A 50,603-nucleotide genomic window follows, 5' to 3' on the forward strand; every position below is an offset into this window, starting at 1 on the left:
TGGCACCGGAACGACCGCACCCAGACGGATCAGATTGTCCAAGGTCTGCTGCACTGCCACAGCTTTGACCGGAGACTTGCAGAGAGAGAGTACAAACCCGTCTCTTAAGGGTCGGCAGAACTCTAGCTTGTAGCCGTCTCTGATGACTTCCAGCACCCAAGCGTCTGAAGTTACCCTGGTCCACTCGCCCAGAAACTAGGACAGGCGTCCTCCAATCTGCACTGGGCCATGGACCAGGACCCCGTCATTGGGTACGAGACCCTGGGGGAGGACCGGAGGGTGCACCTCCGGGACGGCGGTCTCTGCGAAAGGAATGCTGCTTGGGGGAGAAGTACCTCTTGAAGGAAGAGGGGGCAGAGGAGCCCGACTTGCCCGGGCGGTACCGACGGGCTTCCTGAAACCGTCCTCTGGAGTTACCGGGGCGAGCACTGGCCCGAGCCCTGACCTCTGGTAACCTCTTGCCCTTAGACGTGCCGAGATCGGTCACAATTTTGTCCAGCTCGACCCCAAAGAGCAGCTGGTCTTTAAAAGGCAACTTAGCCAGGCGAGACTTAGAGGCGTGGTCAGCAGACCAATGCTTCAGCCAAAGCCACCGCCGCGCAGAGACTGTCTGAGCCATACCTTTAGCTGAGGCTCTCAAGACATCATACAGTAAGTCTGCCAAATAAGCCAAGCCCGATTCCAGGGCCGGCCAATCAGCCCTCAAGGAAGGATCCGAGGGGGAAGCCCGCTGCACAATCGTCAGGCACGCCCTGGCCACATAGGAGCCGCAAACTGAGGCCTGCAAACTTAAGGCAGCCGCCTCGAAGGACGACCTTAAGGCCGCCTCCAATCTTCTGTCTTGGGCGTCCTTTAGGGCAGTGCCACCTTCCACTGGCAACGCCGTTTTCTTAGTCACCGCAGTGATTAAAGAATCCACGGTGGGCCAAAGAAAGGCCTCCCGTTCACTTTCAGGCAAAGGATAGAGGCGGGACATAGCCCTAGCCACTTTGAGGCTCGCTTCTGGGACATCCCATTGAGCTGAAATTAAGGTGTGCATGGCATCATGCACGTGGAAGGTTCTAGGCGGGCGCTTCGTCCTCAGCATGATGGCGGAGCCCACAGGGTCTGAGGGAGAGACGTCCTCTGGAGAGGAAATCTTCAAAATGCTCATGGTCTGCACCAACAGGTTGGGCAAATCCTCTGAGCGAAAGATCCGCGCTGCAGAGGGGTCATCCGCTCCATCCGAGCGGGAATCCGTCTCCTCCAAGGAATCCCCAAAGGACCGTTGGGAGAACTCAGATACGCTGCCCTCATCTACATCAGAGGAGACAGAGTCCTCTAAGGCCTGGGAATCCACCCGAGGGCGTTTACTTCCGGGGGCCTCAACCCCTTTATCGGACAAGGGAGCAGGGGCAGCGTTTTGCATAAGGAAGGCCTGATGCAGCAGCAAAATAAACTCGGGGGAGAAACCCCCCAGACTGTGCACTTCAGCAGCCTGGGCCACAGCCCTAGACGCACCCTCCACCGGCACTCGCAAGAGCGGGGGAGAAACATGCTGCGCATCCAAGATGGCGTCCGGCGCGACAGTCCACGGAGCCGCGCGGGAAGAACGGCGCTTAACTTTAGCCGCTTTTTTGCCGTCGTCCAAATCAAGGGCGGCTATGGCATTAACGTCTCCCAGCTCAAGGGCGGCCCAAGAAGAAGCCGTCCGAGCAGAGTGGCCGGCCAAGATGGCGGAGGCGAGCAGCGGGGGATGGGCGTTTATGGCGGGAAAAACCGCCACACCGGAGGAAGAACCGGGACACTGACCGGCCTCCAAACTGACACCCAACAAGGGCGAATCAGACTTTAAGACCCCCGCATCCCCGCTAGAAGCGCACACGCGGTCCGGGGAGCGATTCTTCGCGCCCTCGCCCTCCGACGCCATAGGCCACGTGGAGATCGATCGGGGAACCCCCTACCCGCTATAAAAAGGTAAAAATTACCTGCTTCTCGCTCCGAGCTGTAACGAACTGGTGTCCCAGTGAGTAGCTGCAATAAACGTTTAAATAAACGCCCATAAGGACGTCCAAATTTTTTTTTTTTTTAACGGAGACAGCGGGAGGGGGGAGAAAAGGAGGGACCTGGCACCACCAGGTTTGCACTTGCTCAAGAAGAGCCCTCAACCCCAGGTACTCAACAAACCTAAAAATTAGGCTTGGAGACCTAGCCAGAGCTGCTGCTGTGTGTGACCACCACCTGCTGAGATAGAGAACATACTGAGGAGTTTCCGGCAGCACATGACCACATATAGGGAGGCAAAAGGATTGCTCTCTATCTCCACCTGCTGGTAGATGGACACAACCCACCAGTCTATGGATTGATCAGCATGATGATATGGAAAGTTCACTTGCTGTCTCCAAGCGAGGACTTCGTGGCACCGTATTGTGTTCAATTTTGGAGGCCGTATCTTGTGAAGGATGTTAAAAAAATGGAAGCGGTGCAAAGAAAAGCTACGAGAATGGTATGGGATTTGCGTTGCAGGACATATGAGGAGAGACTTGTTGGCCTGAACATGTATACCCTGGAGGAAAGGAAAAACAGGGGTGATATGATACAGACGTTCAAATATTTGAAAGGTATTAATCCGCAAGCGAACCTTTTCTGTAGATGGGAAGGCGGTAGAACGAGAGGGCATGAAATGAGATTGAAGGGGGGCAGACTCAGGAAAGATGTCAGGAAGTATTTTTTCACGGAGAGAGTGGTGAATGCTTGGAATGCCCTCCCACGGGAGGTGGTGGAGAGGAAAACGGTAACATAGTAACATAGTAGATGACGGCAGAAAAAGACCTGCATGGTCCATCTAGTCTGCCCAAGATAAACTCATATCTTGAATTTGTACCTGTCTTTTTCAGGGCACAGACCGTATAAGTCTGCCCATATTTCCCACCTCCCAACCACCAGTCCCATCTCCCATCACCGGCTCTGGTACAGACCGTATAAGTCTGCCCTCCCCTATCCTAGCCTCTCAACCACCAACCCCTCTTCCCCCCCACCTGCTCCGTGGGATAAACATAAAGGAACATAAAGGAATCCTGCTTAGAAGGAAGGGATCCCCAGAAGCTTAGTCGGTGGTGGGAGGCGGGGCAGGTGGTTGGGGGCCGGGGATAGTGCTGGGCAGACTTCTACAGTCTGTGCCCTGAAAAAGACAGGTACAAATCAAGGTAAGGTATACACAAAAAAAGTAGCACATATGAGTTTATCTTGTTGGGCAGACTGGCTGGACCGTGCAGGTCTTTTTCTGCCGTCATCTACTATGTTTACTATGATTAGGAGCCACTGCACTATGCAGTGGAGACCCACTCTGTCAGCTTTGGGCTTCTACATTACTTATGGCCCAGGTGCAGCTCTTTTGGGGAGTGAGTGGGGGCTTTTGCAATCCTTTGCAAATAGTGGCTCTCAGACAATCTGTCCACCAGCACCACATACAACACTAAAGCCAATGACACTTGTGCACAACACAAACTAGACAGAAAGAAATTCAGCTTTCCTTACGGTCTTTGAATCTCTGCAGACTCCAAAAAGCCTCGGAAACAGATACAGGAAGAGAAACAAACCAGAGCGAGGCTTGGAACACACTGAGAAGGGCTACTGGACCATCAGAGCGAGGCTTGGAACACATTGAGAAGGGCTATTGGACCATCAGAGTGAGTCTTGCAACAGTGAGAAAAGCTATTGGACCATCAGAGTGAGGCTTGGAACACAGTGAGAAAGGATATTGGACCATCAGAGAGAGGCTTGGAGCACAGTGAGAAACGCTATTGGACCATCAGAGTGAACTGAAGTCTACTGGCTCATGAAAACGAGGCTTGGAATGCACCGAGACAAGGAGGTTGGCTAAAACAGGAGACGAAGTGAGTGAGCCGCCTGTCTAGTCCATTTTCAGAGTCTGCTTGCTGAAGCCAGTGACATCACTTGGTCTCTCCTGTTTTATCTGACCTCTTTGCACTGAGAAAAAGTTACTGGTGCATGAAAATGAGGCTTGAAACTCACTAAGAGACTTGGAGCACCAGAATGAGGCTTGCAAATTGCAATACTTTGACATTTGCTTATTTCCGATCTGAGGAAGAAGGGCAACCTTCGAAAGCTAATCAAGAAATGTATTAAGTTATGTCCAATAAAAAAGGTATCATCTTATTTTCTTCTCCATGTTTTATTTTGTTTGATTTCTATAGATTCTACATGGAATGTTGCTATTCCATTAGCAACATTCAATGTAGAAGTCGGCCCTTGCAGATCACCAATGTGGCCGCGCAGGCCTCTGCTTCTGTGAGTCTGACAGGACGTCAGACTCACAGAAACAGAAGCCTGCGCATCCTTCTACATGGAATGTTGCTAGTGGAATAGCAACATTCCATGTAGAATCTCCAATAGTAGCAACAGAATCTCAATAGTAGCAACATTTCATGTAGAATCTCCAATAGTAGCAACATTCCATGTAGAATCTCAAATAGTAGCAACAGAACCTCAAATAGTAGCAACATTCCATGTAGAATCTCCAATGGTATCTATTTTACTGTCATAGTAATGCTTGAATGTTTTCACTTATATACACTGTCAGCTAGCACATATGCTTATTTCCGATCTGAGGAAGAAGGGCAACCTTCGAAAGCTAATCAAGAAATGTATTAAGTTACAGTGGTGGAAATAAGTATTTGATTTAGAGATGATCTGCAAAGAGGAGTGGACCAAAATTCCTCCTGACATGTGTGCAAACCTCATCATCAACTACAGAAGACGTCTGACCGCTGTGCTTGCCAACAAGGGTTTTGCCACCAAGTATTAGGTCTTGTTTGCCAGAGGGATTAAATACTTATTTCCCTCTGCAGAATGCAAATAAATTCATATACTTTCCACAATGTGATTTTCCGGATTTAATTTGTGATGTGCTATCTCTCACTGTTACCAATAACCTACCCTTCAATTATGGGCTGCTCATGTCTTTGTCAGTGGGCAAACTTACAAAATCAGCAAGGGATCAAATACTTATTTCCACCACTGTATGTCCAATAAAAAAAGGTATCATCTTATTTTCTTTTCCATGTTTTATTTTGTTTGATTTCTATTGATAATACTTTGACAGAAAGAGAGGCTGCTGGAGCAAGGAGGTTTAATAAGCCTCCTTGTGCTGGGGTAAAGCAAGGCGCAGTGCCCCGTAGGGTGCACGGAGCCAAAAATAACATGGCGCCGTGCCCCGACGGGCATACGCTCCGGGCCAGCCGGGAGCGAGCAAGGTGGAGGAAGGGGCATGACCCCGATGCTCACGGCTCCCCGCTGGCCATAGGAGGGGCTACCTCAAAAGGGGTTAAAAGCCCCGGAAGAGGACAGGGACGGCCTCTTCGGTGGCCAGGGCAGCGGACGGAACGGAACGTAGCGATCCACTACCGGGACGGCGACCACGTGCGTCCCCACCGCCGATTACAGTCCCGAGCCTTAGGAGGTCAGTATCGCGCGGCAATAAAAGTACGGCGACGGGATGGGGTGAGGGGCGCGAGCGAGGCGGTGTTGCATGCGTCTGGCTGCGCCGAATGCCGCATTGTATGTCCCCCTAGGCGAGATATTCGTTGGAGCCCCCCCGCGGCTCTCCGGAGCCAAGAGTAGGGGGTTTCCGCGCAAGACTTACTTTAAAGTTCCGTGAGTATCCGTTCCTATGCTGGCCACATGTTATGCTTCCTCGTGCTGGCAGGCGCGCTCAGGGGGAGGCGGCCCTCCGATAAAGAATATAAGTTTATGCGTTTGCTCCCTTCCTTTCCTTCCCCTATTCTCTCATTTTGCGCGTGGCTTTGTGCTTAAGTTCCCTGCATGTGTGGCTCGCGTGTATTTCGTCTGCTCGAGCCCACGCGGCCTGCATTCAAAATAAATAAATAAATATCACCTTTGTATATATATACAGTCTTAGCTTCAGGAGCTCCTAGCATGGCAATGGCCGAGGTAGTAATATCGCGAATGGCCAGCAAAGGGCAGCATGGTACCTCAAACAGACATGCAATATTTCCTAGCCAGGAGCCGGTAAAAGCGGAGACCAGGTAAATAGTGCTGCAATTATATTGTGCTGCTCACAGCAAAGGAGGACCCATGCATTACTAATAGAGTGCAGATGAGTAGCCTGGATGTGAATGCAGCGGGCTGTGATACAGGGGATGTGGGTTCATTTCCCACTACTGCTGCCAAAAAAAAAAAAAAAACACAGGTCCAGCAGGAATAAAGTAATACATAAATAAATAGAGACAGGTTTTCGTCCTGATCAGTACAGCGCAGCCCCGCCGGACTAGCGCTAACTGGTGAACATATACGGCACAGGTAAAGTAACAATTACCATAAAGGACGAGATTCCAAAAAAAAAAAAAAAAAACTGTCATGTATGACGTGATCCTAACGGTTATCTTTTAAGTCCCTTAGATCCTCGTCTATCGACAGTGCACCATCCCCACCATCGCGCAGTATGGAGACGACAGCGGAGGCAGAAGTCGCTACCGACTGCCCCACCTTGGAGAGGGGAGAGGAAGGGGAACCCAGCACACCGCAAGAGCAGGAAGGAGAGACAGCTGCATACGAGAACGACCCAAGCGAAACGGCAGGGAAGAAGGCAAGCAGGCACAAGAGCTGAAGGGCAGCCCGCCCCCACAGAAGCGGCCTCAACTTCACGGAAGAAAAAAAGCAAGAAGATGACTGCAACGGGCCCCCAGCATCAATCGAGTGGTACGGCCGGCAGTCCGGAAACCTTCCATTCCCAGCAGAGCCCTTGGCCCCACCCGACGACTGCTTCGGGATGGACTCCACCATACGCAGCAATACAGGGCGCAACACCACAGATCACGGACAGCGCGGGGACAGTGGCAGGTCACGGCCAGCAACCAGGCACGCCAGCGTGGCCTTATGGCATGGGCTGGGGATACCCGCAGCATCCTCCCTACTTCGGGGCCTGGCAGGGATTTGGCCCCCCCCCCATGCCATACATGGCAATCGCCAATAGATGCAAGTCATGCGGCACCTGCCCCGAGCACCCCAAGACCCAGTTGCGGGTGCTCCACACCAAATCCCCCCAGGCTGGAACCTAATCACACGGACAGAGCACCGCCGATGGAACCCGCAGGTATGTCCAGCGGAGTGCAGGGACATGAGAAAGTAAATGCTAATGCGAATGTGGGGGAGGGAATGGGTAGGACCGAGGAGTGCAGCGCTGAGAGCACGGGAGATAAGGGCACACACACTGAGCGAGAAGGAAACAGTGGGGGCCAAAAGACAACAATCAAAGAGACAGGGCCCATACCAGGCAAGAAGAAAACAAAAAAACAGAAAAAGAAAGGAAAGAAAAAATGCAGGCACAGCAGCTCAGACAGTGAGAGCAGCTCAGATTCCTCGTCCTCATCCTCCTCCTCCTCTTCGGAGGAGGACGATGAAACACGGAGCGCCGAAGGGGCGGCAGCAGTCAATAAGGACGACCGCCCCACTCCACTAGTCGCTCTGCCTCACATATGGAGATTAGTACCTAAGTCCACCAGGAAAAAGATAAAGAATAGGAAATACTTTGACATATTTCAAGTACTTGAGGGAAAGAAACGCCACAAGAAAAGAAAGAAGGACGCTAAGGATAACACACACACACAGGACAAAGGCACACAGAAATCTATAGTTAACTGGCTGTGGGCCTTCCTCAGGGTAATAGATGTGGCGGGACACGCCGATCCCACCCAGTACAGCCCAATGCTAGCATACGCTCACAACATAGTGCAGGCATACAAAGATTATGAGGGACACAGATGGTTAAAATATGACAAAGACTACAGGGATAGGATGGACGATTGCCCCACCCTGGGGTAGGGGTGGATGAACGTAGATCTGTGGTTACACAGCATGGCCAACAGGGGGCCAGTATCCAGCGCGCAGGGCAGACCCTTTCGGGCAGGGGGACCAAGCAGTGCGGGGAGAGCCTTGGGGAATCAAGACGGGGCCTGTTGGCGATTCAACCGGGCAGCATGCACCATGCCTAACTGCAGATACAAGCACGTCTGCACAGCGTGCGGCGCCCCTCACCCCGCCATCAAATGCAGCAAAAAAACCACCAGATAGAGCAGCTACACAACCATAACTTAGTACACAGGGCCATGGCATCCTCCCCGGTCAACCTACCCGCTATGCGGCCATGGTTGGCCCGGTACACAAAAAGGATGCGGGTTTAATTGAAGACGGCTTTGCTCACGGTTTTAGAATTCCCTATCAGGGCGCACCATCATTCCTGTCATGGTATGTGGAAAACTAACTCATCTGGAGAAATTGCCCCGAGTGGGGTCCTTTTTACTAAGGTGTGCTAACAGATTTAGCATATACTGAATACTGATACCCATTATATTCCTGTGGGGGGCGGGGGTCTTAGCAGTTAGTGCGCACTACACTATTGAGCTATATGCTCAATCTGATTGACCTTCCTACCAGAAACATGTCTGAATCTTCACGAAATTATCTCAACCTGCATTACCCCAATTGCAAAGGAATCAAGTACAAGACCTATTATGGATCCAACTTCTCCTTCCTAGGCAGCAAACTCTGGAATGCCCTCCCCAGATCTATCCGATCAATATATGACTACCTACCCTTCCGGAAAGCACTAAAAACCCATTTATTCAAGTAAGCCTATCCAAATGACCCAGACTAATCTTATGAACCCATCTACCTAACACATACCCATATGATAACAACATTGTTCCAGACTATATCTTCCACCTTACTCCCCTCTCCATTGCCTATCTCTACCTACTCATCTTTTCTATTTCTGGTACCTACTCATCTCTTCTATTATTCTGGTATTCCTATTACTATGTAAGCCGCATTGAGCCTGCTTTGAGTGGGAAATAAATAAATAATGAAAGGAACTCGTTTGCAATTAACTTAAGGGGGACCATAATTAGATGGTATTCCAGCAGATCGCTATTGGAGCACTTTCTCAATGGTTGATCAAACTGTTATTGAGAAGCTCTGTCTAAGGGCCCTGTTTATTAAGGTGTACTAGCGTTTTTAGTGCAAGCTAATGCTAGAGACGCCAGTATATTCCTAAATTAGCACATGGTAAAAACAGCGTGCCTACAGCGCGGCTTAGTATCCAGGGCCCTAAGTTTGCTAAAGGGGCTTGTAGACTCCGACCCATGTCCAACCTACGTATTTAAAGATATGCCCTCATATTCTTTGATTTAATCTGACTAATTTAGGCCTCCTTTTATCAAGCCACACAGCAATTCCGACAGCGTCCATTCAAATTGAATGGTCTTTGTCGGCATTACCGCGGCTTGAGAAAAAGGAGCCATGGAGGGGCATAATCGAACGAAAACGTCTATCTCCATGGGCGTTTATCTCCGAGAACGGGTCCGTGAAGGGGCGGACCGAACCGTATTTTCGCAAAAAAATAGACGTCCATGTTTTATTCGACAATGTGTGAGCTGGGCGTTTTTGTTTTTCAGCGATAATGGAAAATGAAAGCGCCCAGCTGAAAAACGAAAAAATCCAAGGCATTTGTTCGTGGGAGGGGCCAGGATTCGTAGTGCACTGCTCCCCCTCACATGCCAGGACACCAACCGGGCACCCTAGGGGGCACTTTTACAAAAACAAAAAAAAAGGTAAACGAGCTCCCAGGTGCATAGCACCCTTCCCTTGTGTGTTGAGCCCCCCAAATCCCCCTCAAAACCCACTGCCCACAAGTCTACACCATTGCTATAGCCCTAAGGGGTGAAGGGGGGCACCTACATGTGGGTACAGTGGGTTTGGGGGGTTGGACGACTAAGCATTAAGCAGCACAATTGTAACAGGTAGGGGGGATGGGCCTGGGTCCACCTGCCTGAAGTCCACTGCACCCCCTAACAACTGCTCCAGGGACCTGCATACTGCTGTCAGGGAGCTGGGTATGACATTTGAGGGTGAAAATAAAAAGTTGTGAAATATCATTTTTTGTGGTGGGAGGGGGTTAGTGACCACTGGGGGAGTCAGGGGAGGTCATCCCCGATTCCTTCCGGTGGTCATCTGGTCATTTAGGGCACTTTTTGGGGCCTTATTCGTGAAAAAACAGGGTCCAGGAAAAGTGCCCTAAATTCTAGCTACAAACGCATACTTTTGTTCCATTATCGGTGAAATGCGCCCATCTCTGTTCAGCCGATAACCACGCCCCAGTTCCGCCTTTGCCACACCTCTGACACACCCCCATCAACTTTGTCCGCATCCGCAACGGAGTGCAGTTGAAAATGTCCAAAATCGGCTTTCGCTTATACCGATTTATTCATTTTTGGGAGATAAACGTCTATCTCCCAATTTGGGTCGCAATATAGGCGTTTTTCTCTTTCGATTATAAGCAGGTTAGTGAATCAACTTTAAAAGGAAGGAAACATGCCTGTTGAATTAGTTTATATTCTGTTAACCCCTTTATCGAACTGACCAAAATTAGATTTTAAACAATGCTTAAAATATAGACTTCACAGGATAACTTCTATTCAGTCTTCGGTACATCCGATGAGGATTCTTGTATAAACAACAGAATCTTGTTAGGATTTTCAGATTTATATATTTTCTTTTGGAAGGTTACTTTCAGTGAGGCCAGGTAGAAAAGGCCTTATATTGCTCCAAGATCTCAGTGCTAGCAGTTGTTTTCTTTTCAGTGCTGTCTCTTTTGCGAAGTCAGGAAGAATAGTCATCTTGGATTCATTCCATATGATTTCTGGCATAGTTTTAAGCTTAGTGAAAATGCCCACTACTTGTTGATGACATGGCACCTTGAGAACAAAAGGGCGAGGACCTCTAATGGCAAGAGGCCTATGGGCAGGCACTCTATTGACACGTTCCACCTCAAATGGATACTTAACATTCAGCTTATGGAGTTTCGGAATTAGGTCCCAAATAAAAGCTAGAGGATAGACGCCTGCGGTGTCGTCGGGAATTCTTGATCCATAGTTTCTTCCAATTCAAATTAAAGCTCTTTTATAGTCTTGTGGTCGGTTTTGAAAGTGGTTGGTTTTGGAGTGGAGGAGTGGCCTAGTGGTTAGGGTGGTGGACTTTGGTTCTGGGGAACTGAGGACCTGAGTTCAATTCCCACTTCAGGCACAGGCAGCTCCTTGTGACTCTGGGCAAGTCACTTAACCCTCCATTGCCCCATGTAAGCCGTATTGAGCCTGCCATGAGTGGGAAAGTGCGGGGTACAAATGTAAAAAAAAAAAAAAAAAAAGTAGAATAAACCATGTCCAATAAATGGGTTGAGGAAGAAGTCTTCAGCTTACAACAAACATTACTATCCTGAAATCACATAATCAGCTCTAGTGCAAAAATCTTAATTACCCATAAGGTGGGAGGAGAAGCCTCAAAGAGCTCTGGGCAGAATCACCCTCTGAGTTGAGAACCTCTTCGTCATCAGCAGAAAAACCTCACCGCCTCTTTATCTTTTCTGTAACTACAATACTTTAAAACAAACTGTGTTGTACTCTATGATAAAACAGTGGGTTTTTAAGCCTGTAAAACTATTATTTCTTGAAGTGTATTTTTCTAGTTTGGCCAGCAGGTAGTGCATGTTTATGTGTAAAGCATGACTGTTCCCTCTTTAGTTACCACAGGTAAGAGGCAACCTGCAGTGATGTGGTCAGCTATTTTTAAAACTTGTTGTTCTGGGCTCTGATTGGTCCAGGAGCTCAAATTCATCTAGGAAATACTGGATTTTTCTCCAGTCTCAGATTGGGAGGGAAGAACGAAAGATCTCTTCACTGAGACCCTGTGGACAGTTATTTTTGATAACCTGTGAGCAGCTATATGCCCTGATCTCCCCAGGTACTATTTAGATAGTAAACAAATGTTTAGATAGTGTTATAATTGATCCATATTTCAGTTACCTGTTATTGTTTTGCTGATTGCTCCATTGATCTAATTTTTCTTGTCTATTGTTCATATTGTCTATTACTCATGTTTGATTTATACTTACTGTACACCGGCTTGAGTGAATTCCTTCAAAAAGGCAGTAAATAAATCCTAATAATAAATAAATAAATAGATAGATAGATAGATATTGTTAGTTTATTGCCTCTGCTTGGCTCAACTAAGAAGCCTGGTGGTTTGTCTGTTGGGTCTGTGAATGCTTTCTAGGAACCGTGGGACCACTGGAAGTGTGGCTTCAGCAACCTAGAAATCACTAGGGAACACCGTGAGACTCACCTAGAGGCGGTTGGGACCCAGTCGGTGGGAGGAGGGTGCTAGTGTAGAGCACAAGCGGCAGGTGCAGGCAGACCTGAGCTGTGCTGGGAACAGACCCTCTAAGTGGCCGTAGGGTTAGCCCCAGGTGGGTGGCTAGGTGTTTCATGACACACTCAAACAGAATACAATACTTTCAAGCAACTGAATTGCACTTATTGTTACATTTTCATAAGTTAAGACATTTTCTTTTCTAAATTTCGTGATTGAAGTCTACCTATGGAGGTTGGAGGATTTTTTTTAGCCGATGAGGTAATCAGCCTTTCTAGTCTTGGAACCTTAACAAACATGGGGTTCTGAGGCTTTCTCCTCCTTCCTTTTTAGGCTGTTTAATTTTCTTTGTACTGCTCATATTTTTTATTTTGTTGTGTTTCTGTGGAGTTATATATTTGTTGGTATTCAATTGTATACTCCATTGCTCTTGTTTACATATTAAAGATGTGTCTTACCTTCCTCAACTCTCTCTTGTGAGCTGTCGGGCCCTTAAAAAGGGATTTTATTAGTTTGCCATAATTTGCAAAGTAATAGTGACTGGGGTCACTCGAAAAGGGCTGTCTCAGTCTCTCCTGGTTCTTTGTCTCCTCCTGAGAATAAAGACTGGCCTTACTTGCCTCTACCCACTGATGGCTTTCACTTCCCTGGCTCAACCATGGTCCCTTTGCCTTCACCCTCAGGGCTCTCCCCCCCCCCCCCCCCCAAAAAAAATGTGCTCTCCCAGGTTGGGTGCCATTTTTGTAACCCTGGTCCCACTCAAACCAATTCAGGATGCTGGCTAAGCTCTTCTGGGTAGGCACGCTGACTGAGGTTCACAAAAATACAAGTCAGGTTGGAATAGGGTGCAAGCTGGACCTGGGTTAATCTAGGTAGACCCGAGGATTATTCTGTCCCCTGACAAGCCAGCAAACATAGAATGAGAGTCTAGACAGTCTAAGAGTAGTTTTCAAAACTATTTGCTTTTTACTGGAACAAAATTAATAACTATTTACATCTCTTCACCCAAGTCACACAATTGCTCAAAGGAATGATGGTCTCACAGAACAAACAGTACTCCTCAGTCTTAGGCTAGGTGGTCAGGATGTCAGTTAAATTATCTTACGCAGAGACCCTGTTATCTTTCCCATCCAGAGTTCTCTCTCTCTCTCTAAAGCTACCCCTCTGGTGGGCAGCCGGCCTTAGGTACTCCAGCGAGGCTTCATTTCCTCTCACTTCAGCTCCTCCGGGAGGTCAGTTCTTCATCTCTTAGTCCCCACAGAGCCACACTCCCACAGCCTAGGCTTCCTACCCCCACCCCCGGGTCTGCTACCTTGTGACACTATATCAATCCCTCTTGCTCTGCGGCAGAGGATTCTCTCCTTCACAAAAATAACCCTTAGCTTGGCCAGGGACCCCAATTTGATCCTTTGGGTCCTGGTGGGTTAATGGTTAACCAAGAACCCTGATCCTTCGTGTTTACTCCCTTTTATTTTCCCTCTCCTCGCCCTCTTGGGCAAGACATTCAACCCTCCATTGCCTCAGATACAAGCTTAGATTGTCCCAGGGACAGGGAAATACCCAGTATACCTGAATGTAATTCACCTTGTGCTACTACTGAAAAATCTAAATAAATAAATAAATAAAACCTTCCCCTGGCTCCTCCTATCCATCAGACCAAATTTCACCACATTTCCAGTGGGGGTTACATATGGATGAGGGAGAGATCAAGCTTGAGGCTGTGCCGGGAAGAGAGTGGGGGATACAAGTTGGGGAAAGGTAGGAGAAAGAATGAGAGGTGGGGGATTTGCCTGGGGGGGGGGGGGGGGGTAGTGCAGGTGAAAAGACTTTGGGGTCAGACAGAATTAGGCGTCATTTCCAGTGGGGGTTACATATGGATGAGGGAGAGATCAAGCTTGAGGCTGTGCCGGGAAGAGAGTGGGGGATACAAGTTGGGGAAAGGTAGGAGAAAGAATGAGAGGTGGGGGATTTGCCTGGGGGGGGGGGGGGGTAGTGCAGGTGAAAAGACTTTGGGGTCAGACAGAATTAGGCGTCTTCCAAAGAGTTAGAAGGAGAAAGAACTGCAGCTGGAGTGAGAGCTGGAACTGGGGAAGCTGCAGCCAGAGGATGGGGAATTTCAGGCCTTAGAATGAGGAAATTCTGTGCAAAAGCAGTACAAATAATCAATGTAGAATTTTTAACTATTATGCACTGAATTTAAAATATTCTGTGCAGACATCCCCCCAGGAGTAAGATATGCACAAACACACATTCAGAGGTAGATGCAGGGACATCTGAAGCCTTTGCAAACACACACACGTTTCTGTTACATTGCTAGGATTTTGGGATACTGCAACCATTGGATTCCAGGAAGTTCACTATCCATTCCTTCAGCAGCATCTCCATTATTTTTCCTACCACCAGACTTCTTCAATCTCATGATACATTGTTTTGGGTTAATATAGACCAGGTATTATTGTTATTAAGCAGTTCTGTACCCTGCACAATATCTGTCTTGAGCTAAAACATCCGGCCAGAGGTGGCAGCAGCTGCTTGTGTCAGGGAAAAGAGACAATTGGTGCTTTCTCTCTCTCTGCTCTCTCATACTAACGTGCCAGGAAAAGACTCTATGACGTAATACAGCATGAGACGGAGAGGACAAGATCCCGCCCCTCTGACACTGATTGGCCACCTTTCCAGCTCGGGATTGGTCAGACTGTTCCCGGGGGGAAGGGGGTGGAGAGGACGAATTTTAGCTTCCTCTGCCACTGATTGGTCAGAAGATTCCTAGCGTGCTGTAGAGAGGAGGGGTTTTAGCTCCATCTGGGCAGCGCTGATTGGTGAGAAACCTTCTGGGGGTGGAGTGAAAAGGATTTAATTTTACATTTTTTCCAATGCTCCTTGTTTTTATCTTTCTTTTTCTCCATTAGTCTCTGCCTATGATCAGAACTCAGGAGACCCTGATTCCCTCGCAGGTGGTCTGGAGAAGGGCAGGAGGAGGATGGCTCTTGGGGTTTGTGCTGAGCAGGTAGGAGACTGGCAGGAGGTGGGCAGCAGGGGATGCAGTGCCAGGCAATGCCACACATACACAAGAAGAAATGAGCCTGGCACTGCTCAATCCATTCCCTTCTGTAGCCCCTCAGACTCTTCTTCCTCATTCTCCTCCCCTCACACAGCAGCTGCTGCTCTTCTTCCTGATTCTCCTCCCCTCACTGGCAGGAGGTGGGCAGCAGGGGATGCAGTGCCAGGCAATGCCACACACACACACACAGAAGAAATGAGCCTGGCACTGCTCAATCCATTCCCTGCTGTAGCCCCTCAGACTCTTCTTTCTGATTCTTATTATTTTTATTTGTACCCCGCGCTTTCCCACTCATAGCAGGCTCAATGCGGCTTACATGGGGCAATGGAGGGTTAAGTGACTTGCCCAGAGTCACAAGGAGCTGCCTGTGCCTGCAGTGGGAATCGAACCCAGTTCCCCAGGACCAAAGTCCACCACCCTAACCACTAGGCCACTCCTCCACTCACACAGCAGCTGCTGCTCTTCTTCCTCATTCTCCTCCCCTTACTGGCAGGAGGTGGGCAGGAGGTGATGCAGTGCCAGGCAATGCCACACACACACAAGAAGAAATGAGCCTGGCACTGCTCAATCCATTCCCTGCTGTAGCCCCTCAGGCTCTTCTTCCTCATTCTCCCCTCACTGGCAGGAGGTGGGCATCAGGGGATGCAGTGCCAGGCAATGCCACACACACACAAGAAGAAATGAGCCTGGCACTGCTCAATCCATTCCCTGCTGTAGCCCCTCAGGCTCTTCTTCCTCATTCTCCTCCCCTCACACAGCAGCTGCTGCTCTTCTTCCTCATTCTCCTCTCACTGGCAGGAGGTGGGCAGCAGGGGATGCAGTGCCAGGCAATGCCACACACACACAAGAAGAAATGAGCCTGGCACTGCTCAATCCATTCCCTGCTGTAGCCCCTCAGACTCTTCTTCCTCATTCTCCTCCCCTCACACTGGCAGGAGGTGGGCAGCAGGGGATGCAGTGCCAGGCAATGCCACACACACACACAAGAAATGAGCCTGGCACTGCTCAATCCATTCCCTGCTGTAGCCCCTCAGACTCTTCTTTCTGATTCTCCTCCCCTCACACAGCAGCTGCTGCTCTTCTTCCTCATTCTCCTCCCCTTACTGGCAGGAGGTGGGCAGGAGGTGATGCAGTGCCAGGCAATGCCACACACACACAAGAAGAAATGAGCCTGGCACTGCTCAATCCATTCCCTGCTGTAGCCCCTCAGGCTCTTCTTCCTCATTCTCCTCCCCTCACTGGCAGGAGGTGGGCAGCAGGGGATGCAGTGCCAGGCAATGCCACACACACAGAAAGCTCTTCTTCCTCATTCTCCTCCCCTCACTGGCAGGAGGTGGGCAGCAGGGGATGCAGTGCCAGGCAATGCCACACACACACAAGAAGAAATGAGCCTGGCACTGCTCAATCCATTCCCTGCTGTAGCCCCTCAGGCTCTTCTTCCTCATTCTCCTCCCCTCACACTGCAACTGCTCCTTTAGGACTCTCTAACTTTCTGGGATCTCTTTACATTCTCCTCCCTCCTCTTGCTTTGTAAATGTTGTTTGCTTGTGGAACAGGTAGAGGGAGGTGATTCACTTGTTTCCTGTCACTGTTGACTCCCCCAGAACTGAAAAACTGAGTACTTCTCAAATCCTCCCCCCACGCTTTACTATGTATTTATTTATCTTTTAGACGTACCTAAAAGATCCTTCATAATGACCAGACATCAAATGCTTAGCAGGAATGGAGTGGAGGAGTGGCCTAGTGGTTAGGATGGTGAACTGAGGAACTGAGTTCGATTCCTGGCACAGGCAGCTCCTTGTGACTCTGGGCAAGTCACTTAACCCTCCATTGCCTACCACATTGAGCCTGCCATGAGTGGGAAAGCGTGGGGTACAAATGTAACAAAAAAAAAATGTCTTCACAGCTACCCTTGATCTTTTTTTTTTTAATTTATAAAGGTCTTTATAAATGCTTTATAAGATGCTGCAGGGAGAACAAGTGGAAGAGTTTGTATCGAAATATACTTTGCTGCAAACTAGAGAGTTATAGAGAAAAGTACCTTCAGCACTGTTTATTTTCTGAACCTTTATTTTTCACATTGTTTTCAGAGTTAATATTTTGGACTTTTATGCATTGTTTAACAACTCAGGTTCCAGTATAAATCATGTACTGTATGTGCGATACACCAGCTTCTCAAAAAGCCACTTCCTGACAGCACCAGATTCTGTGGATGGAAGTAGAGAACTGTATTACAATGGTCACGGCAGTTGTTTGATAAGTGTTTGGTCCTGTTGAATGATGTGAGACCGTGAACCAGTGAGTTTCCTGTATATTTGATTAAATTTGATGTATTGAGAAGAAGGGTGATTATTTGCCTTGTACCTTGGTCCATAAAATCATCCATGGTGACGCCCCAGCCTACATGTCAGACCTAATAGAACTACCACCCAGAAATGCAAAAAAAATCCTCCCGCACATTCCTCAATCTTCATCCTCCCAAATGTAAAGGCTTGAAACACAACTCAATGCATGCATCAACCTTTTCCTATACAAGCACACAGCTCTGGAACACACTGCCACGTAACCTGAAAACGGTCTACGAAATGACCAATTTCCGCAAACTCCTGAAAACTTATCTCTTCGACAAAATATATCATAAAGAACAACACACGTAACTCTACATTCTTTAAGATATCCAGGAACGTTCTCTAATGTCTTTTGCTTTCACACTATCATGTACCTAATGTCTATGACTTTAACACTATCATGTATCTCACCATCATGCACCCAAAACGTCTGCTAACACAAATGTATACTCTTTTCTATCTCCAGTACTATGTATTTCACCATCGTACACCTAATACTTGCTGTAAAACCAAATGTATATTCTTTTCTATTTCCAGTTTCCACGATGAATTGTAAGCCACATTGAGCCTGCAAAAAGGTGGGATAATGTGGGATACAAATGCAATAAATAAATAAATAAAAATTTAGCATTGACAAAATAAGACATCCATTTACAAACTAACAGGAATAAATCAAAACTTAACACAGATCAGGCTTCAACCTTTCAGCCGCAACGTAGAAAACAAGACCAATAGTCAATACTACTACTGCTACTACTACTATTTAGCATTTCTATAGCGCTACAAGGCGTACGCAGCGCTGCACAAACATAGAAGAAAGACAGTCCCTGCTCAAAGAGCTTACAATCTAATAGACAAAAAATAAATAAAGTAAGCAAATCAAATCGGGAAGGAAGAGAGGAGGGTAGGTGGAGGCGAGTGGTTACAAGTGGTTACGAGTCAAAAGCAATGTTAAAGAGGTGGGCTTTCAGTCTAGATTTAAAGGTGGCCAAGGATGGGGCAAGACGTAGGGGCTCAGGAAGTTTATTCCAGGCGTAGGGTGCAGCGAGACAGAAGGCGTGAAGTCTGGAGTTGGCAGTAGTGGAGAAGGGAACAGATAAGAAGGATTTATCCATGGAGCGGAGTGCACGGGAAGGGGTGTAGGGAAGGACGAGTGTGGAGAGATACTGGGGAGCAGCAGAGTGAGTACATTTATAGGTTAGTAGAAGAAGTTTGAACAGGATGCGAAAACGGATAGGGAGCCAGTGAAGGGTCTTGAGGAGAGGGGTAGTATGAGTAAAGCGACCCTGGCGGAAGATGAGACGGGCAGCAGAGTTTTGAACCGACTGGAGAGGGGAGAGGTGACTAAGTGGGAGGCCAGCAAAAAGCAGATTGCAGTAGTCTAAACGAGAGGTGACAAGGGTGTGAATGAGGGTTTTGGTAGAGTGCTCGGAAAGAAAGGGGCGGATTTTACGGATGTTGTAAAGAAAGAAACGACAGGTCTTGGCGATCTGCTGGATATGAGCAGAGAAGGAGAGAGAAGAGTCAAAGATGACCCCAAGGTTTCGAGCTGAGGAGACAGGGAGAATGAGAGAGCCATCAACAGAAATAGAAAACGGGGGGAGCGGGGAGGTGGGTTTGGGGGGGGGAAATGAAAAGCTCGGTTTTGGTCATATTTAATTTCAGGTGGCGTTGAGACATCCAGACAGCAATGTCAGACACGCACGCTGAAACTTTGGTTTGGATGCAAGGTGAGATATCAGGGGTAGAAAGGTAGATTTGGGAGTCATCGGTAGATTTGGGAGTCATCAATGCTGCAACAAATACCTAATGAGCCTTAAATTTTTTGAACCTATAACGTTTTTGAAAAGTATGTGATCCCTGCCTTCTGCCTCCCTCCCATCGAACCCTCCATTCCACCCTTCCCTTCTGGACCCCCTCCCAAAATTACCCTTGATCTTTAATGCCTGAATTGAACTGTATATCTGCTTCTTATAACTTATCCAACACTTTCTGTACTTAAATGGAATAACACTCTGTATTTCTCATTCCGGAATGGCGATCGCCATCACGGCATAATGTAAGCCACATTGAGCCTGTGAAAATGTGGGATACAAATGCTGCAAATAAATAAATAAAATTTATTTGTTGCATTTGTATCCCACATTTTCCCACCTATTTGCAGGCTCAGTGTGGCTTACATTATGCCGTGATGGCGATCGCCATTCCGGAATGAGAAATACAGAGAAGTATTGCATGAGTGACAGAGTAAATTAAGTAGTCAAGGAGAGAGAGTTAAGTTTTGTCCAGTTCTGGTATGAGTTTCATTGTGTTGCAAGGTTGGGTGCTTTAGGTTGGATCATTGTGGTATGCCTTTTTGAACAGGTTGGTTTTTAGTGCTTTCCGGAAGTTTATTAGATCGTGCATTGTTTTCATGACGTTTGGTAGTGCGTTCCATAGTTGCGTGCTTATGTAGGAGAAACTGGATGCATATGTTGATTTATATTTTCCATATCATCATGCTGATCAATCCATAGACTGGTGGGTTGTGTCCATCTACCAGCAGGTGGAGATAGAGAGCAATCCTTTTGCCTCCCTATATGTGGTCATGTGCTGCCGGAAACTCCTCAGTATGTTCTCTATCTCAGCAGGTGGTGGTCACACACAGCAGCAGCTCTGGCTAGGCCTCCAAGCCTAATTTTTAGGTTTTGTTGAGTACCTGGGGTTGAGGGCTCTTCCTGAGCAAGTGCAAACCTGGTGGTGCCAGGTCCCTCCTTTTCTCCCCCCTCCCGCTGGCTCCGTTAAAAAAAAAAAAAATTTTGGACGTCCTTAAGGGCGTTTATTTCAACGTTTATTTCAACGTTTATTGCAGCTACTCACTGGGACACCAGTTCGTTACAGCTCGGAGCGAGAAGCAGGTAATTTTTACCTTTTTGTAGCGGGCAGGGGGTTCCCCGATCGGTCTCCACGTGGCCTATGGCGTCGGAGGGCGAGGGCGCGAGGATTCGCTCCCCGGACCGCGTGGGTGCGTCTAGCGGGGATGCGGGGATTTCAAAACCTGAATCGCCTTTGTTAAGCATCAGTTTGGAGGCCGGTCAGTGTCCCGGTTCTTCCTCCGGTGCGGCGGTTTTTCCCGCCATAAAAGCCCATCCCCCGCTGCTCGCCCCCACCATTTTGGCCGGCCACTCTGCTCGGACGGCTTCTTCTTGGGCCGCCCTCGAGGTGGGAGACGTTAATGCTACGGTCGCCCTTGATTCGGGCGACGGCAAAAAAGCGGCCAAAGTTAAGCGCCGTTCTTCCCACGCGGCTCCTTCTCGGAGTTTCATGCCAGACGCCATTTTGGATGCGCAGCATGTTCATCCCCCGCTCTTGCGAGCGCCGGTTGAGGGTGGGTCTAGGGCCGTGGCCCAGGCTGCAGAAGTGCACAGTCTGGGGGGTTTCTCCCCTGAGTTCATTTTGCTGCTGCATCAGGCTTTCCTAATGCAAAATGCTGCCCCTGCTCCCTTGTCCGATAAAGGGGTTGAGGCCTCCGGAAGCAAACACCCTCGGGTGGATTTCCAGGCCCTAGAGGACTCTGTCTCCTCTGATGTAGATGAGGGCAGCGTATCTGAGTTCGCCCAACGGTCCTTTGGGGATTCCTTGGAGGAAACGGATTCCCGCTCGGATGGAGCGGATGACCCCTCTGCAGCGCGGATCGTTCGCTCAGAGGATTTGCCCAACCTGTTAGTGCAGGCCATGAGCATTTTGAAGATTTCCTCTCCAGAGGACGTCTCTCCCTCAGCCTCTGTTGGCTCCGCCATTATGCTGGGGATGAAGCGCTCGCCTAGAACCTTCCACGTGCATGAGGCCATGCGCATCTTGATTTCAGCTCAATGGGATGTACCAGAAGCGAGCCTCAAAGTGGCTAGGGCTATGTCCCGCCTCTATCCTCTGCCTGAAGGTGAACGGGAGGCCTTTCTTTGGCCTACCGTGGATTCTTTAATCACTGCGGTGACTAAGAAAACGGCGTTGCCGGTGGAAGGTGGCACGGCCCTAAAGGACGCCCAAGACAGAAGATTGGAGGCGGCCTTAAGGTCGTCCTTCGAGGCGGCTGCTTTAAGTTTGCAGGCCTCAGTTTGCGGCTCCTATGTGGCCAGGGCATGCCTGACGATTGTGCAGCGGGCTTCCCCCTCGGATCCTTCCTTGAGGGCTGATTGGCTGGCCCTGGAATCGGGCTTGGCTTATTTGGCAGACTTGCTGTATGATGTCTTGAGAGCCTCAGCTAAAGGTATGGCTCAGACAGTCTCTACTTGGCGGTGGCTTTGGCTGAAGCATTGGTCTGCGGACCACTCCTCTAAGTCTCGCCTGGCTAAGTTGCCTTTTAAAGGCAAGCTGTTGGGGTCGAGCTGGACAAAATTGTGACCGATCTCGGCACGTCTAAGGGCAAGAGGTTACCAGAGGTCAGGGCTCGGGCCAGTGCTCGCCCCGGTAACTCCAAAGGACGGTTTCAGGAAGCCCGTCGGTATCGCCCGGGCAAGTCGGGCTCCTCTGCCCCCTCTTCCTTCAAGAGGAACTTCTCCCCCAAGCAGCATTCCTTTCGCAGAGACCGCCGTCCCGGAGGTGCTTCCTCCGGTCCTCCCCCAGGGTCTCGTACCCAATGACGGGGCCCTGGTCCATGGCCCAGTGCAGATTGGAGGATGCCTGTCCTCGTTTCTGGGCGAGTGGACCAGGGTAACTTCAGACGCTTGGGTGCTAGAAGTCATCAGAGACGGCTACAAGCTAGAGTTCTGCCGACCCTTAAGAGACGGGTTTGTACACTCTCCCTGCAAGTCTCCGGTCAAAGCTGTGGCAGTGCAGCAGACTTTGGACAATCTGATCCGCCTGGGTGCGGTCGTTCCGGTGCCAGAAGATCAGCTTGGCAAGGGACGTTACTCCATTTACTTTGTGGTACCAAAGAAAGGAGGTTCTGTACGGCCTATCCTCGACCTCAAAGGGGTCAATCGGGCCTTGAAAGTTCGGCACTTCCGAATGGAGACTCTCCGCTCTGTTATAGCGGCAGTGAAGGCAGGGGAGTTCCTGGCATCCTTGGACATCAAGGAAGCTTACCTGCATATTCCCATCTGGCCTCCTCATCAACGCTTTCTGCGTTTTGCAGTCCTGGGCTGACACTTCCAGTTCAGAGCCCTCCCGTTCGGGTTGGCTACTGCTCTGCGGACCTTCTCCAAAGTAATGGTGGTCATCGCGGCCTTCCTACGAAAGGAAGGAGTACAAGTCCATCCTTATCTGGACGACTGGTTGATCCGAGCCCCCTCTTATGCAGAGTGCGGCAGAGCTGTAGACCGGGTGATTGCTCTTCTGAGCTCCCTGGGGTGGATCATCAACTGGGAGAAAAGCCAGCTGCGCCCGACTCAGTCCCTGGAATATCTGGGAGTTCGTTTCGACACCCAAGTGGGCAGAGTGTTCCTGCCGGACAATCGAATTGTCAAGCTTCAGGCTCAGGGTGGACCAGTTCCTAGTAGCCTCTCCTCTTCGGGCTTGGGACTATGTGCAGCTGTTGGGCTCTATGACAGCCACGATGGAAGTAGTGCCCTGGGCCAGGGCTCATATGAGACCACTACAACTCTCTCTGCTGCAGCGCTGGACTCCAGTGTCGGAGGATTACACTGTGCGCCTTCCCTTGGATCTAGCGGTGCGCAAGGCGCTGAGCTGGTGGCTGAGGACAGACAAGTTGTCTGCAGGGATGCCTCTTTTGACCCCGGAGTGGGTTGTAGTCACGACGGATGCCTCTTTGACGGGCTGGGGAGCCCATTGCTTGGGAAGGACAGCGCAGGGGCTCTGGTCTCCTGCAGAGGCAAAGTGGTCTATCAACCTCCTGGAGCTCAGAGCCATTCGGTTGGCACTTTTGGAGTTTCTCCCGGTACTGGCGTTGAAGCCAGTACGGGTTCTGTCGGACAATGCCACGGCTGTGGCCTATGTCAATCGCCAGGGAGGTACCAAGAGTGCCCCTTTAGCCAAGGAGGCCATGAATCTATGCCAGTGGGCGGAAGCGAACCTGGAACAGCTGTCGGCGGCCCACATTGCTGGAGTCATGAATGTCAAGGCGGACTTTCTCAGTCACCATACCTTGGATCCCGGAGAGTGGCAGCTATCGGCTCAGGCGTTCTTGGACATCACGAAGCGCTGGGGCCAGCCGAGCCTAGACCTGATGGCGTCATCGGCCAATTGCCAAGTGTCGTGCTTTTTCAGCAGAGGACGGGACCCTCGATCTCTGGGAGTAGATGCTCTTCTCCAACAGTGGCCAACACAGGAGCTTCTCTATGTGTTCCCGCCCTGGCCCATGTTGGGCAGGGTACTAGACCGGGTGGCAAAGCATCCGGGCCGGGTAATCCTGGTGGGTCCGGACTGGCCCAGACGTCCCTGGTATGCGGACTTGATCAGGCTCTCAGTGGACGGACCTCTGCGACTGCCAGCGGAGCAGGGCCTGTGGCATCAGGGTCCCATGGTGATGGAGGATCCCTCCCCCTTTGGTCTTACGGCCTGGCTATTGAGCGGCAGTGTGTGAGGAAGAAAGGCTTCTCAGACAAGGTCATCGCCACTATGCTGAGAGCGAAGAAGCGCTCTACTTCTACTGCTTACGCCAGGGTTTGGCGTAACTTTGCATCGTGGTGTGAGGCATGCTCCCTTTCTCCCTTCACTGCTCCAATTTCTTCAGTGTTGGCGTTCCTGCAAGAAGGTCTGGAGAAAGGCCGGTCGCTCAGTTCCCTTAAAGTCCAGGTAGCGGCTCTGGCTTGCTTCAGGGGCCGCCTGAAGGGTGCTGGCTTTGCAGCCAGATGTGGTGCGCTTTCTCAAGGGAGTTAATCACCTGCGCCCTCCTCTGCACTCAGTGGTACCTGCTTGGAATCTCAATCTAGTGCTAAGAGCCTTGCAGAAGCCGCCTTTTGAACCCTTGTCGAGGGCATCTCTGAAAGACCTGACGTTGAAAGCAGTCTTTTTGGTGGCTATCACTTCAGCCAGAAGAGTTTCCGAGCTCCAGGCGCTATCATGTCGAGAGCCCTTTCTGCAGTTCACTGAGGCAGGAGTGTCTATTCGCACAGTGCCTTCCTTCCTGCCCAAGATTGTTTCTCGCTTCCATGTGAATCAGCAGCTCTGTCTCCCATCCTTTCGTAGGGAGGACTACCCAGAGGAGTACTCTGCTCTCAAATATCTAGATGTGAGACGAGTCATCATCAGATACTTGGAAGTGACCAATGATTTCCGGAAGTCGGATCATCTGTTTGTCCTGTTTGCAGGTCCCCGTAAGGGTCTGCAGGCTGCTAAGCCTACAGTGGCAAGATGGGTTAAGGAAGCCATTGCAGCGGCTTATGTGGCCGCGGGGAAGGTGCCGCCTATCCGGCTGAAGGCTCACTCCACTAGAGCTCAGGCGGCCTCGATGGCGGAGGCCGGGTCCGTCTCCTTGGAAGAGATTTGCAAGGCGGCAATTTGGGCATCGGCTCATACCTTCTCCAGGCATTACCACTTGACTGTGGCTGCTTGGGCGGAGGCCCGGTTTGGAGCTTCAGTGTTGCGGTCAGGGATTTCTTTGTCCCGCCCTGGGTGAGTACTGCTTCGGTACATCCCACCAGTCTATGGATTGATCAGCATGATGATATGGAAGGTAAAATTATGTATCATACCTGATAATTTTCTTTCCATTAATCATAGCTGATCAATCCATAGCCCCTCCCAGATATCTGTACTGTTTATATTCTGGTTGCATTTCAGGTTCAAGTTTAGTCTTCAGTTCCTGTTCAGGAGGTCTTCGTGTCAAGTTTTTTTCGATTGAATTCTTCTGAAGTTGGGACGATTTTGTGTTACAGTGAGCTGCTGCATTCCTCTCCCCTCCGTTTTACGGGGCTGGATTGAGACCTAAATTCTGCCAGTGCTCCCTCCCGCTTCGGCGGTGTTAGGGTCAGCCAGCTCCTCCCGCGGTTGCGGTTGCAGGATAAGCCAGATCCCCCCGCATCGGCGGGTGTGGTGTCCCTCCCCCGCTCCGCGGGGATGAGCTGGACGGATTCCCCTCCCCAATTGTGTGGGGATGAGCTGGGTTAATTCCCCTCCCCCATTTCGGCGGTGGTGAGCTGGGCAGAGTGTCCCTTTGTGGGTATAATTCTCTAAGTGCTGAGTCCTGCGGATGGAGCTTTGATATCGACATACTGAGGAGTTTCCGGCTGCACATGACCACATATAGGGAGGCAAAAGGATTGCTCTCTATCTCCACCTGCTGGTAGATGGACACAACCCACCAGTCTATGGATTGATCAGCTTTGATTAATGGAAAGAAAATTATCAGGTATGATACATAATTTTACCTTAGTCCTTTGCAGCTGGGGTAGTGAAGATTTAGGTATTGAATTGATGTGCACTTCTCTGACCACTGACAGGTCATTTATGACCTATGAACTGCATGGCTAAAAAGACTCATAATGCCCCAGAACTTCATTTTCGGAGAGCTGTAAGAGTCAGTGCCACTAGTCCTACCGTTCGCAAGGACACAAGAATGAATATACAGTTTGAGAAAGAAGAGTGTTGAGGGTTCACTTGTCTAAGATTGAGCAGGGACTGTCTCTCTTTGTTAAATTGTACAGTGCTGCGTAACCCTAGTAGCAGTAGTGGTTAGATAGTACTGTGATAAGACCTGTGTGCTGGGGAAATTCCTGTAACAGAATGGCGTCTATAATTCTCTGTAAAAGAAACCTTGGACTTATTATTAGATGCTGAGTTTCATAAACATTGTTCAGTGTTCTATAAACATTCAGATAGTGTGTTCCCTAATTTAGCTGAATTTGCAAGTTGGGAGGGGGATTGATGCTCAGTCCACTATATATAAGGCACTGCTGTGACTGTATCTAGTCAGAGGGCTGAGATGACCAACAGAGAGTAAGTCTTTGCAGCTGTGGTTTCGCTCCCTCTCAGTATTATTGCCTTATTGTCTAATTGCTTTGCCTAATTACTTTGTAGATTTCTCTGCTATATGTTACTTGCCTTATTGCTTAGTCATTGCCTCCAGTAACATATAGCAGAGAAATCTACAAAGTAATTAGGCAAAGCAATTAGACAATAAGGCAATAATACTGAGAGGGAGCGAAACCACAGCTGCAAAGACTTACTCTCTGTTGGTCATCTCAGCCCTCTGACTAGATACAGTCACAGCAGTGCCTTATATATAGTGGACTGAGCATCAATCCCCCTCCCAACTTGCAAATTCAGCTAAATTAGGGAACACACTATCTGAATGTTTATAGAACACTGAACAATGTTTATGAAACTCAGCATCTAATAATAAGTCCAAGGTTTCTTTTACAGAGAATTATAGACGCCATTCTGTTACAGGAATTTCCCCAGCACACAGGTCTTATCACAGTACTATCTAACCACTACTGCTACTAGGGTTACGCAGCACTGTACAATTTACGCAGCACTGTACAATTTAACTTTAATCTGATTACTCAGACTACTCTTGTCTGATTACTCTAATTGCTTTGCCTAATTGCTTTGTTATTGTCTATACTGGAATAAAGACTATCCCTTTGGAAAGAGCATAGCTTCTGTCCATTCTGTCTTTTTCTATCACGATATCTTGGGGTGGGTGTAAGGAGGTAGAAACCCTATTTTTCTTTATCTATCCAAATGGTATATTTCCTATGGTAGGTACAAATATATCAGAGAGGTAATTCTTACATAATTACAGCCCTCTCCGAGACTAGCTGTCGGAGGGGGCCACATAAGAACAGACTCCACTAAAAACAGTATGTGCGTGCTGACCTTTTTGTGTTCCTGGTTGGTAAGTCTGTGAGGTCTGCCATGTAGACTGGGGCCTCGCCGTGAATAATTTTATGGACCAGGGTGCGGATTTTGAACGCAATTCGTTCTTTGATTGGGAGCCAATGTAGTTTTTCTCTTAAGGGTTTAGCACTTTCGTATTTTGTTTTTCCAAATATGAGTCTGGCTGCGGTGCTTTGGGCAGTTTGGAGTTTCTTAATGATTTGTTCTTTGCATCCAGCATAGATTGCATTGCAGTAGTCTAGGTGACTTAGCACCATTGATTGTACCAGGCTGCAGAATATTTCCCTCAGGAAGAAAGGTTTTACTCATTTGAGTTTCCACTTTGCGTGGAACATTTTCTTTGCTGTATTTTTCGCTTGGCTGTCTAGCGTGAGGTTTCGGTCGATTGTAACTCTGAGAATTTTAAGGCTGTTTGAAACAGGAAGGTGTAGTCTGGGGTGTTTATAGTGGTGGGTTTGTTCGTGTTGTATTGTGATGAGAGGATGAGACAGTGTGTTTTATCTGCGTTGAATTTTAATTGCAATGCATCCGCCCATGAATTCATGATTTGGAGGCTAAGTTTGATTTCGTTTGTGATTTCTGTTGGATCATGTTTGAACAGGAGGAAGGGAGATAGAGAGCTGCGGAGAGACTGTTCTTTAGGGTGGGGTTGAGACAGCTGTGAGTGCTGGGGAGATTGAGAGAACTGTGGCGGGTTGTGTGCTGTGTGAGTTATTCTGAGAGAGCTGTGGAAGCATGTGTGCTGGGGGAAGATGGACTTCAGAAAGAGGACTAATGTATACAGTGGTGTAGGTACAGTATGAGAGAGAGCTCTGGGCATCTTTCCTGTGGGGAGGCAGATGGGATGTGTGTGCACAGAGGAGAATGGAGAAAGACCTGGCAGAGGAGGTGGGGATGCTGGAATGAGGAAAAAGAAATAAAGCTGTGGGGTTATCCTTCTTAGGGAGGGGTTCATACTAGTTGGAGAATGAGATTGCAGAGTGGATGGGGGTAATCAAGCTGAGCTGAGGCAGCTGAAGTGGAATCAGTCCTGGAGCACAGAAGAGGTGGTTGTTTACTCCAGGGGAATTCTATACAAAAGATATAGATAAAGCTGAATTGTTTAAGAATCTGCACAGTTACAACCCCAAAACAAAGACATGAGGGAGATAATATGTCAGGAGCTCCAATCTAATGTATTCTGAGCATCTCCTCCTGTCCCTGAGAGTGTTCCTTGTTTCTGTTTCAGATGCGGGTGACGTTTGAGGACATCACTGTCTTTTTCTCCCAGGAGGAGTGGGAGTATTTAGATGAAGGGCAGAAGGAACTTTACGGGGAGGTGGTGAAGGAGAATTATGAGATCCTGATGTCTCTAGGTAAGGATTTCCTGTTATTCTCCCTGTTCAAATCCCTTCTAAGGCAGAGTAAGGAGTGACTGGCAGCGTGTGAGTCTCAGTGCAGGAAACCCGAGTGACGGATGAGTCATGGAGAGATGATCCACTCTATATACAAAGCAAGCAAGCAACAGAGAATCAGCAACACGAACCAGACAACACAACAGAAGTCTAGTGGATCACAGATGGTACGGAGAGGCAAAGCCTTAAGCTGAAGGAAGTGAAGTTTATTGAAGGACCTGACACAGCCCGTGTTTCTGCAAAGTGCCTGTGTCAAGGGTGTATACATACAAATAAAAGATTAAGAACATAAGTGTTACCATACTGGCACAGACCGAATGTCCATCATCCTGTTTCCAACAGTGGTCAAACCAGGTCACAAGTACATGGCAAGATCCCAGAGCAGTGGGCATCTCGTCCCTAATGATAGAACCTTAGTACAAACAGTGGTATTATCACACTTCGATTATTGCAATGCCATTTTTGCTGGCTGTAAGGAATCTTCCTTGAAAAAAATGCACATACAGCAGCCACATTAGTCTACAAGGCTAAAAAAATCGAAAGTGCAGCCCCTTTGCTTATAAAGTTACACTGGCTCGTAATCAAATCCAGAATAACATTCAAACTATGTACATTTGTTTTCAAAACCATGTGGCTTAACACCTGATAACGTGCAACCTCTAATCGATCCCCCCCCCCCCCCCCCCCCTTCGCAATGCTCTCCCTGGTTCAAGAAATTAACTAACCGTCCACTATCCCCATTGCAAGAATGTGATCTACAAGTCAATCTACATGTCAGGATTCTCTTATCTCTGTTCCAAATGGTGGAATTCCCTCCCGAAATTCATCAGATGGGAACCTAATTATTTGATATTCCGGAAGTACCTTAAAGCCTCTCTGTTTAAGCAGTTTCTCACAAATGATCATAATTAATTTAAATCCCTAATTGTATAATTATTCCAACTTCTCAGTTCCATTCTAGTTGTTGTTATATGTTGTGATAATCACAGGACTGCCCTACCCTAAGGAGGCCGCCAGAGGGCGCTCTCCTGCAGAAAATCAGGGAAAATGCCCATCGGTCACTAGAGGGAGCCAAGAGAGGTATGTCTCCGTAATGACCTAGAGGGACAGCTAGGGGGCGCTCAGGGTATAGGACTGGCCCTTCCCTGATGAGGCCACCAGGGGGAACTCTCAGAATAGGAGATGGAAAGTTGGAGAGAGTTCTGGGTCTGGACCTTTCTGGAATTAGGGGGGGAGAGGCCTAAAGAGGTGGGGTGGATTATTGGCCACCCTATAAAAAGCACCCTCTAAGAAGAGAAAGAGGAGAGGAGATGGGGACCTGGAATGGATGAAGTCTGAAGGTGAAAGTGAAGGAAGAGACCTGCTGGAGGAGAATTGGAAGCTGAGAGAGAAGGTTCCCTCAAAAACCCAGAAGGTACTTACCTGACTATGGACATGTTATTAATGACACTGTGGATTATTTGAAGTGGACTAATAGCCGTGGGGTGAAGAAAGTCCTATCCAGGGGAGGTGGCTGTTTTACACTGAGACCCATGTCTCTTCAGTAAGTGGGCTCAGTGGAGAAGAAACCAATTGGCTAATAAGCTGGAAAGAAGGTGTTCCCTGCAAGACTGGAGCAGCATGAATAAAGTGTATTTGCATCTACTGGGGCTAATTTGCATATTTGTGAAAGCGGAGAAACCAGGGCTATATTCCCCAAAGAAGGTGTCAAGGGGCACTGCCGGAGTACCAGAAGGGTGACCGGTTACCAGAGGGTATAGCAGGGAAGGATTCACAGCAGCAGTGATAACTGGGGGGAACAGTGAAGGAGGAGCCCAAGTCCTTGAGGTTAGGAGTACAAGCAGCCTTAGAGAAGAACTGAGTCCTTCTCGGAAGCCAAGTGCTTTTGAGGCTGGGCGGAGAGCCTGTGAGACTGGACAGGAGCCACAAGAGGGCGCTCAGCACACAAGAGCACCCCTGGGGGTTTACAATGTGGATGACTATAAATTGTTGCGTCTAGGATTCGTTTCCATATTACGTATTGTAATTACTCAATCCTCAGTTATTTTGTTATTACTACTTAATGCATATTATCAGACATCACTTTTTGTACTGTTAATCACGATCAGTTGTTAGCCACATCGAACCTGATGCATGGGATAATGTGGGGTATAAATGAAATTAATTAATAAATAAATAATTAAAAGCAGTAAATCCATGGAAAAATGGATATTTTTAGGGGAAGAAAAATAAACCAATGTTCACGTCTGATTTTAAAGTTCTAACCTTTGCAATCGATCCTTTTAGGTTCTTTTAAAAACATTTTTCTCAGTTTGTTGTAGTTGCCCTTTCAGAAATGAAATGCTGCTACAGTAGATTTCCTTAGCGGTTTCACTCCAGATATCTGCTCAAATTTGATCACTGTTTCCCAGCGGATCCAACACTGTTACCTCTTGTACCATGCCTGGCATTCCACGAAGGACCAGATCTAAAATATTCCCCTCATGTCGGTTCTTGGACCAGTTGATCATGTAACATTTATTCAGTCAATATTAGGGGTAATTAAAATCAGCCATTATTACACTGTTGCCCAGTTTCCTATTTTCTGTAAATGTTTCTTTATCTGTCCGTTCTGTTCTGGCGGATGGTAGTACAGCCCTACCACTATACTCTTCCCTTTCTATCCACGAGGATTTCACGCTGCTATCCGTTTTATGTGGAATGTTTATTTTATTTGACTCAATACCCTCTTTTTAACATACAAGCAAAAACGCCCGTGTCGGAACAAATGAAACGGGCCCTAGGAAGGCTATCGTCTAAGCGTGTTCTCGTCTCTCTCCCCTGCCCTCCCCTCCATGTCCAGCGATTCTGCCCTCCCGTTCCATCTCATCCATTTCCAGTGATTCTCCCCTCCCCTCCATACCTGAGGTCACAGCGGCGGCAGGCTCGGCTCGCGTCGCTTCCAGTCTTCCCTTGCCTTCCCTCTCAGTGTCCCGCCCTCCTCTGATGTCATTTCATCTTTCCAAGGGGGCGGGGCACTGAGAGGGAAGGGAACGCTGGAGGCGAAATGGAGAGGCTCTTAGCAGAACGAAGGCACCAGAAGAGTAAATGGCACACAGTCTGGAAACCTTTTATTCTTAGTGTTCTAAGTGAGCTGTGAGAGTGGTGTATCGATGGATGTGCAGAGGGATCTTCCCAAGGAACGGTTGGGCAGGAGGGGGGGGAAGGGTGGGCCTCAAGGGGTGAGATATTTTCTAGTAAAAATTTACAAACTTTGAACTTCCTTGAAGATTATATAAGGATGTTGAAACTGGTGAACAGAGGTGTCTAGGATGCATGTTTATGTTTGCATACATCAATATGTAGTATTTTGTTCCATGAGCTCTTTGTAACGTTTTAACAGTCAATAAAGACTTCATGCAAATAAAAATAAAAAAAGGGGATATTCTATTAGTAAATTTGTTAAATTGTTCTTCTCCTATAATCATACGCAATGCTCTTTTTTTTTTTTACTTAGAAAATGATCTTAAACCTAGTAATACAGAGAAACACAACTGGAAGCTCCTTGAGAAGCCGGAAGGGGAAAAGATGTTACCAGAAAGAGAGAAAGAGAAGACTCGTTCCTGTTCTGACTGGAAAGAAAAGGGAAAAAATCAAAATAAACAAAAACCTTCAGCTCTGTGTGAAAACAGTACCAGTAATATCATACAGACAGGGGAAGAGGAGAGAAACCGGATGAGAGATCAAAGCTGTTCCTGTGATATTTGTGAGATTTTCCTCAGTGATCAACTAAAATCACATCACAGATCTGATACTGAAGAGAGACCACCTACATGTACGGACAGTGGGAAAACCGCCAGTCAAAAGAGAGAACTACAGGGACAACAGAAAACAGTCATAAAAGAGAAACATTTTACAGATTCTGAATGTGCGAAAGGTTTCAGTAGGAAGAAAGAGCTCATACAACATGAGAATATTCATAAAACTAGAATGTGTACAGGATATGGGAAAAACTTTATCAGTAAAACAGACATTACAAAAGACACCACTAAAAACACAATATCTTCATGTCGTGAATGTGATCAAAGCTTCAACTGGGAAGAAAACTTCACAAGAAATGCAAAATTCCTCCCGGGAGACAAATCAGTTTTAAGTACTGAATGTCAGAAAAGCTTTAGCTATAGAGATGCATTCACAGATCGTAAAAAATCTCAAACTGATGAGGAACTGGACAAGTGTACTAAATCTGAACAAATATTTTGCAGGAAGACAAACCTCTCTAATGACCAGAAAAACAAGAGATTATATACTTCTGCTGACAGTGGAATAAGTGCTTGTTGGAAAGGAAACCTCACAATGCGCAAGAGACTTCATTCAGTAGTGAAACCATTTACCTCTACTATGTGTGGTAAAAGCTTCATTACAGACAGTCTCAGAGACCATCCGAAAACTGACACTGGAATGAACCCATTTACCTGTACTGACTGTAATAAAAGCTTCAGTCAGAAAGAACACCTCACAACACACGAGAGAATCCACAGCATTGAGCGATTTCCACGTAGTGAGTGTGGTAAAAGCTTAAGTACGAAGGGAAAACTGATCAAACACCAGAAAATCCATACAGGAGAGAAGCCATTTACATGTACTGAGTGTGGTAAAAGCTTTAGTGCGAAGAGAACACTGGCCATACACCAGAGAATCCACACAGGATTGAAGTCGTATTCATGTAAGGAGTGTGAAAAAAGCTTTATTGAGCAGAGAAGACTGACCCTACACCAGAGAATACACACAGGGGTGAAGCCATTTACATGTACTGAATGTGGGAAAAGCTTTCGTAAGAAAGAAATCCTGACTGTACACCACAGAATCCACACTGGAGAGAAGCCATTTACATGCACTGAGTGTGATAAAAGTTTTAGTGAGAAGGGAACACTGATCGTACACCAGAGAAGACACACAGGAGAGAAGCCATTTACATGTAGTGAGTGTGGTAAAAGCTTTACTGAGAAGAAAACACTGACCAGACACCAGAGAATCCATACAGGAGAGAAGCCATTTATATGTAATCAGTGTGGTAAAAGCTTTAGCGTAATGGGAAGTCTGATCATACACCAGAGAATCCACACAGGGGAGAATCTGTTTATATGTAGTGAATGTGGTAAAAGCTTTAGTGAAAAGGGAACACTTACCAGACACCAGAGAATCCACACAGGATTGAAGTCGTATTCATGTAATGAGTGTGGAAAAAGCTTTATTGAGAAGAGAAGACTGACCCTACACCAGAGAATACACACAGGGGTGAAGCCATTTACATGTACTGAATGTGGGAAAAGCTTTAGTAAGAAAGAAATCCTGACTGTACACCACAGAATCCACACTGGAGAGAAGCCATTTACATGCACTGAGTGTGATAAAAGTTTTAGTGAGAAGGGAAAACTGACCATACACAGGAGAATCCACACAGGAGAGAAACCATTTAAATGCACTGAATGTGGTAAAAACTTTAGTGTGAAGGCAACACTGATCATACACCAGAAAATCCACATAGGATTGAAGTCATATTCATGTAATGAGTGTCGAAAAAGCTTTATTGAGAAGAAAAGCCTGACCCTACACCAGAGAATACACACAGGGGTGAAGCCGTTTACCTGTAGTGCTTGTGGTAAAAGCTTCTTTAGCAAGAGTGCACTTAAAAGGCACCAGGTAATTCATTCAGGACTGAAACAATTTACCTGCACTGAGTGTGGTAAAAGCTTAAGTACGAAGGGAATACTGATCAAACACCAGAAAATCCATACAGGAGAGAAGCCATTTACATGTAGTGAGTGTGGTAAATGCTTTACTGCGAAGAATACCCTGACCATACATCAGAGAGTCCACACAGGAGAAAAGCCATTTACATGTACTGAGTGTGGTAAAAGCTTTAGTAAAAAGGGAACACTGATCGTACACCAGAGAAGACACACAGGAGAGAAGCCATTTACATGTAGTGAGTGTGGTAAAAGCTTTACTGAGAAGAAAACACTGATCATACACCAGCGTGTCCACACAGGAGAGAAGCCATTTACATGTAGTGAGTGTGGTAAAAGCTTTAGTGTAAAGAAAACACTGATCACACACCAGAAAGTCCATACAGGAGAGAAGCCATTTATATGTAATCAGTGTGGTAAAAGCTTTAGCGTAATGGGAAGTCTGATCATACACCAGAGAATCCACACAGGGGAGAATCTGTTTACATGTAATGAATGTGGTAAAAGCTTTAGTGAGAAGAATACACTGACTATACATCACAGAATCCACTCAGGAGAGAAGCCGTTTACATGTACTGAGTGTGGTAAAAGCTTTAGTGAAAAGGGAACACTTACCAGGCACCAGAGAATCCACACAGGATTGAAGTCATATTCATGTAATGAGTGTGGAAAAAGCTTTATTGAGAAGAGAAGACTGACCCTACACCAGAGAATACACACAGGGGTGAAGCCATTTACATGTACTGAATGTGGGAAAAGCTTTAGTAAGAAAGAAATCCTGACTGTACACCACAGAATCCACACTGGAGAGAAGCCATTTACATGCACTGAGTGTGATAAAAGGTTTAGTGAGAAGGGAAAACTGGCCATACACAGGAGAATCCACACAGGAGAGAAACCATTTACATGCACTGAATGTGGTAAAATCTTTAGTGTGAAGGCAACACTGACCAAACACCAGCGAATCCACACAGGTATGAAGCCATATATGTGAACTGAATGTGGTAAAAGCTTCACTGAGAACAGATCGCTAGAAAGGCACCAGATAATCCATTCAGCTGTGAAGCCATTTACATGCACTGAGTGTAGTAAGAATTTCAGTCAGAAATCAAGCCTTAGGATGTATGTGGAAAAACCTATCAATAAACTGTAACGAAGCGTCTGTGAAAACGACTCTCCGATTTTCTCTTCAGAAAACTTGTGGTGCTTAAATCAAACCCAAAACAGTATAGACTCTCAGATGCGAGATGCCGATGAGTGCTTCTCTAGTCTATACTGTTTTGAGTTTGATTTAAGCACCACAAGTTTTTATGAAGAGAAAATCGGAGAGTCGTTTTCACAGACGCTTCGTTACAGTTTATTGATAGGTTTTTCCACATACAAATACAAAAACCATCCAATGTAGGAATAGAGAAAGAGACTACATATGGTGAAGGGACTCCTGATGTAGGCCTGACCGGCCGAAACACAGCAGTGTCGAGTCCTGACTACCCCATTTTTCTATATTAGTTTTTATAGTGAATAAATATTTTTAAGTATTCATAATAGAAGTGTCGTCTGGTTTTATTTTTTTAATTTTTCCTGTTTTCGTTTTTTACTTTTTTATTTTTTAGTCATCTTCGATGTTTTGTCCATTGCTTGTTTTTTTGCGAAGACTGGTTTCTTCTGGGTTTGTTTTTCATAATTTGAAGGACAAATCAAGGTGTTACGATTGTGCCCCTGTTTCAGGCTCTTCATCCTCCCAGACCTGGTGGCTGCAATGGACTGTCTGATTGCTGTCACCCGTTTCAGATTTCTGCCCAGCCCAGTCCAGTCCGGATCTTCCGGGCTGCCAGAGTTGCTTGTCTTGTTTGACCCTGCACAGCTCCCGTAGCTGCTTGGTGATTGCAGCAGCTGTGAGCCTCGGCTGCTGCTGGGCACTTTCTTGTCCAATTCTAGTCTGAGTTTCTTGCCTAGTTCTAGTTAGTCTGTGTATAGTTTTAGCTTAGGTTTTTGCTTGTATCCTAGTCTAGTTTCTTGCTTGGTTTTCTGTGATTTGTGTCCGTTTGTCTATGGTTGTTGTTCAGTGGCTGCCTGGCAGCTTTCAGTTCTGTCTCTCGTTTGTCAGTGTTTGCTCCCTGTTTCAGTGGCTGCTTGCAGCTTGCAGTGCCCGCCCTTTAGCTTATCCTTGCTCTGCTTGTGTAGTATTTTCTGTCTGTGTGTCGAGCCCTGTTTCCTGCCTTGCTGCCCGTGTTTGTGCCTTTCCCCTCTGACCCTCAGTCCCTGTTCAGCCTACCTAGTATCCGGTGCCTGCCCTGTCGGCCGCCTAGACCCTCCTGGGAGAGGGTGGCCAAGTGCAGGTGAAGTCTAGCTGTCCCTGTCAGAGTTCTGCCTTGCCTCTGGTGTGGGGTGGTTTTGCCTGCTGCTGCCGCTCCTCGGCAGTAGTCCAAGGGCTCACAAAACCCAGTTTCTGCCAGGAAGACCTAACACAAGGTCAGGCAGGGCCGGTCTTAGGCAGAGGCAACCAAGGCAGCCGCATAGGGCCCCGCGCCTAAGGGGGCCCCGCGCAGCATGCCTTAACTCTGCCTCGCTCGTGCCTCTGCTCTGACCTCCGACGCTGCTCGCCTTAGTCGCCTGAGATGATCCCCATTCCCACGGCTCAGCCGCTCCACTCCCACCACCACCGGCGTGGCGCCCACCCCCGACTTGGGCCTGCTGAGCCCACCATCAGCTCCCGAGTCCCCGGATCCCGGCGACTAACTGAGCGATGCCAGTGAGCCAGCCCAGGCAGCGACGGCCCCGCCCCCGACGGCGACAACAGACAGTTGCAGCGCCACGGCTCATCTCCAGGCTCCAGCTTCCCGCTCAATGTCTCGCCTTCTGATGTATTTCCTGTTTCCGGACGCGAGGGCGGGAGTCACTGAGCGGGAAAAACTGGAGCCTGGTCGGAGGTGGTGAGGACGTGAGGTGAGCCATCGTTGCTGACGCCAACAGTTGTGCACTTATGCCAAATCGAAATCGGATTCCATGCAGGCAGGAGATCAGGAGAAGTGTCTCTCTCATCTAACGACGCTTGCGGACGGTGCAAGGGTTGGAAATGTCTGCCTCCCTGAGAGGAATTTGGCCCAACAACATTAGTTGCTGGAGAAGCTGAGCAAGTAAGATCTTCTGGCTTAGAAGAGGCTGTTTCTAACATATCTGGGTTATTTTCACATAGATCTGCAGATATTTCTCCTGATAAAAATTTGGATGGCAATAGCAGATTTAGCTAAAACACTGCTTCCAGTAGTTAAAGATATGACACCTCAAATTAATCATTTGGAAGCTAGACTGCAATCACAGGAAGAAAGGATCACTAAGGTAAAATCTGAGAATGGAAATCATGAAGTAGCAAAATCTGATATAAAGTAGGTACAATCAGTTCAAACTATTTTACATAGTAACATAGTAGATGACGGCAGAAAAAGACCTGCACGGTCCATCCAGTCTGCCCAAGAAGATAAATTCATATGTGCTACTTCTTTTATTTGTACTGTCCTCTTCAGTGCACAGACCGTATAAGTCTGGCCAGCCCTATCCCCGCCTCCCAACCACCAACCCCGCCTCCCACCACCAGCTCTGGCACAGACCGTATAAGTCTGCCCAGCACTATCCCTGCCACCCACCACCGGCTCTGGCACAGACTGTATAAGTCTGCCCAGCACTATCTCCGCCTCCCAACCACCAACCCCGGCACAGACCGTATAAGTCTGCCCAGCACTATCCCTGCCACCCACCACCGGCTCTGGCACAGACCGTATAAGTCTGCCCAGCACTAGTTCCGCCTCCCAACCACCAGCCCCAGCACAGACCGTATATGTCTGCCCACACTATCCCCGCCTCCCAACCACCAGCTCTGCCATTTTAGTAACTGATGTGGCTACTTGCCTCTCTGGTTTGATGGGTTACAGAGTAATAGGGGAATTTGAAAGTACTGGATCTTTTCTTAATATTTTTCCTTTATTTGCCTTTGTTATGAGAATTGGAACTACTAATTGTAGTGGACTTGAACTGAATAATTTCCGGGGAGGGGAGGTTTCATGATAGCATTGTGCTTATTATTTCACAATCAGTTTTTTTGTACAAGTTTAGCTTCATTTGTCTTTTTGAAATTTCATAAATAAAAAAATTGTCTAAAAATGGAATAATCTTATCAATGGGGTGGAGCTAGGATGGGGCGGAGCTAGGGTGGGGCGGGGCTAGGATGGGGCCCCACCAAATTGGTCTGCATAGGGCCCCGCACTTGCTAAGACCGGCCCTGAAGTCAGGTGTACATAAAAAGTATCACATACAATGAGTTTATCTGCTCTGCTAATATTGTGATCTGCTTGCTGTGTTGTTTATTGATATCTGTACATCTGTGTACTAGATTTTGTAAGAACTGTCCCATGGTAACAGTCCCTCTGGAGTGGTGGTCAGCTCCCCTCAGCAGTCCAAGACAAAGTCCTTCCAGGCAACATTGCTTTTAGTCAAACCAGTTTATTCTCCCTCCTCCACAAAGTCAGTTCAAAGGTTTAATACCTCCTTCAGTTCCAAAACATAGAAAACAGAAAACTCTCCCTAGGAGTTACGGACCAAGAAAGGGATCTGGGTGTCGTCGTCGATAATACACTGAAACCTTCTGCTCAGTGTGCTGCTGCGACTAGGAAAGCGAATAGAATGTTGGGTATTATTAGGAAAGATATGGAAAACAGGTGTGAGGATGTTATAATGCCGTTGTATCGCTCCATGGTGTGACCGCACCTTGAGTATTGTGTTCAATTCTGGTCGCCGCATCTCAAGAAAGATATAGTAGAATTGGAAAAGGTGCAGCGAAGGGGACTAAAATGATAGCGGGGATGGGACGACTTCCCTATGAAGAAAGACTAAGGAGGCTAGGGCTATTCAGCTTGGAGAAGAGACGGCTGAGGGGAGACATGATAGAGGTATATAAAATAATGAGTGGAGTGGAACAGGTGGATGTGAAGCGTCTGTTCACGCTTTCCAAAAATACTAGGACTAGGGGGCATGCGATTAAACTACAGTGTAGTAAATTTAAAACAAATCAGAGAAAAATTTTCTTCACCCAACGTGTAATTAAACTCTGGAATTCATTGCCGGAAAATGTGGTGAAGGCGGTTAGCTTAGCAGAGTTTAAAAAGGGGTTGGACGGTTTCCTAAAGGACAAGTCCATAAACCGCTACTAAACGGACTTGGAAAAATCCAAAATCCCAGGAATAACATGTATAGAATGTTTGTACGTTTGGGAAGCTTGCCAGGTGCCCTTGGCCTGGATTGGCCGCTGTCGTGGACAAGATGCTGGGCTCGATGGACCCTTGGTCTTTTCCCAGTATGGCATTACTTATGTACTTTTACATCCAAGTTCTCCAAGTTCCAGCCTCCTGGGTTTCAGTTTTAAAAGTCTTGCCTCTTGAGGGGTCACAGAATGGCAGTACACCTCCCACAACACAGCTACTTGAGTCCTGTGACCACCCACCGCCTTCAATCCCTGTAACGTTTCCTCAGAGTACAATTACAGTCCATGTCAATCGGTTCCTCCAAACCTGGTGTATGGGGCCCTCCTGCTTCTCCTTCCTCCACAAACTCCATTAACTCTGCTTCTCTGTTAGTTTGTTGGTTAGAGCCTCCCTTTTCCTCTCAGGTGGGAGGAATCTTATACTAATTTCTGACCCAAGGGAATTGAGCTTTGTCAACCCGGCTCCCCCTACAGGCCACTGTCTGCCATCGCAGCTGCTCTTCCCAGTCCTTATCCCCCTCCCTTCCACGAGGGGTCCCTACCGGGTTTTGGAACATACCCCCCCCCCCCCCAGATCCCTTCTTTCAATGTCTTGTGGGGGCTGTAGTCGGGCCTCATAACCTCCTCCTATCCTGCTTAGACCCTCCAACCTCCTTACAATTTAAAAACTATAACGCTGTATTAGATCTCCTTTTCTTTTCCATAAAGTGTGATGAGCCCTCCCTCTCCTCCACCTGGTTTTTTGTAGACAACTTGTAAAGCTTAGGTATGGCTAAAGCTTCTGCTTTGAGAGAGCACCACGAGGTCTCGTTCTTGACTCCCGCATGAGGGAAGCTCACAGACAAGACTTGTTCTGGCATTATTTCTGGTTATCCCTACCTTAGAGCTGTGGTGTGGGGCAATTCTGGTGCATTTCTTAACCTTGTCTTCCCCCAATCCCAACCAGCTGTGTAGATAAGTGGCTTAATACAGTTCTAGAGATAGGTTTTAAGTTTAAGCCTACCCATCCCAAGACTGACACTTGCTAAATAGTTTTCCTAAATACACTACTGATCACAAACTAACTCCACCCAAATTACAACGGTTTCTGAAACGTAAATCATTCATTATCACAGTATATCCCCAGCCTTCTGCTCAGCATCAAGGGTTTCCTGCTCTAGATAAAAAGGACCTCTGTTAACATATCCATTGGTTGCTATTCTCATTATATATCAAATAGGATACCAATCTACCTTCTCTTCCTTGTTCATCAAGCTTCTCTCACTGTTGGCAGTACCCGTATTGGCAGTATAATCAAAAAATCATTGTTAATCAGCTATACCCATAGATCAGGATCAGATTTATTCTAGGTCACTTTACAAGATTAATCTATTGAATTAGGTCTACAACCAACCGGTACATCAGGGAAAACAAAACAAATACCCTGAAGGAAAAAGCTCAATCACTGAATTACAAATAGTCAGATACCTACATTGAATTCCACCCACACAGTAAATCTTAACAGGTTCTCAGTTCTTACCCTAAAACTACACATTAATTACCTACCCCCTATATCCCATAGAACAGGAGTAGGAGAAATAACAGGTACTTGTGTGACAGGCTACATATTTTATTATCACAAGTACAACAGCCCCTACATTTGGAACTATGGTATATAAACAAAGAACCCATGAAGCTACTGCTTTCAGTACAGCTTCTACCACTGTCAAGACCAAACCCTTGGATCAAGACAAGATTCTGGTTTCATGTGATAAACGTACATACATTGAGTCCCTTGTGAAAGAAGTACAAGAACTAAGAGAAGAAGTGGTAAGACTAAGAAACATCTGGGACAACCAGAAATTTGACCCCGAGTCGTAGGTCCAAACACTGAGGACTTCCAGCAAAGGGAGAGAAGATCTTGGGCAGACAGAGCACAGCTGGAAGCAGGTCACCAAGTCCCACAAGTTCAATCCTCCAACTCCACCATCTATTCAACGAAAGAATCGGTTCACAGCCCTGGAGGTAGAAGAGCTAGAAATATCTACAAAAAACAGGAGGAAACAATGACCAAAAATGCCAGACAATTGGCCCAAAGAAAGCGAAAGGTAGTGGTGGTTGGAGATTCACTTCTCAGGGTGTGGCAAGGCAAGCCCCAGAGATTCCCCAATGAAGCAGTTGAGCCCAGAACTACGGGTCCCAGGAGTCCTTGCAAGAATGAGAGAAGAGAGTAGTCCTAAAAAAATGGAATGGATTCCCAGCCCCAGCAGGGGGAGCAATGGCTCGAGGCAGGGTGAGCCTGTTACTCCCTTCCCCACTAGAGGGCGAGGGAAGGATGAAGCTCAGTTTCCCTGGCTTCACCATCAGTATATAATTCCCCCCAGCTGTGAGAAGGGAAGAGCAGATTTCCTGGAGGCTCTCAGTCACCAGGAGAGAAGGGAGACTAATGGAGAGAGATTGCTGAAATTGGATGGCGGAGCAGGTGGGGGAAGAGGGGTTGGTGGTTGGGAGGCGAGGATAGTGGAGGGCAGACTTATACGGTGTGTGCCAGAGCCAGTGATGGGAGGCGGGACTTGTGGTTTGGAGGTGGGAAATACTGCTGGGCAGACTTGTACGGTCTGTGCCCTGAAAAAGGCAGGTACAAATCAAGGTAAGGTATACACATATGAGTTTATCTTGTTGGGCAGACTGGATGGACCATGCAGGTCTTTTTCTGTCGTCATCTACTATGTTACTATTCCATGGAGTATGTGGAGGAAGGAAATAGCCTGCCACTAGAGCGGCCTAAGGGAGAGGAGCCAGCTACCATGGAGTGGGAAAATTCAAAGGTTGCCCTGCTCAGCACTTGAAGGCAGTGGAGGAGGCCACACCAGGCATGGTGCTGAGAGGTGGGAAAAACCGCCAACCCTGCTCCTTACAGGGTTCCCTCTGTGCTGTGAAAAGGCAGGTGATTTGTGGTATTGGTTTGATGTGCAAAGACTGTCCATGAAGATTTGTTCTAAACTGTTGTGCTATATTGGAAGTGTGCTGAACTCTTACTAAACCCTTCGGAAGGAGGGGGAAGGGAAAGCTAATGCCCTAATAGAAGACCTGTGGTCTTGAGGAGCTGAGCGTTTGCTAAGGGATTTTGGCACCTGGACTGTACCTTTTTCTTTTGAAGACTATATTAAGAGGGCTGTACCTTTTATTACGAAGAATTAATTATGATTTTTGGTATGAAATTGCCTTGACAATAAAATACTTTGGCCCTGAGTCCCAGTATCAGCAGTATTCTGTCCTGGAACCTTGGGAGCCCCGCAGGCTTGCCAGCTCCACCCAAGAGGAGGAAGCGGACCCCTCCTTTACAAGGGGTGCCAAAGCTCCCATCTGCTGGCCAGATATGTTGTCCAGAGAGGTGTGCTGTCTGCCTGGTGCCAAGATTCACGATATTGTGGAAAGATTGCATAGACTCATCAAGCCTACGGACCACGCTCCTTTGCTAGTCATCCATGTTGGCACAAATGATACAGCTAAGTTTCCTACTGAACATATCATACGAGACTTCGTGGCTTTGGGTCAGAAGGGTGAAGCATCTGGTGCTCAGGCGGTGTTATCGATGCTCCCTGTCGAAGGCAAAGGTCGAATGAGAGAAGCTCGCATCTTGGAGATAAATGCGTGGCTGCGTGGTTGTTGCCAACGAGAGTGCTTTGGTTTTGTAGACCATGGGATGATTTTCCAAGAGGTACAGAGCGGTGATGGTGTCCGTCTGTCAACAGGCCGGAAAAGGCCACGAAGCCATAATTAACCCCAAGGAAGGTAGGACATCTAATGCCTCTATAGAAGTGAATAAAAAGAGTAAACATCTGGAGAGCCTTGTATACCAATGCCCGTAGTATGTATGGGCGTAGATTGGGGTGGCGAGGGGGGGCATTGCCCCCACCAAACGAAACGAAACGACTTACGACTTTCATTTCATGTGTGGAGGAGTGGCCTAGTGGTTAGGGTGGTGGACTTTGGTCCTGAGGAACTGAGTTCGATTCCCGGCACAGGCAGCTCCTTGTGACTCTGGGCAAGTCACTTAACCCTCCATTGCCTGCCGCATTGAGCCTGCCATGAGTGGGAAAAAGCGCGGGGTACAAATGTAACAAAAATAAAATAAAATTTCACCCGAAGTCGCAGTAAAAGCACCAACAATCAGGCAGGCTCGACTCCGTCCTTCACTTCCCTGTCCTCTCTGCGTCCCGCCTTCCTCTGACGTCATTTCCTTTCGGGCGGGACGCTGAGAGGGCAGGGAAGTGAAGGACGGAGTCGAGCCTGCCTGTTTGTTGGTGCTTTTACTGGTGCTAGTTCGCCGCTGCAAGCCTTGTCCGTAGTGGAAGTGAAGTGACTGAGCTTGAGCGTCCTGAGTCCACAGAAGGAAGAAGACGTCATTTGGTAAATCTCATTTTTTCCACTCCCCCGCGCAGCCGTCGCCATTCACTCAAAACAAAGCAAGCAAACCTGTGAGGAATTTGTTTTCATTGTGCAGCATAATAGAGTACAGGCTTATAGTGTTATTTTTGATTGATCTTCTCTGGATTTTTTTTTTCTATCACAGCAAATTAAAAGAAGGTTTCACCCAATGGATTTCTAGTGTTCCTTAAACCCAACCAGCCATTTAAATTTAACAGTTCTAACTGCCCTACATGGTAAAATAGTTTAAACTGAGAGAATAATTCAAACTAATATTATAAGCGCTATACAAATGCTAATAATAATATTGTAGGCAGTGCCTTACAAGATGGAGGTGAAAATAAATCAATTCAGATGGCCTGATGATCTCTAACACTGTTTTGTTGTCAAGGCAGTGCCAGCTCTTTTTCCCTTCCTTCCACATCCTTCCACCCCATCCTTTGCCCCCCCCCCCCCCCCCCAAATGAAACAGTCAAACTACGCCCATGATAGTATGGGAAACAAACTTCTAGATCTTGAGGCTACAATGATGGAAGCGGACTTGGATTTAGTGGCGTTCACAGAGAACCATGATTGGGATGTTTCTATACCTGGCTATAATCTATTCAGGAAGGACAGAGTAGGAAAAAAGGGTGGAGGTGTGGCAATATATGCTAAGAACTAGAGGTCATGATATGAGATTGAAGGGGGGCAGACACAAGAAAAATGTCAGGAAGTATTTTTTTCACAGAGACAGTGGTAGATGCTTGGAATGCACTCCTGCGGGAGGTGGTGGAGATGAAAACGGTAGCGGAATTCAAGCATGCGTGGGATAAACATAAAGGAATCCTGTGCAGAAGGAATGGATCCTCAGAAGCTTAGCCGAGATTGGGAAGCGGGGCTGGTGTTTGAGAGGCAGGGTTAGTGCTGGGCAAGACTTCTACGGTTTGTGCCCTGAAAATGGCAGATACAAATCAAGGTAAGGTATACACAAGAAGAGGCACATATGAGTTTATCTTGTTGGGCAGACTAGATGGACCATGCAGGTCTTTTTCTGCCGCAAGTGACAGAACTGCAGAACATGTGGGGTATGGAAGAAGTGCTGTGGGTTAAACAGGAAAGGGGGAAAGGAAAATGTATCTATATTGGAGTGATATACAGACCTCCCTCTCAGTTGGAGGAAATGGACAGGGACTTAATTGAAGACATCCGCAAGATAGCTAGGAAAAGGGAAGTACTACTGATAGGTGACTTCAATATGCCAGATGTTGATTGGGGTGTCCCGGCTGCGGGGTCGTCTAGAAGCAAAGAGATCTTAGATTCCCTACAGGAAAAATTGTTCCATTGGTGGGTAACGGAACCGACGCGGGATGGAGCTGTTCTGGACCTGGTGCTTACGAATGGAGAGTATGTTTCTGACGTCAAGGTGGCAGACCATTTGGCATCTAGTGATCATCGTATGGTATGGTTCAATATTAAAACAGAAGAGAGGGCTCATTTGAGATTGAAGGTCCTATGGGGGAATTTCTCAAGGAACAGTTAGCAGGATGGGAACAGCTGAAGGATGTGGAACAGCAATGGGCAAGAATGACAGGAGCTATATTAAAGGCAACTAACCTTTATGTTAGAAAATTACATAAAAGTAAGAGGAAAAGCACTGGCTTGGCACTGAGTACCCCTCAGTAGCACAGTGGAGATCCGCGATGATTCACATGTGCTCGTTGGAACGCAGAGCGATCGTTGATTTGGCAGATAATATATACTCATATCACCCCTCTCCTCAAGTCACTTCACTGGCTTCCGATCAGGTACCATATACAGTTCAAGCTTCTCCTACTAACCTACAAATGCACTCAATCAGCAGCCCCAACTTACCTCTCTATCCTCATCTCCCCTTACGTTCCTACCTGTAACCTCCGCTCTCAAGACAAATCCCTCCTCTCAGTACCCTTCTCCACCACCGCCAACTCCAGGCTCCGCCCTTTCTGCCTCGCCTCACCCCATGCTTGGAATAAACTCCCTGAGCCCATACGCCAGGCCCCCTCCCTGCCCATCTTCAAATCCTTGCTCAAAGCCCACCTCTTCAATGTCACCTTCAGCACCTAACCACTACACCTCTATTCAGGAAATCTTGACTGCCCCAACTTGACATTTCGTCCTTTAGATTGTAAGCTCCTTCGAGCAGAGACTGTCCTTCTTTGTTAAACTGTACAGCGCTGCGTAACCCTAGTAGCGCTCTAGAAATGTTAAATAGTAGTAGTAGATAAGAAGGGAGACAATTTTTGGAAAAACTTGGGCCCCATTTTGGGATACCTTAATTCCAGTGGCCCGAAGCACAGTACTAAATTCCTGAAGGGGGGGGGGGGAAGGGAAGGGTATGGAAGGGGGGAGGGGGGAATGTGGGGGTTTGGGAGGGAGGGAGAAAATGTTTGGAATAATTGTCACAATGAGCCTGGACACCAGAACTGGCAATACGTACAGATAGATGTTTTGTGCTGATAGTAATGTTCTAATGTTGTGATTTTGTGCCAATAAAGATGAGTTATAAAAAAAAAAAATTAGAGGAAAAGAAGGCCTCTCTGGTACTTGAATGTAGTAGCTGAAAAGATAAGGGAAAGGAGGCTAGCCTTTGCATGTTATAAGATGACTCGGAAAGATGAAGACAGGAGAGAATACCTAAATAAGTGAAGAGAAGCTGGAAAAGCTATCAGGACAGCGAAGCGGCATATGGAGGAAAAGATAGCTAATACGGTAAAATTGGGGGACAAGACCTTTTTCAGGAAGTGACAAGAGGAAGTGCCATAATAGCATTGTGAGGCTCAAAGCTGAGGGAGAGAAATATGTGGAAGATAAGGATAAAGCTGAACTGCTTAACGATTATTTTAGCTCTGTGTTCATGAATGAAAGACCGGGGGTAGGGCTGCAGAAAACAAAGGCTAAAGGGGATGGATGGATGGTAGACCAAGACCCGTTTACGGAGGACTGTGTTCGTAAGGAGCTTGCCAAACTAAAAGTAGACAGAGCGATGGGGCCCGATGCGATACACCCGAGGGTGCTTAAGGAACTCGGAGACGTACTGTCGGCTCCGCAGACGGACCTCTTCAATGCTTCCTTAGAAACTGGAGTGGTCCCGGTGGACTGGAGAAGGGCGGATGTGGTTCCCTTGCACAAGAGTGGAAGTAAGGAGAAGGTTGGGAATTACAGACCTGACAGTCTGACCTCGGTGGTGAGTAAACTAATGGAAACGCTTCTAAAGAGGAGGATTGTGACATTTCTTGAACTACATGGAATGCGGGACCCAAGGTAGCATGGCTTCACTAGTGCCAGGTCGTGTCAGACGGATCTGACTGTCTTCTTCGACTGGGTGACCAAACAGTTGGATGTGGGAGGGGCGCTTGATGTGGTATACTTGGATTTCAGCAAAGCCTTTGACACGGTTCCGCACAGGCGACTGATAAATAAATTGAGTGCCCTCGGTGTGGGACCTAGAGTAACTGATTGGGTAAAAAACTGGTTGAATGGTAGGAGACAGAGGGTAGTAGTAAATGGAGCTTGCACTGAAGAAAAGGATGTCGTCAGTGGAGTACCGCAGGGGCAGGGATCGTTCCTAGGGCCGGCTCTTTTTATTTTTATTTTTAATTTGAAAAGAGTCTTTATTAAAACTGCTAGGATTCCAATATAATGAAAACAACATCTAAAGAAGAACATGATACATTCCAGCAGTAATGAAAACCACTACTACTACTACTACTTAACATTTCTAAAGCGTTACTAGGGTTACGCAGCGCTGTACAATCTATATATATAAAAGGCACTTTGAAGCCTCAAGCCGGAAACTTGAGGCGCCCGAGATATCCGGTTTGGCCTGCAGGCTCCAGTCACTGTAGCTCCGCCCTCGCGTCAAAACGCGATGATGTTGAGGGCGGGGCGGCCCTCGCGTCAAAACGCGATGACATTGAGGGCGGGGCGGCCCTCGAAAGCACGTAACTGAGGGACGAAGGGACGAAGAGGAGAGGTGTGCAACTCGGAACGGAGGCACGGAGGGGGTGTCTGCAACTCGGGAGGGAGGACGGGGGGGGGGGATTACCCTGCTAGCGCCCGTTTCATTTTTGCCAGAAACGGGCATTTCTTACTAGTTTAACATAAAAGGACAGGCCCTGCTCAAAGAGCTTACAATCTAAAGGACAAGTGAGTAGTCAAATCTAAAGGACAAGTGAGTAGTCAATTCGATAGGGGCAGTCAAGTTGGGGCAGTCTGGATATCCTGAAGGTAAGAGTTAGGTGCCGAAGGCAGCATTGAAGAGGTGGGCTTTAAGCAGAGACTTGAAGATGGGTAGGGAGCTTGACGTAAGGGCTCAGGAAGGTTGTTCCAGGCATAGGGTGAGGCGAGGCAGAATGAGCGGAGCCTGGAGTTGGCGGTGGTGGAGAAGGGTACCGAGAGGAGGGATTTGTCCTGTGAACGGAGGTTTCGGGCGGGAACATAAGGGGAGATGAGGGTAGAAAGGTAGTGAGGGGCAGCAGACTGAGTGCATTTGTAGGTAAGAAGGAGAAGCTTGAACTGAATGCGGTATCTGATTGGAAGCCAGTGAAATGACCTGAGGAGAGGGGTGATATGAGTATATCGGTTTTGGCAGAATATAAGACGTGCAGCAGAGTTCTGAACAGATTGAAGGGGGGATAGAAAACCCCAAATTATTACAGCATGGCCAAAAAGCCTTGTCGATTCAATAGTAATATAAACCAAACAGAGAATCCAAGACTAACAAGTGTTCAAATTATGACTCCCAAGTTTTTAAGATTTTATGATAAAGTATCATAACCCCCCCTCTCCCCCACGCTAAGTTACCCAAATCCCTACCTTCCCCACCCACCCGACCACCACCCTCCCCCCCCCCCTTAACATTCACAGTGCTTCAGAAAGGGCTCCCAGATTGCCTCCCACTTCGCCTCCGTATGGCCTCTCACTGCCCGAAGCACATATACCATAATTTGTTGAACCAGCGTGTCAATGGTGGGACTATAGGTGATTTCCAACAAGCTGCCACCACAACTCTCGCCGCCACCATTACTTGTCTGGCCAACAATGCTTGGGATTTAGTTAGGCCTGGCGGTTTTTTTGAAAATAGAAAATACTCTGGGGACCACTTGACCAGCCTTTGGATCCACCGTTGCAATCTATGTTGTATTGCTTTCCAATAGGCCCTGATTTTGTTACAGGTCCAAAAGAAAGCAAAAAGTGGGAGAGCGACCAAGGATGCCAGAACCTGGAGGATGTTCGTTAATAAAGAATTTTATTAAAAGTTTTGAAGACTCGACACAACGTCGTGTTTCGGCCGTCAGGCCTGCATCAGGAGTCTATAAAAACATACATTTATATATACAGTGGTGGAAATAAGTATTTGATCCCTTGCTGATTTTGTAAGTTTGCCCACTGACAAAGACATGAGCAGCCCATAATTGAAGGGTAGGTTATTGGTAACAGTGAGAGATAGCACATCACAAATTAAATCCGGAAAATCACATTTTGGAAAGTATATGAATTTATTTGCATTCTGCAGAGGGAAATAAGTATTTGATCCCCCACCAACCAGTAAGAGATCTGGCCCCTACAGACCAGGTAGATGCTCCAAATCAACTCGTTACCTGCATGACAGACAGCTGTCGGCAATGGTCACCTGTATGAAAGACACCTGTCCACAGACTCAGTGAATCAGTCAGACTCTAACCTCTACAAAATGGCCAAGAGCAAGGAGCTGTCTAAGGATGTCAGGGACAAGATCATACACCTGCACAAGGCTGGAATGGGCTACAAAACCATCAGTAAGACGCTGGGCGAGAAGGAGACAACTGTTGGTGCCATAGTAAGAAAATGGAAGAAGTACAAAATGACTGTCAATCGACAAAGATCTGGGGCTCCACGCAAAATCTCACCTCGTGGGGTATCCTTGATCATGAGGAAGGTTAGAAATCAGCCTACAACTACAAGGGGGGAACTTGTCAATGATCTCAAGGCAGCTGGGACCACTGTCACCACGAAAACCATTGGTAACACATTACGACATAACGGATTGCAATCCTGCAGTGCCCGCAAGGTCCCCCTGCTCCGGAAGGCACATGTGACGGCCCGTCTGAAGTTTGCCAGTGAACACCTGGATGATGCCGAGAGTGATTGGGAGAAGGTGCTGTGGTCAGATGAGACAAAAATTGAGCTCTTTGGCATGAACTCAACTCGCCGTGTTTGGAGGAAGAGAAATGCTGCCTATGACCCAAAGAACACCGTCCCCACTGTCAAGCATGGAGGTGGAAATGTTATGTTTTGGGGGTGTTTCTCTGCTAAGGGCACAGGACTACTTCACCGCATCAATGGGAGAATGGATGGGGCCATGTACCGTACAATTCTGAGTGACAACCTCCTTCCCTCCGCCAG

General features: G+C 47.5%; 1 protein-coding gene across 1 annotated transcript; it reads left to right on the forward strand.

The window, feature by feature from the left end:
* The first annotated feature begins 7,116 nt into the window (after positions 1–7,116).
* LOC115460740 (zinc finger protein 585A-like) lies at positions 7,117–35,846 on the forward strand. Its single transcript, XM_030190495.1, has 7 exons — positions 7,117–7,680; positions 29,795–29,885; positions 32,302–32,550; positions 32,704–33,366; positions 33,493–34,142; positions 34,383–35,508; positions 35,593–35,846. Exons 1-7 carry the CDS (start codon positions 7,117–7,119, stop codon positions 35,685–35,687), a joined length of 3,438 nt encoding a protein of 1,145 aa, XP_030046355.1. The 3' UTR covers positions 35,688–35,846.
* The last annotated feature ends 14,757 nt before the right edge of the window (positions 35,847–50,603 follow it).

Source organism: Microcaecilia unicolor, chromosome 1 (assembly GCF_901765095.1).
Source record: "Microcaecilia unicolor chromosome 1, aMicUni1.1, whole genome shotgun sequence".
Classification (NCBI taxonomy): domain Eukaryota; kingdom Metazoa; phylum Chordata; class Amphibia; order Gymnophiona; family Siphonopidae; genus Microcaecilia; species Microcaecilia unicolor.

What these genes read in the sequence shown, in the direction of transcription:
- LOC115460740 (XM_030190495.1), top strand. Translation starts at nt 7,117, where the DNA reads ATGTCCAGCGGAGTGCAGGGACATGAGAAAGTAAATGCTAATGCGAAT. An exon ending in AAGCTGTTCCTGTGATATTT is followed by an intron (nt 32,551 to 32,703) that starts GTGAGATTTTCC and finishes AACATTTTACAG; the next exon opens with ATTCTGAATGTGCGAAAGGT. An exon ending in ACACCAGCGAATCCACACAG is followed by an intron (nt 35,509 to 35,592) that starts GTATGAAGCCAT and finishes TAATCCATTCAG; the next exon opens with CTGTGAAGCCATTTACATGC.